Raw genomic sequence first — 72,089 nt, forward strand, 5'->3', positions numbered from 1 at the left:
AACACTGAAGACATCAGTGATATTTGAGGATGAGGGTGAATGTGTGTGAGTGGGTATGAAGGTGAAGGTATCAATAATATGTAAGGGTGAGAGTGAAGGAGACAACCTATATTTCCTGAAAGGGCTTGTCGAGCAAGTTCCAAAACAAGTTTCAATTCCTCACCCGGAAGTGACCCCACTTGTTCAGGGTTGGATATATATAGAACAACTTGACCTATATGTTCTATACAGGGTATTTTAAAACAACACCGACAACGTTTGAGAGGTGATTCGTGACACCAAGATAAGACAAACAGTATAGACCAACCTGGGTGCACAAATGCTTCCTTTCGGAGTTATAGGCGGTCGAAAACATGAAAAATGGACTTCAAAGGGCCATAGCTCCAAAACTATGGGACCTGCCGTAGGCAGGTCAAGACTTCACTTAGGAACTAATATGTGTTCTATCCAAATATCCAAGTTTCAGAATCCTGCGATACTTCCGCAACAATTTTTATAGAGGTAGTTGGTAAGTGCTTCAACTTAAATGCCTGCAGCCAAACTCTCTCTATAAAAATTGTTGTGAGTACCTTAGGATTCTGAAAAATGTATTCTTGGATAGCACATATATTAGTTCCTAAGCGAAGTCTTGACCCAACTACGGTACGCCCTATAGTTTCTGAGCTATGGACCCTTAAAATTATTTTTTTCATGTTTTTGGCAGTCTATAACTCCGTAAGGAAGCATTTGTGCACCCAGGTTGGTCTATACGTTTTGTCTTATCTTAGTGTGAGGAATCATCTCCCAAACTTTGTCGGTGTTGTTTTGAAACACCCTGTAAGATTATGATATGCACTGGTCAATTATATCCTATATTAATGAATAAAGCCATAAAACATTATTATTTCACTATAAATATCCCATATTAGCGAACCTATAAAGTCGAGAAAAGCACATCCATAATATCCAGTCAACAGTAAGTCATTTGGTATAATAACTAATGTGAGATTGTTATGGCTAGATGTGACACATTCGGTTTACGTATTTCAATTTCTATATTTCCCACGATTTCGCCTATATACGTTGTCAGATCAGTGCATTCATTAGATATTCGTCAACTGTTCATCTAGACGAGCTACTGGATAGGCCACACGATAGAAAAAATGTTCAATAGATTTTGAGTTACTAATTAGGGAAAACTAGTCATGGTGGTAATTTAAGCTCATTTGCTAGATGCAAACAGCTGTTTCTTTTTAAGCTATGTATACCCGATTAGTCGCCCTTCAGGGTTTAAGCTCTCTATCCACGACAAGGTCTGGATAATGAGACAGAAGACTCCAGTTGGATGTTGTTTGACGGATCTTACACATGTCTTAATGTTATGTGTGAGAGCCATATAACTTACACATCACGGTTAGTGATGTGAGGTGGAAGGTTTTCCGCGGAAAATTTTCCGCTATATTTTTCCGGAAAATTTTCCGTTCTAAAAAAATGTCAGTAATCAAGTAACAATTCCTCAGCAATCATAAAATTGTTTGAATTCATGTACAGAAATGTAAAAAAGTGAAAGATCGTTTAAAGAATCTGAAAATTTTCATGGCTCAGACAATTTTCAGTAGTATGTGAAACAAGTTAAACAATTTTTTATGAATCGAAATATTTTCTGTCTTATATGGAAAAATTAAAGAACTTTTTATGAGTCGGAAAATTTTCATCATTTAGAAGCAAAAAGTGAAACAACTTTTTGTGAATCGGAAAGGTTTATTGCTCTGTAGAAACAAGTGAAAGGAATTTTCAAAGATCGGAAAATTTTCATCACTATGTGGAAAAGTGATGAAGTGTGAAGTGGAAAAAACTTTTCATAAGCTGGACAATTTTGTATATTATGTATAGTGATGTTAAGTGGAAAATTTTCCACTATATTTAACTGCACATTCAGCTACAAAATTGAATTTCTGTAGAGGAAAGTTAGTTAGCAACAAATTATAATTTTCCAATTAGCTTTCGGGAATCGGAAAATTTTCTAATATTTCAAGTTGGGAAGTAAACTTTTTCTCTCTCTCTCTTCATCTGCGAGCTCCTTCGTTGCTAAGCACTTAGCATATACGCGCCTTTGGCATGGAAGACCTGGCTTCGATTTCCAGCGGGAGCTCATGTAGTTCGGATTTCACGTTAATCAGTTGGTCCCGTCTTATATAGTCTCGCTGCTGAAAGGAACGCTAAACTAAAATCAACTCAATTCAACTCCTCTCTCTCTCTCTCTCTCTCTCTCTCTCTCTCTGTGTGTGTGTGTGTATGTGTGTATGCAAAGTGCAGAGAACATGAGTTCGTAGAGTACAAATATCAAATTCCATTATTTAAAATTTCAATTATTAAAAGTCATGAATATTTTCCGATTCATAAAAACATACTCCACTTATTCCTACATCGTGGTTTAGCCGTAGAATTTACTGGTAATAAGTATTGTCTTACAAAGTTTCATGAAGTGAAAATCTAACCATTCATTTCAAGAATGTTTCAAAAACTTCAATGCGTTCTTCCCTCAGAATCCACCTTTGATCTTACAATATTAGATTTCGTCAGTTTAATACGCATAAGACGGTTTTCTCATAGCTTTACTACTTTTATAAATTTATATTCTGCAACATTTATAAATAAGTAGATATAATAGAGAGAGAGAGAGAGAGAGAGAGAGACTATGTAAATTTTTACTTCACAACTTGAAATATTAGAAAATTTTCTGGTTCCCGAAATCTAATTGGAAAATTATAATTTGTTGCTGTCTAATTTTCCTCTACAGGAATTGTATATCTTAATGCGCAGTTAAATATAGTGGAAAATTTTCCACCTAACATCACTATACATAATATCCAAAACTGTCCGGATTATGAAAAGTGTTTTCACTTGTTTCTACAACGTGATGAAAATTTTCCGATTCATGAAAATTCCTTACATTTGTTTCTACAGAGCAATAAAACTTTCCGCTTCACAAAAAGTTGTTTAATTTTTTTGCTTCAAAATGATGAAAATTTTCCGACTCACAAAAAAGTTCTTCAATTTTTCCATATAAGACACAAAATATTTCGATTTATGAAACATTGTTTCACTTGTTCCTACATAGTACTGAAAATTGTCTGAGCCATTATAATTTTCAGATTCTTTAAACGATCTTTCACTTTTTAACATTTCTATACATGAATTCAATTAATTTTGTGAATACTTAGGAACTGTTACTTGATCACTGATATTTGTTAAGAATTGAAAATTTTCCGGAAAAATATAAAAGAAAATTTTCCACCTCACATCGCGGCTGAACAACGATGTAGGAATATGTGGAGTATGTTTTTATGTATCGGAAAATTTTCCGTTTCAAAATTTTCCGAAAAATTTTCATCACTGGTCACGGTCTTGGCAAAATGGTGCTGCCAGGACTTGGCCTTTGTTTTCAAGGTGTGAGGGCCAAGTAACCCACACTACATCACGATCACTCTAGAACGTGATAGTACGATTCAGTAATATATGATATTTACAATGGAATAATCATTTCTTTTAGGATTATTACCTTGATATAATATATAATTGGATAGTACATATTTAAATATTATATTCTTAATTTACTAGTAATGCAGATCACTAGGACATATAGGTCAAGTTGTTCTATATATTTTCAACCTTGAAGGGGTGGGGCCACTTCCGGGCAACGAATTGAAACCTGTTTTAGAACTTGCTCCACAAACCCTTTCAGGAAATATATACGTTATCATCAACATCAAATTCAATGTTTAACTTTGGTGTCATCCCTAGCGAATGTCAACAAGTTAAGTGTGAATATAAATGAAGGTGGAAATATTAATGTTATTTAAGGGTTAGGAAGAGTGAATGTGGGTATGAGGGAGTTGATTGAGGGCGACTGTGAGTGAGACCAGGAAATACCCCCATCTTTGAAACTCTATGCAGTAAATTTGGTATAATCTATATGTATATCAAAGAGTAAATCCATTACCTGACTCACCGATTTACTCATTAACAGATTTCCGAAACTACTAAATTGAAATTTTGTGGAATGTTCCTCTTGTACCCTAGGTTGCAGATAAGACAAAGCTTTGTGGATTTTTGTATCCTAAGGGGGAATGGGGAAGCTTGAATGATTTTCTTGCCCTTCACCATTTCTCCGAATCTATTAGACGTAGGAAATTGAAAATTTGTATATTCTTAAGCTGCACATAAGGGGAGGTTTCTCGAGCTGTACGTTTTAAGCATGATGGGGTCTTAAATGACTTTTGCCGTTCATCGAATCTTCAAAACTATAAGGTGTAGGATTTCGAAAATTTGTATAAATATTCTCTTCGCTCCCTAGCCATAAATACGGCGTGTTACCTAAAATATTCGAGAATGTCTTTTTTAATTCTCTTTTTACTGGGCAAAGCAGTAGCAGTAATACATTCCATCGCTAGAGGTCTCGAGGTACATGTATAGCTACTGCACCACAACGTTGCGTCATCTTTGGCGCATTCAGTTGTGAGTTGTAGTTGTGCGTGTCAGGACGTGTTACAGTGCTTCTGTGATTTGTTAAATGGCTGACGTTAAGAAGCAACGAATTTGCATCAAGTTGAAGAAAACTATAGGCGAAACCCACCACATGCTGAAAGAAGCATTTGGTGAGAGTGTACTGAGTCAAGCAAGAACATTTGAGTGGTTCAAGCCTTTCAAAGAAGGCCGCGAATCTGTGGAAGTTGGCAAACATTCTGGTTGACCTTCAACGTGCACAACACCGGAAATAATCATGAAAATGCATGATGTGATTCATGAAGACAGAAGACAGACAATTCACGATGTTTATAACAGACTTCGACTGTCATGCGGTAATGTCAATGAACTCTATCCGGTGAACTGAATATGAGCTGTAAGACGAAATTTGGGAAACGCATATCCTTCGGGAGAAGGGAGCTTAAGATTCCTTATCACTGCAAAATTAAAATACCGCTAATTTTAAAGTAATTATGTGATATCTTCAAATAGATAAAAAATAATTGAAATGTGGAACAAGAGTGCCCTAGACAATATTATTTTGCTTGAGATGCCGTTATCGCGAATCACCTAGTAGCTTTCCATTTGCAGCCATTTATAAACGCGAAAATAAATGCCGATTATCTAAATGGCTGCAAATCGAAAGCAGATACGTACGTGAGTCTTGATAACGGTACCACACGTAAAATAATATTGTCTAGGGAGGCCTTGTTCCAATTTTGTCTATTTGAAGATATCACATAATTACTGTAAAATTAGCGGTATTTCGTCGTGATGGGGCCTCTTAAATAGTTGTTTTTTGGGGGGGAGGGGGGATATTTTCGTGTTATTCAGTTGCATTCAATATCGAAGACGAAGAAGAAGGTAATACAGAGAAATGAAGAGATGACAAATGTTGTCCGGGAAAACAAGGCAGAGATATACGCTAATAATTAATTAAAGAAACATACCTTCTGAGTGTCCTTAAGTAGATTCATACTGTATCTCATCAGTACTCGTACACAGCTAAAATGAAGAAACAAATTCCTGATCTTTACCTGTAAAAGAAAAGAGAGAACAAAATTTTAGTTAAATTTAGAGGCCAATATCGAGTCGAGTTTCGATTTGTTGAAATTTACAAAACAAAAACTACAAACTATGCAAATACAGCGCATGTGCTAAAACGATCACTTCCAATGATTTGCTTTGTGACATAATACTCTACTTTTCAGATTGTCAGTAAAAATGAAATGAAATAAAATTATTCAGTTGACTTCCGATGATTATTGTCTGTTAGGCTAAAGGAGACCGATGATTAAGACAAGTGAATGATGATGAAAGAATTAGTAGAATGAGAATGTAGGAGGAAACGGGAATACACCAAGAAAACCCACGGACACGATGTTGTCCATCACAAACTTACCTGGCTGAGGATCGAATCAGGAACCCTGCGCACCATAGGTAAGCGCTCTACCATCGAGCCACCATGCACTTCTGACAGCCTATCAATATTGAGAATAAAAAAAACGCAACTTTTGAAATGCCCGCCATTTCTATTTCTAGTGAGTTGGCAACACTGAACGTTATACGATTTTCATCTGTTGTCTTTGTGGTTAGTAGTCACGGCCTGCCGAAAGGACTAGCTCGGTAGAGTAATGCTCCCGGAAGTAGAAACGAGAAACACAGTTCTGATTGGTTGGCGTTATCCACTTCTTGCCACGTTGCATTAAAATAGCAGAAATCAAATGCTTGCTACATGATAGTAATAAAAGTCTCTTTTGGCGCGAGTTCAAACCCGGCCCGAGGAAAGTTTTTTTACATTTTTATAACATTAAATTAAAATAATATGAAAATAATACTTAAAAAAGTGTATTTATTTATTTTTGTGCAGATAAGTAGTTGTAGTACTTATGCCCTTGTACTCCATGATATAGGGCTCGTTTTGTTCCCCTTGTACTTCATGATATAAATTTTGTGACCAACTTAAAACAACTGGCTAGGATAGCGCGTAAAACAGCTGGCTAGAGTAGCGCGCGAAAAAACGTACTTCCGGGAGTATTACTCTCCCGGGCGGGTCGTCTGCCGAATAGCGCATGATCGTCATCTGTTTTTTGTACTGGTAGGAACGGAGCGCTTTACGACGGAACAACGTGTTGTCATAGTGAAAACTTGTCTGAAGCGCTCCAAAATTTTGCCGCCCCCTAAATTCTACCGCCCTGTGCTCGAGCACAGAATAGCACTTACCTAAATACGGGCCTGGATGTGAGTAGTGAGGTTCATCAGATTTGCTAATGAATGATTTATTTTTTTGATGCTAGGCAATCGACTATAGTGATCGCACGGAGTCGTGAAGCTTGACTTAGATCTACCAATTTAACCATCCAATAGGACTTGAGGATGTGTTCCAGCCGTCAATTTCCACCCATGGAATTTTGTCAGTGTCGTCTCTCAGGCTATACGGAGAACATTTTACGAAGATACAACGTTGTGGGATTACCGCTAAGTTCGTTTTCGTTTTGCTTATTCCCCTTGTTGTTGTTGTTGTTGTTTTGTATGTTTGCTATTATTATTGTTACCCTTTTATTCGAATAATTGTTAATATTCGTGTTGTAGTTCATTAAGTGCTGTTTTCTTGTCGCTCGTTTGCCATGTCCTCTAAGGTTGGCAACATTGTTGGTGCACTTCTGTTGTTTAACGTTTTCTCAAGTGTGCGTTCGGAAGGCAGCTCCACGAGTCGTCCCGAATTCTTCCGATTCATCTCACGTGAGGCAAAGCAGTTCTATGATTGGTGCAGAGCCCAGGCTTCACGAGTCGTCGAGACCACTATAGTAGAAGAGTATGACAAACATTCTAATTCTAATGTATTAATAGATTTCCTATTTGAATATGTAAAAAGCTTAAGATAAGATTACAGTGATAGTTATATATAAACGGCGTGACAAACATCTTGGCATTTGGAGGCGGCGCTCCAAGTTCTCCTTAAATACTGCTAGCAAATGAGAGGCCAGCGGTATTGCCACGTTTATATTGTACACATCCACGTCTATCCCCTGCCACCTGATCGCGCTGTAGTTTGTCTACTTAGCTATAGCCACACCCCTTTACCACTTGGCAACGTCGCACCAGAGCTTGCGTTTTATTCGTTTAGCTCAAATGCCAAGATGTTTGTCACAGACTTTAGTTAATGACTTCGTCAGTGTATTGACGCTTCGTTGTAAATGGTATAGAATGAATAAGTGGTTGAAAAAAGTATACTCGAATTCGATTTCTATTTATACTTGATCAAAGCAAGGAATTCGACTCAACTTTTTACATAATATATATTCAAGTTTTCAACTTGGTGACGTATAATTTGAAAGTCATCGAAACCAAGAGAAAATGAATTGCAATTCTGAACGTAAGGATGAAACTGAAAATTGTTCTGGAGCATCACAGTCCAACAGTCGAAACTGATGGGTATCGGAACTCAATTACATAGACTTATTAACTCCGATATTAGGTTAGATGTATTTGCTATATATGTTATATTTGCTATACATTAGAGACCTGCACGGGCCAGGGGGGGGGGGGGCGACTCTCTTATTTCTTTAAGCCAGGCCGGGCTTGGGCGGGCCGACACTGATTTCGCTTCAAGTCGGGCCGGTCTGGGGTCGATTAATTGCAATTCTTTAATAATTATTGACTTTCGTTAAACGATAATTGGAATAAAGCCAAACATTGAAGAAGTGTGCTCGTGAAAAATGTTACAAAGAATGCAATAGCTATTTATAGTTTGTGTTGCTTAGCGGCTCCACTTTCACTATAGAGGATTGCAGGCATTGCGCGGTAAATTGAGCTCTGACCTTGACCTTCACTGGACCCAAAATATGAGAAGAAGGGGTGGGAAAGTTTTGCCTGTCGCTAAACAATATTGCCATCTTCACTTTATGCTAAAAATCAATTAGGTTAGATTTTTGCTACAGAAAATGGAGTTTTTGTTCTCTCGATGACAGGCGAAGTTCTAGGAGGCAATGGTACTATTCGGGAGGCAAGAGTCAGGTTGTGAACCAGAGTTTAGAAAATGTTTCTGAGGGTTAGGTCAAGTTTAATATTAAATTTTGACAAAGATTGGAGCTCGAGCTAAATTTTTTTTTTAATTATTGGGCCGGGTTCGGACCAAAAACTTTTAAAATTTATCGGGCCCGGGCCGGATTTGGGCCAAGAATTTTAAACTTATCGGGCCGGGCCGGGATCGGGCCGAAAATCTCCAAAACATTACGGGTCCGGGCTGGGCAGGGCCTAGGTACATTCGGGCTGGATTAGGCTCGGGCCGAAATATTCGGCCCGTGCAGGTCTCTACTATACATGAGAAAGCCCAACCACAAGAATGTTTGCGGTCTTGTTGTGAAAAAAATTTACATTTCGTCACATCGTTGTAAAGTATGTTTGCTGATCTATGTTAAAAATGTCTTATCCATCGAATGTCATATACCACGGCATTTCGCACATGTATGATATGCCCATTCCTCCTAATTCTCAGTATTTCTCGAAGACGCAAAGGAAAGCATGTCAGTCTGCTGAATCACATGTTGCACAAAACCACCAAATTAATATTCTGAAAACCTACAGAGGTACTGATGAAAAATCATGCGAAATGTGACAAGAGAATTACGGCAAACAATAATATTGAAGCAAACGGCTACAAAGTTGTCGCCAAAATATAAACAAGATCAACAGACATATGGAGAACCATGGAAACTTATGCCACAAGAGGTATGTATCCGGGACACCCTAGGGAAATTTATACTAGAAACCGAGACACTCTATGGATATCTACGGTATACTAGAAACCTTGATCATCTATGGAAATCTATACTAGAGACCGGGACATCCAACGGACATTTCTACTACAAACCAGGACACCTGTGGAAGTTCATAATAGGAACCGGGACACAATATGGAAATTTCTACAAGAATCTGGGACAACCTATGGAAATTTATACTAGAAACCGGGATCCATATGGAAATTTACAGTAAATTTAGAGGTATGCGCCTGCTGTTTACTGAATTAACTGAATGATAAGTCAAGGCTCATCAAAAGTGAGTGACAGATAGTAGAGTATTGTTGTTAATTGAGTATCGATCACTAGCAGAAGCGGGATTTTTTAAATATATATTTCACGAATGAATAGGGGAATCTAAAGAACTTGCATTCACTCCAGAATAAAAGAACATTGAATACTGAGCTCACTCGCGCTTCATAACTTTAGTGGGGCTCGCGTTCTCTCGCGCTCGGGCTTACTACCCTCTATACAGCTGGTGCTTATTTGGGTTTCGACTCCATATTTCTTGTAAAGCTCGTTCTTCCTAACCTTATTGAGGTTCGTGTTTATTTTCGCTCGGGCTTACTAAGCTCAATCCTACCAAGCTCAAAGGAATTTGTGCTCACTATTCTAATTGGGCCCTGAGCTTCCTCAATGGCTAAGCGGTTAGCGCACGCGCCTTTGGCGTGGGAGTCCCGGATTCAATTCCCGGCGGGAGCTCATGTGGTTCGGAGTCCACGTTAATCAGTAAGTCCACGTCTCATATAGACTCGCTGCTGAAAGGGACGATAAACTAAAATCAATCTAATTGGGCCCTGAGCTCGCTGAGGCTTGCGATCAATTTTTGAGCCCAAGCCAAGTTTAGAACGAGTCCCGGAATCGAGACCGCTAGGGTGACGAATTTGGATGTCTTAGGAAATATCACATACTGTTTAGGCTCATTATTTTTAAGCTCATGGAACAGACAAAAAGGCAGACTCAAATATCTTTTAGGGAGCGCGGAGGCTCAGCGGTAGAGTGTTCACCTCCGGTGCTTGGGGTTCCTGCTTCGATCCCAGCTCGCGCCGTGTGGACTTTGTGGTGGAGAAATACCGTGTTCGTGAGTTTTCTCGGGGTTCTCCCGTTTCCTCCCACTTTCTTCATTCCACCATTTCAATTCATTTCTCATCATCACCGTCTTCTTTAGCCTAACTGGCATAAACGTGGGACGTAAAACTGAAAGATTTCATTTCAAATATCTCTTAGAGAAGGGTAGTCACTTGCATTCATTTGTTTCAACAACAATTTTAAGCTACATCAAAGGACAGAAAACCTGTCAGATCCATAAGAAACAGAACATTCTACAGTACCTCAGAGGAACGACTAGTCCTTTCTGTATTCATGACGCAATCCTTTGTAGGGAAAGAGATGAAATTGCAAAGGAACTAAGAAGATTTATTAAAAAAACAAAAAAAAAAAACTACTACTACTTTTTACTTCTGCTCCATCCTCTATTTGTAGTTTTTATTCAGTATGTACTGTTTCTCTAAATCTCTTTCTGGTTGTCAGCAAAAGTAACATATAGCTGTCTAGAGTCACCCAGGGCTCTGCTGCCATACATATGATGGATAACTGGCAGATTTACAGAAGACCATATATCATTGACATATGTGTCCACAAGGGATGTTCGTTATGACGATATGTTGGTAACAATGGCGTATGTTACATACATATATGAACTATTTTTGAAGGTTTGCCAGCATATAATCAATATGTAGACTAAATCTAGTTCACTAGGGAATTCCAATTTTCGAAAGATCTTTTGTTTGTTTCTTTTAGGTTAACGTTTCTTTTCAGCGCCGAGGCAATATAAGGCGTCGATCTACAATTTAAAGCAGTGTTGTCAACATGAAATGTTATAAAATCCCATCTCGAGAGGAAGAAATTCCCATTTTGCCCTTGGATTTCCCACGCTTTACACAATCTTCATAATTTATAAAATACTAGCTGAAAATACCCATTCTTTGTATGGAGGTTGTCTTTGGAACTCAACGTCTGTGGGGATATCACCATTCATGTCAGCGACCGCAAAAACGATGGATTTGACACTAATATCGGTCATTTTGGATTATTTTTACATGTCTAGGTATCCCTTCTGCGGTTACCCCCGGCCCACAGCAGAATGGGATGAATTTGGAAGTTAATGCGATCGACGTTTATCTCCAATTGATCTCAGCAACCGCGAAAACTATGAATTTGACACGGTAATTTTCTGCTACTTTTACATGTTCCGGTAAACGCCCCTCCTGAGACCCACTTGGTTCGAATTTAAAAAAAAAAACGCTTCATCTTGGTCTGGGACCTGGACCAAGGTACCCGTGACCAAAATTTGGTAACTATGAAAAGTGAAGCTACAGTATGTCAAGCTACAGTATTTCTTGAAGATACAAGTGAATTCAGATCTATCTTAATCAAGCAGTTTATGAATAAGTAATTAAGAGAAAGAATTGAAAATGTTGATTAAAACAAGTAAATTTTGTTGTTAAAAATTAGTATTTGCATTACGCATTTGTGTCCTAATCTTCGATGGAACGTAACGAAACTAGATAAGACAAACTTCATTCTCCCGGGTGCATCATTTATAATGTCAAACCTTGATGACGGAGAAACCAAAAGAGAGAGAGAAGCGAAACTTTGCACGAAGCAACTATACAAAGGGGCACATTGGTACACGTATTATTTGACATCACCGGATGAACAGTGTTGCCAACCCAATATAAAGTTATGATTTTTTTTAATAGAACGACCTAAATTGTATTTCATAATTGAATTCAACACTAAAAAGGAAGACGCAAGATATGCCACTCGCAGGTCAGTGTTGCAAACTTCTCGAGAAATAACGTTAAATATGTGTCACATTTAAACGCCTTTTGCACACAGGGAGTGAGGTACACACTAGTTTTGCACAATAATTTAAATATTGGCCAGAACGGTTTAAATTGACACCAAGTTTAGATGGGTCCATTAAACAGTGTTGACATAACAGAAAAGACAAAAGTCGAGTTTGGATATGGTGCAATAACTCGAAAAAGGCCATAAGTACATTACTGTTTAAAATTTATAGGACAATTTGGTATGTCTAAGAAGCATTCTCGCGTTTATTTGAAGTCGATAACTCAAGTACTTACCGAGATATTCGGAATTTTGTAAAAGCTGACAGCGTTACCAACTTCTACAGCGCAAAATTCTCAGCTTGTACACAACTCCGCATATCTCGGTAAGTACTTGACTTATCGACTTCAAATAAACGTGAGAGAGCTATAGCCCCCCTAAACCCCTCTTTTAATCCGGCTCTGCTCTTAACGTACTGCTTCATAATTCCCAGTTTCATATGTAATGGAGACAATAACATATTTTGAGGATCAATTAATAGACGATTTACATCTTTTGTTTTCTCAAGGCACAAACTGTTTTCTCTTGGACACCTCAGAAATTAACCAGTGTCTATCCTTGTCCCTAGAGTCATATTCACAGAGAAAACAAGGAATTTTGTATATCCTGGTTGTTGTTCCAATATCATAGCGCACACTTTCAAATCACAGCACAGTAATCATCTGTGTTCATTCTTCATTGTATTTCACTTTGTGCAAAACCATGGCTAAACTGTGGAAGTTTTCACGAAGAGACGTTAAATAAGTGATTGGTACTGAAATGAGTACGTTTCCAATATACAGAAGAACACCGTTGAGAATTTTTTTACTCGAATCAATAAATGATTGCCAGTCATTTCAGGTTTACATGTAAATAATTATATCACCAGCTAGCTGCAGGCGTAAACATATCCGACAAGTTATAGTGGTAGTTCGAAATTGATGGATGTCAACTTTCAAAGAGGAAGGTTGTTCTATGTTTGGGTGGTCACGTGGGTCCGAAGTACGTCACTTTCGGAGGGCTACATTCGTGCCCTTTCTGTTATCGTTCATAGTTATAACCAAATATATAACCTAAATAGTGTATGATAAGACTTTTCGTGCGCCAAAGAAAGCGAACGACGCTGTGTTGAATCGCAACAGAGCGGGCATTCTTGCTAGTAATACGCAAAGACAATATCCGTTACCATAGTTCAACGCAAAAGGTATCTCCAGTTACTCCCTACTTTCTTGACCAGTGAATACCAGGGTCGATATGGGTATATAGAGAACTGGTAGGCTCTGTAGGACACGAATACGTTGGTCTTGATGTCGCTAAGTGAGATATGTTCGAACAGGAGTCGAAAAACCGATCGACAGTCTCAATAGTGTTCTGGTCACTTCTGGGGTCACCGTGCGCCATTGGAAAGACTTTCCGTGGAGGTATATGGGTCTATTCTCATCGCCTGACTCTGCTGCGTAAATTTGTGCCGCACATTACCCATGAAATTACAGAGATCTAGCAAGATCCTCATAAAAAGTGTGGAGAAAGGGCCCAAAAGCACGTATTATTTATTTGTAGGGGAGCGTATCTCCGATGACCGACGGGTCTTTCGGGAAATGTGGGTATGGAAAGAACGTGTAGACACGCTAGGTTCCGAATATGCAAACACCGATGTCGCATTTGAAGTTATTCCAGTGCCATGGTCCAAAACAGCCAGACAGCTCTCGGCTACTTCGTTCCATGCATCAGCTGAGCTTAGTTAAGTTCCAGTTGAAACCCATTCGTAGATACTGTGGCCAAACACCCTATGTTTGGAATCGATAATGTTGGAGGCCTGGACGTGCGAACTCTTGCCTTAAAGAACAATAGCAAGGCCAGTATAACGTTCCCTCCCGACCGTAGACCGTATAATCAAGCCAAATTTACATCTGGTAAAGAAATATAAAGCTGAAGTTTATCCGCCTCATCTCTCACATATTATGGAAACTAGGACGAACAGTTGAAAGCTGTATGAATCAGGCCCGCAACTAGAGGGGGCTAGGGGGCCTGGGCCCCCCTAAACTTTTCGTAGCCCCTCCAGGCCTTAATACAAATTTCTCCTATTAATTCAAAAAACACAATTTAGATATTTGTAAGATATTTTTTTGGCGATTTGGTCCCCCCTAACATATTCATGCCCCCCAAACCTCTGTGGCTGACTGCGGGCCTGGTATGAATACTACTTTCCCATTGACAGTGGGGTCTGGGAGGTATAAACGAGGTTGAGAATGAAATTTGAGAGTGAGGATGAGTATGGGTTTGGAGAAGATCCCACCTCTGCTCTAGGCCAGTAGTTCTCAACCGATTTTTCGCGACATACTGGTGTGTCACACAGTCCCCTCAGGTCCATCGCGAAATTTTAGAGTTCAGAAACCATAGAGAATAATTAGTTAAAATCGAGACGGACTTTACCAGTCAAAATCTCCAGCGGTAGGAATAATGCTCAGTGCTATATAGAGCCCAAGGATGTTATAAAATAGAGGATCTGCCCATACGTATCTTTATCATATGAATTCAATGAAGCCAAAAAAAAAAAAAAAAAAAAAAAAAAAAACACCGAGCATCGTCCGAGCCAGCACGTCTGATTGGCTAATCTCATTTCCGCAATGATTGTTGGCTCGAAACATTGCGATCTTAGTGGCGCGGAGTGGGCAGAGTAGGTGTGGCGAAGCTGTGACGTATGGCTTCACGATTTTCTTGTATGGGCAGATCCTCTATTTTATAACATCCTTGGTAGAGTCATTATGAAAACTAATTTGTTTCACTATTATAATAGATATTATTATTATTATTATTATTATTATTATTATTATTATTATTATTATTATTATTTATAATAAAAATATCAAACAAGTCCTGAATATTCAGTAAAGTGTACCGTCACTCAAAAAAGGTTGAGAACCACTGCTATATAGTATCTTTATACTTTGGTTTTTGCTAGAAGAAAACAGGTGAGAGTGTCATATGTATACAACGTGAAGGAGTTTGGTTCTATTACGTAACATTTTCTCAAATAATACTAAAACCGGAAGTTGTAGTAGAGGGAACTTCCACTAAACTTCTAATTTTAGTAGAGACATTCGAGTGGCGATGGAATATATTCTTCAGACTCTTAATAGACTGCAGAAAACTACTTCTCTCTATATTATTGTTTCTATTCTATAGCGATCACTATTAAAACCGGAAGAGGTTGATATTTTGCCTCCACCGGTTTTAATAGAGTGTTTGGAGGGAAGATAAAATATATTACCTAGACGCTTAGTTGATTGCAGGAAACCTCTTCTACTGGCTATTATTTTAAACCCATAATGATCAACGTTAAAACCGGAAGTGGTTGATATCTGCTACTTCCGGTTGTAGTAGAGATAATGGAGAGGAGATAGTATGTATTTATGGAAGGCTTAAATAATCTTCTTGCTATCTATTATGGTTTTTATTTTCTGGTATTCAACGTTGAAACAGGAAGTGGTTGATTTCTATCACTTCCGGTTTGAATAAAGAGATTAGAGTTGACATGGGATATATTCTTTGGGTATTTAATTGATAGCAGAAAACAAATTCCTGGTATTGATGACCATTTTTACTCTATAACTATTGTCAAAACCGGAAGTGGTTAATTTCTTCCACTTCTGGTTTGAGTAGGGAGTTAAGGGGACAGATTACTAAAACTAAAAAAAAAAGCTAACAACTTTTCTTTTGCCCGTTTTTCGTAAGTGAAAAGAGATAATAAAATTTAGTTCCCATAATAATAGATAATGTTATTATAGAGACGAAAATACGAATCAAAAGAATTTTCAGTGTTGCCATCTACAGAAATTACACTATGACCAGAATATGAATTAGCGAAAAAAAAAAAATCTAGGTTAAGGTAGCGACTAGAAAAATGAACTCAACGGTACTTGATGAATTTTCATCTGCCCCTTAAGAGAGAATATGATATATATATATTCTTAGACCCTGAAATCGACTCCAAGAATCGAATCGATTCTTCCTACATCTTATCGTTTCTGATCTGAGATCGATATTTAAACCGGAAGTTGCAGTGGATTTAAAACACTTTCCGCCTTATGCAGAGTCGTTTGGACGTATTATTAGTGTCATACTAAAAGCCTGACTAGTGCAGAAAATATATGTTAGTCAACCGCTTCAGTATGTCACTAATAACCCGTCAGAACAACTCTGAATAAGGCCTTTTCTGTTTTAGTAGAGACTTAACGATTGAGGTGGAATGTGTTCTTGGAACGCTTAATCGATTTCAGAAAACCGCTTCTCTCTACCTATTACAGTTTTCGCAACAGAATGGTCAATTGTAAAATTCAGAAGTGGATGATTTCTACCACTTGCGGTGTGAATTAGTGGTGGGCACAAAAACCGGTTTTTCGGTTTTTAGAAAAACCGAAGCCGGTTTTTAAAAATTTCCCAAAAAAACGGTTTCGGTTTTCTTCAAAACCGGTTCTGTTTTTTTATTAATTTGTTCTATTTCTGACCATAATAGTGTTTCGTTGTTCTCCGGCAACCGAATCTGTTTCCACAGAAATAGATGTATGTGTCTTCCAAAAGTTTTCACCGAAACCAGAAAATCGAAATGTCGGTTTTTCTAGAAACCGGTTTCCGTTTTTTATAAAAACCGGTTTTGCCCATTCCTAGTGTGAATATCAGCTCCAAAACTGAACTCGTTTCGTAACTTGTCACATTCTATAAAGGTAATGTAAAAAGTTCTGTCGCTTTTTCACCCACCACCCTCGATAATCGACATGCCACCTAAGACGTACCTGGAAGATCAAAAATATTTCCCATCAGCATCGACGATCTTCTGCCAATGTCCTGGAAGGCCTTGGATTCCATTGCGGTAGAATTTGGTGGGCGACGAAAGTATCACGTGCATTTTGCACCTCTACTAGGGATTTGAACTCGCGTCCTCTCAGGTGATTATCCAAGGAATAAAAAAAGGTTATAATCGGACAACGCAATATCCCGAGAGTATGGTGGATGCAATTCTGTCTCCCATCCAAGGCGTAGAATGGTGTTCCGGATCATCCTAACCAAGTGGGGCTTAGCGTTCTTCTATAATAGGAGGATCCATTTGCGATTCAGAAGTGTTGGCTCCAGAGTTTTGAGTTTTTCTTGCACAAAGCTCAACTGCTGACAGTACACAGTTGCATTGATGCTCTGACCAGCTGGTAGCAGTTCCCGGTGCACGATGCGGCGAGCAGTCCACCAGACACAAGGAGGGTCTTCTTCTGATGCAGTGCTGGTTTCGGCTGTTTTGGAACCGGTTCATGGAATACCAACCAATTATGACGGCGCCGTGGAGCATTGTACAGAACCCACTTCTCATCATATGTCAACATCCTGTCCAGAAATGGCTCCTACGTCAGACGAGGTAGCAAAGAAACACACGTGTCTGCTCGAGTTGCCTTCTGCCTCGGAGTCAAATCATGTTGGGCTCATCGACCCAACTTGTAGTGCTTCCCAAGTTGATGAACGTGCTCCCGAATCTTTCCTCCATTCACAATGAACTGTAGTCTCAGTTCCTCACATGTTTGGCCACTGTTCGCCTCAATTGCTACCTGAAGATCTTCATTTTGTACACGTGTTGGTCTTCCGACACGTGGTGTGTCTTCGAGTGTTTCGTCACCGTTCTTAAATTTGTTAGACCACCACTGCACTGTCCGCGTAGTCACGACACCTTCACCAAAGGACTGGCATATCTTCGACCCCACTGCAACGGCGTTTGACCACAGTTTGATCTCGTACAGCGTACACGTCCTTTTGACGCTCTATGGAGGTCCCACGTTCACTCTGTCCTTACCCAAGTTCAGGGTTTAATTGAACTGCCACAACCAGGTAGTATATCGCAGTATCTCCATTCGCATTAAATTTACAGTGTGAAGGTGAATGGAACACACACCTCCATAAAAAGCGACAGAACTTTCTCGATTACCTTTATATATTCTAATCAAATTTAGCACTGATACATTAAGTAGTTCTTGATTTTTTTATAATAGACGAATGAATTGAACTCCTTGAAAGGGATCCTGCTAACGATAAGAATGGATCGATCGCAGAAAACCACATATTTATAGGCGACATATATTTACCTACATGCAAATGCTGTATATCTGAAGCAATGACTGTATTTCACGTGTATGTCCCTCAATCAACGCTAATAGTAGTAATAGGATTGTGGTTTCGTGTCAAATGGGAGGTACAAAACAATCTAAACGCAACCAAAATTGTGGTGAAACACATGTAACAGTAACATCATATGATCCGAGCTTTTAGCTGTAATTCTGCAAAGCATATGGAGACAGTATTGTAAAATCGTGTCGTAATTCTTAAACAGAAACGAACAGGTTGATTCAGCATGTAGAAATAAAGTTACGCCTTCAATTCAGAAGAACCGCCTGATCCACAGAAGGTGAAAACGTTAGTTGGTTATTGGTTTGGAGTTTAGCTTTATTTTTTTTTTTTTAGCATCAAGGCTCAGTGGCGGGTCTGGGGGGCTGCCAGAATCCAGACTATGATAGATATATCATGAGTTTCCTATAAACTTCCAAAAATATATAAATAATAGCTTAAATTAATTTTGTCTCTCAAACACTGGGAGGGGGGGCGAGACCCTCCGATATTGGGCTAAATCCGCCACTGTCGGAGCTATGAGAGACGTGGACCTACAAATTAACGTAGAACTACATACCCTACCCCGAAAATCGATCTCGGGTCTCAAATTATATACACTAACCAAGGGCGCCGATTTCTCTGTAAATTTTGGGGGCCCATTCAGATGCAAAAGATATATATATATCAAGATTTTAAGACAAATTGCACTCAAATTATGGCAAATATTGTAATATTGTATATTCACAAATGCCAATAGGGGGCCCAGGCCCCATCGGCCCCCCAGAATCGGCGCCCTTGACACTAAGCATAAAGCCTCGATTATAACTTCGACCTACCTATACAGGAAATGATGTGGTATTCTTTTTATTATAGATCCTCCAGGTCTCCTCAGACACGAATTTCACAACGGCTGAGTAAACTCCCTGGCCTAGAGCAGTGGTTCTCAACCTTTTTCAACTAACGACACAGTTTATGGAACACCGACGACATCGTGACATGCTTGTTTACTTTTTATTGTTAATACTAATGTAAATTATAATAATGTAACGTTGTAAGTTTATATAATGTAGTGACCCTAAATGGTACTGAGTGCTGTTAGTGCCACTGGAGGAGTTGATTATAAATGTACCACATTGACTTGACCCCCTAATCTTCCGTTCCGAGCGCTGCTATCGGCTGAAGGAATTCCACTCCCTTTCACTGAGGCTCTCTCGCTTAGCAACATCTGAACCCTTATTGGCTCAACGCGTGGGTGTGTCGAGGGTGAGCTTTAGTTCACATTTTTGCCACGGCTCAAGACATTTTGGCAGCACTTTAGTACAGTATGTCTAAAAATTGAGTTTAACTAATTATTAAATGCTTCATGATTTTTGCATCTAAAATTTCGCGACACACTTTTATGGGAGTGCGTGACACACTGGTTGGGAACCACAGATTTATTGGACGCGTTAACGAAGGTGTTTTTTTTTTTCACCAGACGTAAAGGTGGACATTTCAATCATACCTATCCAATAGATTAGGGTTGCCATATTTCAAAAATGGAAATACGGGACGCTACTAAATTACGAGAATTTATGAAATGCTTAAAATGAAAAGTGTTAAATCGTCGCTGCGCCTCGAAGAACCGCTATGTGTTTAAAAACCACAACTTTTCAGGAGAAACAAAAAAAACATGCCAAACTCTTAAAATATTGCCAAATACACGGAAACACTTGAAATATATTTTTTTAAAAAATGGTTCTGCGTATATTATGCACTGGACATTGTAGTAGCTTGCTTCAACAGTACTATATTACTATTTCTGTGTTTACGTAGCACTTTTTGCGCCTTTATAAGCACATAGAGGACTTGTATACATTAATTAATGCGTACGTGATAAGAACTAGAAGTCTTTAATTTCAATGTATAACTTCTCATTATTGTAGCGAAACAACTGAATATTAACTTAGGACATTATAAGGAAAGCCGGCTGACAGCTTTGTGGTTTACTTGCAGGATATAACTCATTTTCGACAAAAATGTCACATAGCGATTCTTCGAGGCGCCGCGACGATATACTAATTTACTATTTATCTCCTAAGCTTCCAATATTTTCCCATTGTTGTATGATCAGTGTTATTATTTAAAACAATATATTCTTCTTGAATGGTCAGCGGAAAATTACCAGAAATATCGGCCAGGCATTATTGATTAAACTATTTCAGAAACAAGATGCAGATTGAAACAGAGTACCAAAGATAGCAATATGATAGAGCAGTAAAATCTTTTCTCCCTGGCTCAAAGGAACGAATGTTTCGTTCAATGTAAAGTAGCTAAATCGTGAACTTAATTAAATCCATGCTTTATGTATTCAAGTTTTTCTTTCAACTTTTGACTTGCCATACTCAGAAGTTGAAAAGAATAATTATATACCTAATCCTGTAAAAAAAGAAAGGAAAGAAAAGAAAAAGAAAAAGAAAGAAAAATCAAACTATACAGGGTGGCCCAAAAGTAGGTATACAGTACTGTGCTGATCAGGTCATTGCATTTTATATCATTTCTTATTGTTATCAATCAGGTAGACTAGTTTCTTTTATTATTTGTTCTTAATGTCTTTTTACTTATACCTTAAGCTTGCAACACCCGAAGCAAATAAATCCATAAACTAGAATGTTATACTTGATCAATGCATGGCTATATACCTACTTTTGGGCAAAACTTGTAGTATTTCTTTGCTTTCTTTTTCGATGAAATACGAGACATTTAAGCGTCCCGAAAAATATTTTCGGGACACCGGACACAGATCTGGAATCCGTGACGGTCCCGGATTTTACGGGACGAATGGCAACTCTACAATAAATAGCACTACATATCTTTTTTTTTTTAATGGATTGAGCTTCGCAAGAAAACATCCCACCTTGAAATTTATATTTCTACTGAAAGAGGAAATGGTAGAAATTTACTAGTTTCCGGTTTCTTTATTGGTCTGAATAAAAAAACTAAAAAATATCGTGATTATTGTTTTTAAAATAAATAAATAAAAAGAAATTGATTCGTCGTCACAGGAGTAAGTCCAATTTCTATTCTTATTCTTCTATTCAAACTGGTAATGGTAGAATCTACTCTTTGCGCTTTAAACACTAATCCTCATGAAACAAAAACGATAATAATTAATTAGAAGGGATATTTGTTGTATATGACCTAGGTAAATTCAGCATTGCAAAAATAGGTTCTGTTTAAGCCTTTATTTCTCTACTAAAGCTAGAAACTTTAATCACTTCCGGTTTCAATATCGGATTCTCATGGTGTTAAAACTGGAAAGTATAAGAAATGTTTTTGATATGAATTCAGCGTTCGAAGAAGAGGTGCTATTTCTCATCTATTACCGCTACAGGAACTCGGAAATAGTAGAAGTGTTTCAATATTGATCTTCAGAGACAGAGAAAAGGGGTAAAAATGTATTCCGTATCAGCCTTCGCTAAAACCTGTGAAACTTAACGCAACACAAAACTTGTAAAACTTATAAGTGAAGACTACAAAGGAAAAAGGAGATAAGTGAAGAAATGGTCGAAAATGAGAATGAAATGAAATATTTGTTTTACGTCTCACGATTATGCCGGCTAGGCTAACGGAAACGTTGATGATTAGAAATGAAGGAAATGGTGGAATGAAGTAAGTGGGAGAAAACGGGAGAACCACGAGGAAACCTACGCAAACTGTGTTTGTCCACCGAAATGTTCACTTGGCGGGAGCCAGGATCGAACCCAGGACCCCATGTACTAGAGGTGAACGATCTAACACAACCACCGCGGGATCGAAAATGAGCAGAATTATGCAGCCTGAAAAGTGTAGTTTGCATGAACTAAATCCCACAATAAGAATTAAGTTAGTATCTAAGAAATTTAATGCTAAAGATTTCGCTCACAAGGAAAGAAGCAAGTAAGTCAGTGGAAAACAGGGCAATTGTGTAAAGTTACAAAAAAATGACTTGTCTGCTTTTCCCCTATACCTTAGTAGCAGAGACTACTTGCAAACCGCTTGCTCTAAGCTTGAATTTCAAGTCAGCCAAGCTTTCATCCAACTTTATTGGAAAACCTGCAAGCATGACGCAAGCTAAATTCCAGTAACGAAGTTATATGGGAACAACCTTGCATTCAGAGATCCATTCAAGCTTGACGCAAACGTTTTACAAGGCAAGGCAAGTCAATAGCCAATGAACGGCCAGTGATGCTATGACGCTTTGCGAAAGATCTGAAACATCGCTTGTGTGTACAACAAAAGGCAGGTTGTATGAAAGCATGCGCTTCAAGTGCAAGTGTAGAAAGCCAAAATCCAACCACACGCCAACTGGCCGAAAGCTTTCTTGCTACTAGGGTAGTCTTCAAGTGCTAAGCTTATTATCGCAAACTTACACACAGATTTTACGTTGAGTTGACGCTATGTCTATGTAAACCTTGGGTTTGGTGTTATCCATGAGACGAGAAATCCGTTTTCAAATTCGAGAAGACGAAGCCAGAAATTTCTCGAATCTAATGGCCAACACTAATTTACACAAGTCTTAGGTCTCAAAATACTGTTTAAGTAAACAATAAATTTAATAAAATGATTGTAAGAATAGACTGGAGAGCGTTCATTAACAAATAAAAGATACGACATAACACAATATCCTCCAATAAGAAATGCGCTTTAAGTGTTATATCACATCTTTTGTGGGCCTATCGTGACGCGGAATGATTGTAATAACTTCAATATGAAATAAAAACACGTGGTATAAGTTAATAACATATACTGGTTTGCTGGCTTGGGCTACCACTTACGTTTATAACATCTGTACATTATTATTATTATTATTATTATTATTATTATTATTATTATTATTATTATTATTATTATTATTATTATTATTATTATTATTGGAGTTTGGTTTCCACATTATTATACAGTATTCAAAATAAGAGAAAACGTTACAACACACTTTCCTTTTATCAAGTAGATTGGCTTAAAAATGATTTTCTGTCCACTAGCAAGACATATATTATCCTATTAGTATTAAGAAATAACGATCATACATTTCAACCTTTCCTGTTCCTTGAAGTAACCCTACATTTTACTTTGGATATGGGTAACCCTACTCACTAGAGAAAACGGAAGCTAATCGAGTAATAAAGAACGCTGAAATAGGAAATTAGCTAACGAAGAATCCTCAGTCTGTAAGAACCTTGGCAACGAAACGCAAATAATGAAACAAACATTTATAACAGCTATGCCAACTGTCACAAAATACTGTAAAACACAAATTTTTTTGTTGCGTTGACGCAAACTGCTACTGAACGAGGCTCAAGATGTCCGAGACAATTCCCAGAAACCTCCAAAATGCCTCGTCATTCCTTTTCCCTTTATTCTTCGCTCATGGCCAAGAAACCGATATCTCTAGAACAAACTGGTCTTACCTCGCAGCTTGTACGTACGCTGTGGGCAGAGACGGAACGAAGGGAAATACACTTATACGATTCTTGCTGTAGTAGCTAGATAGTGGTTTCTGCTGCGTTGTTATATCGAAGACCTCTTAACATAGTGATACAGACTGCTTGCAAAGAAGTTAAGGGATCTTTCTAAATACATACAGTTCTCAGAAACTTGTCTCACTGAAAAATATATTAAAGTATAAAATTATCAATATAATTTAATTTATATTAGAATAAATTTATTTTGTAATATTCTAGGGCTACCACCGGTAGGCCCGGTAGTCCACAAAATACGACATTAATATAAGTGTTGTAAAACATACGTTTATAAAACGAGACGAGAAAAGGCTTCTGAGAATCGAGAAGAGACAATAAAGAATTCTTCGAGTATCGAGACGAGATCTGCAAAATTCACGAGTCGAGACGAGAAAATCTTATTTCTCGTCCCGTTTCACAGAAGATATTTCTTGGTGTACCGTTGGAACTAGTGATTGAGTTACCATTATCACTATTCTGAAAACTAATGTGCTCCATAGCTAACTGTAATTATATCTACCTGTAAAATAAAATGTGTCAATGAGAAGTATTCGGTGCCTTACTTTTTTGAATCACCCTCGTATACAACAAAGAAAAATTAACAATATGGAGCAATAAATAGTATAAAAGAAAGCTCTTTCTGCCTTAATCTTTGAATCATCCTCGTATACGAGGGAGGATCAGAAACTAAGGTTGCAAGGCCTACATTTCTACAGTTTCGTCTGTTATACAGGAATGAGGAGTATGCGGTAATTTTAATACATGGAGTTGGCAACTGTGCAGAGTTTTTAGCCATACGGCACTTACAGTGCTAGTTGCATGTAAAGAAATGGCGACTTGTTTGGAAAACTGTTCTCGCGAAGAAGTTCGCTCAGTTATTCGATTTCTGTGGGCGAAACATGTAACCGCGGCTGAAATTCACCGGCAGCTGGTAGAGGTTTACGGAGAGACTGTAATGTTGCGTTATTGTGTCGCAGAATGGTGTAGAAAGTTTCCTTCACGACAACACGCGCCCGCATATAGGCCAGAAGACCAGCACGCTGTGGAAACAGGTTTGCTGGGACATCATCAACCACCCTCCCTACGACCCGAACCTCTCTCCGAGCTACTTTTACCTATTGCCGCACTTGAAGAAGCACTTAGGAGGCCGTTGCTTCGCTTCAGACGAGGAGGTGAAACACTTCGTGACAACGTGGTTGAACATGCAATGACAGAATTTTTACCAGGAGGGAATCTTCAAACTCATCCCACAATGTGACAAGTGTCTCAACCGATATGGTGACCATGTCGAAAAATAACCCAATGTATGTAGTATCTGTTGGCTGTATTGGTTGTATGAAATTATATATACATGTTTCACTGCAGGCCTTGTAACGTTACTTTCCGATTATACCTCGTACAACAAATAAAAATTAATAGCATGATTCCCTAAATAGTATCAAACAGAGCTCTTTCTACCTTATGTTTTGAATCAACCTCGTATACAATGAATACAAATTAGAATCATACGGAAATATTATACAATTCGCATGTGTTTATAGTATCAAATGAGTGTAATGAAAAACCAAATTGCAATGTTTGTTTGTATAGTATTTACAATAGGCAAGGGAGAAACTGGTGCTCCGGCTGAAAAGCCATTTTCATTAAGAGTGGACTTGTTGAAACACGCACTTTGCTCTACCATTTAACTCTGTTTCGCAGCGTAACACGTGGCAGTAAATGTTACTTGTGTTTGGTGATGCTCTTGATTTAGTATGACTTAGTAACGACACACTTCACCACACCATCACAAACTCACAGTTCCTGTATCGTCCTCTCTTTCTCTGTCTCTCTCAACCCGCAACACACAACAGTTATTGTGAAGCAGTTTCAGTGTATTCCTAGGGGAACAGTCCAACGACAATTACATGCACAATTACACGGAATTATTAGTTTAAATTGCGCGGTTTGTTATGGAAACGGTCACGGGATGTAACTGCTGTGGCCATTTGCTGGTGGCCAAGTTTCCAAAAGTGAACTCTTATGCTTCTCAATATACGTATACACACACCAGAGTCTTCTTTCGAGGTCGTGATGGGTTAGTGATAGAACTTCGTTATTAGTGGTTTAAATAAAGGTTATGTAAACTTGCTGTGGGTACAATTATCCTGTTTTCAAACGTAAAATGGGGTAATTTTGAACAAAATATTTCTAAAATATAGTTTTCACACATTTTCCGCTACTTATAGCTTTTTAAATATTTTTGTTTAGTGACTGTCTTAGATATGGTATTAATTATAAGAAACTGTACATGTGATGTATTTCAAGGTAAACAAAAGGCTGCGGTAGCTTAGTGGTAGAGTGTTCATTTCTCCTCCATGGGGTCTTAGCTTCGATTTTCTCGAGGCCTGTTTCCTTTCACTTTCTTCATTCCACCATTTCATTCATTTCTTATCATTACCGTCTCCCTTAGCCTCGCCAGAATATATATCTCCTATGTCCATTTTTGTCAAAATTTGGTTTGTCATACACAAAATATCAATAAAAAATACAACAAATGCAAATCAACTAAACTCTGGTCCACAAAGAACGTAGTGGTAACGTTTTGTCATAATAGTTTAACAAAAAATACGGTAGCAGAAAATGAGCAACAATCGGCATGATAAAATTGTTCCTGTAAATTTAGACAAATGTGACAGTGTTCTGTACCTCCGAGGGGGAGATATGTGCACATGCATTTTCTGACCACGGTCAAATTAAATATTATATTGTAAAATACTGCTGTTGATCTAAAGTATTCCAAGTAATATTTTTCCTCTCTTTTTTTTCCTTCTTTTCTTTTTTCCTTCCGAATTTTGCGCCCCCTTACTTAGGAATATGGGGCTGTCGACCAGCTGGCCCCTCCACGCCACGGCACTGCGAATTAATGATTTTCATTGGTCATTACTGACTTAAATTTATTTTAGAGACTAGAATTTAAACTTGCGAGTATACATTTAATTACCAATAATAATAATAATAATAATAATAATAATAATAATAATAATAATAATAATAATAATAATAATAATAATAATAATAATAATAATAATAACTTTTCTCCAAGGAAACGAAACCTGGTCGACCTGAGTGTAACAAGAATGCATCTCTGTTTGCTTGATGAAGCATATTGTCCCTCTTCACCACCGAGACTACGTGAGACGGTTAAAGCTAATTCAAACTACCTTAATGAATAATGTTTTTTTTTTTTTTACCTAGAATCGAACACGGGATCAAGTATGGAAATACGAATACAGTAGAACCCCTTTCGTCCGTCCTCGGCTGGTCCGCCACTCCGGTTGATCCGATCGTGCTCGAGCCGAACTTTTCCCGACTCGTCGGTTACTAATGAGGTCCATTGCCGTTTATTGCCGTCGCGGTATAGCTGTTTACTTGCTGTTACCGCTTTTCAGCTTTACTGCTCTGTCATCTCTTGTATTGTTTCTTTCGTTGTGCGTGTTTTGTCCTGCACTGTGCAGTTTTTAGTGCTACGAACCCCCTACAACACCGATTTCCCACACCGACGCCAAGAACGCTTTTGATATTGCCCTTCAGTACAGTAGCGTAGCCAGGATGTGTGTTTGGGGGGGGGGCAAGTGCTGTTATAGGTACATATAGAAAAATTGCAATATATATATATATATATATATATATATATATATATATATATATAAACATAAAAAATATTAAAAAAATACAAACATCAAAGTACCAAAGTACATTGTCGGACCTCTTTGGGGGGGGGGATTCCCTACGCCACTGCTTCAGTACATCGAGGAGAACTCAACATCTATGGACATTTTGTAGAACAAGAAATGGAGAAATATTGCTGAACAAACATCTGAATTCTAGAATTTCATCTGTTAAACAAAAATCTGTAAGTGATTTTTTCTAAGTATTTTTTTTTTACTATAGGCTTACCTAGTAAATACTATACATACGGTATGTATTGTTCCTTATAATAATACTAACAGCTTTTGTGCGGTTTTTGCAATGCTTTTTATTGTAGAGACAGACATTATTATGTTCAGAGATTGTTTATTTTATTGTAAATCCGTATTGTTCTGTATTTTCTGATAATCCGACCTTTTTTAGCGTTCCGACCATACTCCCAGTTCCAAAGGTGATGGATTAAAGGGGTTCTACTGTAAGTTTTTTTTTAAGTAGGCGAAATAGAGGGTAATTGCCGCCCCCACTCCCCTCCAGCTTTCAGCCTGAACTTATCTACTTTAATATTCGAAGCCATGCACGTTATATAGTTCACGTATTTCGAGTTCATTTAATAATGGAAATGAGAATCGTTTTGCCTTAATTTAGTCATGTACAAAATAAACGTTTAACTATGAAAAAAAAAGGTAGCATACCTTTGAGTTATATTACTACGTATGAGGCAGACTGCAGCGTAAACTTGTGCCTGTACATTTTGCGTTTGTTAATAAGCTGGCTCTATATCTTCCTCTCTCTCTCTCTCTCTCTCTCTCTCTCTCTCTCTCGCCTTTTTACTCATTTTTTTTACATCTCTTTGTAAAATGCCGCTGGTTTATTTGTGAGTTACCGACCAGTATTTCTCTCCTCGTTTGATCCACAGGAAATCAATATTTTGTGGCTGTTCCGTTCTCTTCTCTTGAGAAGTTTTACATTGCTAATAAATTACCCACCACAAAGAGGCATGGAGCCTCCATTTATCATCAGAAAAAAAAATTGCTAATTATTGTCTGTCAATTTTATATGTTCTTACATAATTGTAATAACATGTACCGTTCATATTGTTTATTGGATACATTTGGAAAATATATTATCTTTTTGGACGCAAATTTAAAGATAAATTTTTCAATTTGAAATTATAATATTTTTTTTAGGTTACTAAGTGCCATAAAATGGATGGAGTTACCTCATAACTTCAGTTTTCGCTATCAAACCCTACTTAAATTTCTATTATTGTACCGTTCTTTTACGAATAATTTGCTTTATTGGAGCAAAATAACAATTTAACATTTCGTCATGTCTCTGGGTTTCATTCCGTGTGGATTTGCGTCAACGCAACGCGAATGTGGGTTTAAGTTTGCGATAATCGGTATAGCAGTTACAATACAATTCCTTTTGCCAGCTTTTGTGTTGCGTTGCGTTGTGGTCCGTGAACTTCTGCGAAGACTAGAACGAAATGAGGCCACTTGTCTCTTTCACTATTGTCTGCAGTAGACTTGGTTGGCTGATGGCTGGAAATTGGTTAAATTATAGTTGAAAAATACATTGCTTTAAACGTAATTGAAAGTAAATGTTGGCTGACCAACAATTTGCCGTCATTAAGTCAACAGTCTCGACTTCGGACTCCCAATCGTCATTTTACTAATTGTCAGTATTACTTAGGCACTTGAATTAGTTGGAAAACGGTCGGTGAACCGACCTTTATAACAAAGTGCCAACGTTGGGAATTGACTAGTCTACTTTTTCCCATTGTTGGACCCACTGTCTGTGCTGCTACTCATGGAGTTTGTGCAACTTATATGATTTTAATGAAGTTATGTGTATGTTTCCTTTAGAACGGTTACAGCAAGAAGGATTTAGAGAAGAAAGAAGGAAGCAGGAAGTGGGAGAAAGAAGAATGAAGATGATGAGAGTGCAAAATGGCGTGGTATAGAAAGTATGGAAGAAGGAATGGAGAAACTGAAGAAGTTGTTGAAGAAAGGAGGGACCAGAACTTATAGAAAGAGTGGAGAAAGTTTATTAAGATCAATAAAGAAGAAGAATAGAAAATACACCAAAAAGATTAATGAAGAGGAAGAAAGAGTCATCTAGAGGGTATGGTGTGAGGACTGCGATATGTCATATATAGCAGAGACAGGAAAGAGAATGAAAGAAAGGATAAAACAACATAAAGATGATGTGAGGAGGAAGAGAGATACCAATGCCATATACCAAAATTTAAAGGAGACTAATCACGGAATTAATTGGGATAAGACGAAAGTATTGGAGATGGAGAAAAGAATGATAATAAGGAAGTGGAAAGAAACAGATTGGATAAATAAGGTAGGAAGAGATAAACTGATGAACTGGATAGGAGGCTTACCTATTAATGAATTATGGCAAAGAAGTTTGGATAGCGTAGACGAGGAGAAAATTAAAAAAAAAAAACCCTTATAAGAATAAAAAATGGCAGAACGTAATTAGTTGGGAAGTGAACAAGGAGACTTACGGGATTGGCTGAAGGCCTCAGCAAATAGAATAAATATTTATAATAATGACTATATATATATATATATATGTCTGTTTAAAGAATTTAAACTTTTTTATTACAATGACTATATATATATATATATATATATCAGTTAAAAGAATTTAAAATTTGTCACAACAACAGTATATATATGTCTGTATTTTCATTTCTGTTTGACAGTGTCTGAAGAAGGATATGTTAGATATCCGAAACCGTTACATATTATAATTTAAAATACAGTGGGTTTCAAGCAAGGATGTTATAAAATAGAGAATCTGCCCATACAACAAAATCGTGAAGACATACGTCACAGCTTGGCCACACCTACTCTGCTCACTCCGCGCCACTAAGATCGCAATGTTTCGAGCCAATCGAGAGTAGCCAATCAGACGTGCCGGCTCAGACGATGCTCGCTTGTTTTTTTGGCTTCATTAAGTTCCTATGACGAAGATACGTATGGGCAGATCCTCTATTTTATAACATCCTTGGTTTCAAGCTTTCGTCAATGTTTCTTTTGCTAAAATAATCAATCCCAAACCATGGATAGTCTTGCTATAGACATAGGAAGAATGTTTATTAGGTTTAGAATTAGTTTTCTATTTCCATAAAGCCTGCCAAACCGTAATTTATGTTATACAGTGTCCGAAAAGTCTGTATATCTTACTAGTTTCTTATTAAAATAAATTAGCAGCAGCCTGCTTGCGAATGAATTTTAAAGAGGAGCGTTCAACTGACACATTACCTTCCGCACATGTCTCAAGTGCATCTTCTTTCCCCCAATTCACGGTCGGTTTTGCACTTGGCGCTGAACACGGACAAGAAACTTCTGTATGTACTGGCTTGATAAAACAGAAATATATGGATATCATAAGATATTTGCGAAAATTCCTCTGGTTCAGAAATTGGTCGTACGCTACACAGATTTGAAGGTGAAGCGTAAATCTTACAGCTGCCATCTATGTGTTTATTTCCCAGAATCCTATTAACACAGACGATGTACTTGTATGATACAGAGGGCGTGTGGAAGCAGCATACAAAAAAAGAAACGTAATATACGGGCGGGTCTAGGTCAAAACCCCCACACTCAAGAAATGTCAAAACGCCCACACGATCGGTCATAACTCCCACACAAATGGACAAATCTCCCAAACGCACGAACGGTCAAAACTCCCACAGCCAAAACTCCCACACTCAAGAAATGTTAACACGCCCACCAATCGGTCATAACTCCCACACAAATGGACAAAACAGCCACACATAGCAACGGTCATAATCCCCACATAAATGGACAAAACTCCCACATGCAGAAATTGTCACAACTGCGACACAAATGGACAAAAACCCCACACAATCGGACAAATCCCCCAAACTCTGAAACGATCGTGATTGCACGTCTTTGTTGCGGCTCTTTATGACACCCACTTTAGTGTTTCTGTCATTAGAAAACAGTGCAAGAAGAATAGTTGCAACATCAGTTTAAGTGGAATAAAAAAAGTTATTAAAAATACAAGGACAAGATATGCAACCAGGATCATTTCAGAGTGTGGGAGATTTGTCAGATTGTGTGGGGTTTTTGTCCATTTGTGTGGCAGGTGTAACAATTTCTGCATGTGGGAGTTTTGTCCATTTGTGTGGGTTTTTTTTTCATTTATGTGGGGATTGTGACCGTTGCTATGTGTGGAAGTTTTGTCCATTTGTGTGGAAGTTATGACCGTTGGAGGCTATAACCGATTACCAGTGTGGGGGTTTTGGCTGTGGAAGTTATGACCGTTCGCGCATTTGGGAAATTTGTCCGTTTCTGTGGGAGTTATGACCGATTGTGTAGGCGTTTTGACATTTCTTGAGTGTGGGAGTTTTGGCTGTGGGGGTTATGACCGTTCGTGTATTTGGGAGATTTGTCCATTTGTGTGGGGGTTTTGACATTTCTTGAGTGTGGGAGTTTTGACCTGTTCCCATACGGGGCAGGTTACAAGGAAAGAGAAAGCATTGAAACCTAGAAAACATCCGTACTGTATGCAGGTGATAGGCGCAATAACTTATCCGACGTCCAAGGGCACCGATCCTGAGGGGAGCCCCCCAAAGCTCATGTGGGACCCCCTTATTGTTTATATGAATATACAATATTTGGCATAATTTGAGTGAAATTTGTCTTAAAATCTTCATATATATGCCTTCTGCATCTGAATGCCCCCCTTCCCAAATTTACAGAGAAATCGGCGCCCTTGTTGACGTCCATAGCCTATAAAACAGTTGTCTCTGTCCTCGTTGCTACCTGGGCACACAAGTAATCATTTGGTGTAACCTGGTATCGAGTATGTTTTGTCTTCTGTGCACATACTACTGACGTTTCAGAGATGATTAAATACAAGTCACAGCACAGAGGTGTCTTAGAAAGGTTTGTTTATACTTCCTCTCGAGGGTTTGGTTACAAAACCTCTGGTCGACAACGTCACTGACCAAAACCTCGCCGCCCAAAATATCACCGGACCTAAACCTCGCCGAGCCAAAACTTCGCCTCCCAAAATCTCGCCTGGCAAAACCTCACGGTCCTAATCTCGCAACATAGAATCTCGCCTGGTCTAAACTATGTGGAATGTAATCTCGCCTGGGAAGAAATGTCGTCAGTATAAAACCTCGCTACGACGATTTCTTCGACATAGAATTTTATATGTACTGTTATATGTGTATATTAGTAATAACACATGATCAAATTAAATAATGACAAGAAGAAAATTCTAACGCATTCTTTGGAAATCTATATGTAGACCTATATATAAATGAAAATGACTATCTTTGTGACATTATATCTCCTGAGCCACCCAACTGAAGTCGATCAATTTTTCAACATAGATGAGGTTCGAGCCTGAAATGGTTTTTGTAATTTCACTTTCTGTTAGATGATCAGGATGAAGGAAATGGTGGAATGAAGAAAGTGGAAAGAAACGGGAATACCGCGAGAAAACCCACGCATATGATGTTTTGTCTTTTCTCTCCTTCTTCTCCTCCTCCTCCTTCTTCTTCTTCTTCTTCTTCTTCTTCTTCTTCTAATAATAATAATAATAATAATAATAATAATAATAATAATAATAATAATAATAATAATAATAATAATAATAATAATAATAATAATTATTATTATTATTATTATTATTATTATTATTATTATTATTATTATTATTATTATTATTATTATTATTATTTGTAATATGGAACTGGATATTAAGAAACTCATTGGGCAAATTTTAAGGAGAGGTTTCATTCCGCAAGGATTAGACTAAGCGAGATTTTTGTCTGTGAGGTTTTAAATGGAGAGGTTTTGACCAAGCGAGATTTTGAACCCACGAGGTTTTGGGGGGCCACATTTTGGCCACGCGAGGTTCTGGGCAGCGAGGTTTCCGGAGGCGATGTTTCGCCAGCGAGATTTTGTCCATATCCCCTCTCTCGACAAATACGTTAGCATCATAAATACTGTCATGTTTACTGCCTTCGTTATGAACCGCCGTTGCTCCTTGATAGAGAATACACTTCTGATGCGTAGGGTCCTTTGTTCAATCCTAGTAGTTATCAAAAAATTTTTCGTACATTTCATACATCATATACATACGAGCACTACAGATAACAGGATATTTTCTACAATTTTAAGGAAGTATGTTACCTGCAGACAACTCTTCATACTTGCTACAGATGTTTTCTACGGTTGGCTACTTTGTCTGGAAGTTGTCAGACTAACTAACATATGACCTCTCCACATTACATATATTATTTTTTTACTCCGTGTACGCGATAAAAATGACGGAATTTAGACGGATGCTCCAGGGTAACTGTTGTGTTCTAGCAGAGTTATCAGTACAGTAGGACGTCGATAATCCGAACGCGATCCCTAGAAGCTTTTTAAATTTTGTCTTAGCGCTAACGATAAACAAACAATAGGGTTGTCCGTCGGCGTTGTGTGAAGTCAGTGTTTTTACAAAAGCTCATTCATATGTAATTGTTTGTCATACATATTTTTATTTTTATTTTCCCTTAGACCTATACAAGTAAAGTTTTAAGTGTGAGTTACAAGAACAGTGTAATTTAGTGTACGAGCAGGTTCTTTAGAAACATTAAATGTAAGTAGCCTTACGTACGGTATTGCAATTACTGTATGCACTGTATAACCACTGTATCGATAAAAGAGCATGCCGTACAGTATATTTAAGCCTTAATGGCATTTTCTTGTGATTTTCGAAAATCCGAACTACCTGTGGTCCCAATTAGTTCGGATTTTCGACTTTCTACTGTATGATAAGGATGATGGTAATTAGCGTATGTAATTTCTAAGCACTGGAAATTTTACGTGAAACATCCAGTATATAGGTCAAAAGATACTTGATTTGACAGTTATAGAACACAAAGTTATTTATTGAAATAAAAGCAGATAAATATAGACATCTTTAGGTATCTGAGAAGATTGTTTGGGGAAGTTCCTACCCAATCAATCTGAAGTTATTTGTAATCACGTGGCTTTTCGTCTTCTTTTTTTCAACATCCACGAAGTCTCTTTTCGTGGCCTACACTTCGGAGCAGAGATCTTCCACATTGTGTGACAAAGAGTAACGACTCATAATTAACCTTTCGGAAGTGGAATCGTTGCTCAAGTTTCCAGAAACTCCCTTTTCGTCGTCATCACCATTCCTTCTTTTTTTCTTCTTTTTGTTGTCACTCCAAAGAGAGTTTACTCATCCCTCCATTGTTTGCTCTTTCAATTCCTTTTTCGTTCTTTTTCTTTTCTCAAGGAAGAACGTAGAAACCCAGTAAGAGTAAGAACTACGAAGCGGTGGAGATAAATTTCTACCTCTAATTCGTTCAGAGTTTCTAAGGGACAATCCTTTGCACCTCCCCAAAACTGTTCCCTGTCTCCAATCACTAGGAAGATCTTTTGTTCAAAGTTCTTCCGAATTAGAATCACGACTACTTTTACGTGTGTTTCTGACATTCTGGTTAGTTTTCTTTGCTTTTTTTCTTGGTTTTGTGATTATCCCTAGTTAACATTCGAATGAATTACGGTAAACTCTTTTGTACCTTAATGATTCTTATCTCGTGACTAACAACTCACTTAACCATTAGCCTAATGAACAGAATGATGACGAAGTAGGCTGATTTTGTGATCGATGTAACTGTCAAATGGCTCTTCTAATCAAAGGTTTCAGTCAAAGATTTGGCAGAAGGGTAGTTCCTTGTGTTACTGAGGAAACGAGGTTTGCTCCTTACTTTGGGATATTCAGAGTATCCACAAAGGGAGTTTTAAACTTCTAGGATGCTCGCAAATTAAAACTACGGCATAGAACAAAAGAGCTTGTGTTTCTCATACACCAGAAGGAAAAGTTTTGTACACCACACGCATTACGTCTCTTCATTGTTGGGGATTTAAAACCGAGTTTTAAAGAGAGAGCACATTCCAACATGGAAAGTGAGAGTAGAAAAGGTTTTCTTTACGAAACTACATAGCTGTATTAAAGTAGACAGGCGCGGTTCTATAATGTAGTTACAAAGACATGTGACAACCTTAATACGAAAAGAAATATTTCGTTCAGAAAAACAACAAGAAACAATTAAGGACACATTCTTGTATACACAGAGAAAAATCCGTTTTCCGGACAGCGGTATATTGTACAAATATACGGTATCCTCTTGCTTACTATAGAGATCAGTACGGAGCATACGTTATCCGTATGCTACATAGGCACCGCCCTTAGATGTTATATCATGCCGTTGCGGGATGTCTGACATCTAACAGTTTTCCGTATATCACATGCATATACTTATGTTACCTTCGTCGGCTATATGTTATATACGTCCATTTGTATGAGATCTTGACCGCCTACATTGTTTCATACGGAAAGTACGTATAAATGGAACACTTATACAGAAAGTATTATAAAACATGCGTTTTCAGTTATACGTCTGCTGTACATTAAGTCCACAAACTACATGAATTACGCATGTAACCTATCTTTTTAAGTACGCCACCTACATTTTTTTTCTCAGTGTACGAATGAGGAACGACCAGACACAAATTTTAGTTATTTTAGTATGGAGTCTGCAATCCTGATTGATATTCAGAAGAGATTTGACAACATTGCGTAAGTCACAATGTATAATATTATCGTCTGTTCATATGTTCTGGTTTGATTTTTCTAGCGGCCGTTGCTGTTATAGACAATCTCTGTAAACACATGGCCTTACGCACAATATAATCACACATTTTTCGTGGCTGAGAAACTTTTCGTTTTCACCTTTTTGTGGCAGGCGGGAGTTAGGATATAGGATGGAACCTCTCTGCTTTGAGCTGATCGCGACTGCAAATACGAAAGGAGGGAATGGAAGAAGAGGATTTTTTTTTTTTTTTTTTTGCTTCTGATCAGACACTTGTACACATACAAATTACTATTATTAACTCATAAACATATTAAATTTGTAGCATGTCATTGTTTCCTGATCAATTCTAGTTAACCAAAATATATGGCTGTGTTCGCATAATTAGGTTCGTAATTCCAATTCTATCAATTATGAATTTCGAGCAGTGCTGAAAGCATCCTCTCAGTACGAAATGAGATATACGCTCCATTTTACACAGTCACAAACACACTTTATATACATTTGCATATATGACACTGTTTTATTTTGATTTTTTTAAAATTCATATAGAATAAAATATGTTTTTGTGGTAATTTTAAAATTTCAATTGAATTCCGAATATGAACGCATATGGATAGAAAAGTTAATTATCCTAATATAGTATACAATCATGCATTCTAAAATTTCTTGCGGCATTGCATAACAAGCAGGATACAATTGTTGAGCCCTGATACAATCAGATAGTAATATCAGTACACTATTGGAGTTGGTTATAAAATATAAATGACCAACTTGTATCATCGTGAATATGTCACTGTTCTCATTAAAAAAAGAACTTTTTTTCTTGCTGTCAGTTATTTTTTTTTATCGAACTAGCTTATTGGGTCGTTACTGGCTAATATTTTCCTCGTTTGATCAGTGAAAATCAATACTTCGTGGTTTTCCACCATGTTTGATAAAAAAAATGTACTAAAGCCTGTTTACAACGAGAGCAAACAAGTTCTTGTTGCTTCATTTCTTTTAAGTTTTGAAACGTTCTGTGTGTAACTAGAACCATCCACTAGATGACGTGCTATCAGCATGAACATCTCTTAACAAAGATGGAACAAGGAATTATCCATTCTACAGGGTGGCTACAAAGTCCCTTTACACTTGCACTTATTTCGTCCCTACATTAATAATACTTAACGTTATGTGCTCAAAATGTCCGTATCTGCAACTCTATTATCCCTGCACAGCTTCATACGCTACCGTGTTCTCTTACTTATTCACTTTAGTAGCTGTAGCATCACAAGCTGGACGGCTTCAAGCAAATTTGCCCACAAAGTATCATTGTGCACCAGGGGTGGATCCAAGGGAGGCTATAGGGGCTATAGCCTCCCCTTGACGCTCAGGTATACACTGGAAAAAGTGGGCTTCAATCCTGCTTTACACTGGATAAAGCGGCAAACTATGGTTTAGCCCCTCCCTTGATCATATCCTGGATCCGCCACTGTTGTCCACGTATATTTTCTTCCAGATGTGTGATTTGATGATACCCCACAGGCAACTGTTTGGTGTTGTAAGATCCGGACTTCGAGGTGGCCAAGGATAAGGGGCTGTTGACTCACGTCCTATCCACCGGCCAAGGAACAGTGCATTCAGGTTTTTACAAACAGCAAGTGCGAAGTGGCTGGAACTCCATCGTGCTCCACTCTCTCCGCGGGTAGTCACGTGGCAGTTCCGCAGCAATCACGTGGCAATTCAGGTAAGGAACGTTGTTGCCGTGATGGATCAAGATGGAAGGTTCAAATCTTAAGTATCTTAATGTCCTACGGACTTTCTAGCCACCCTGCAGTTTACAGGATGGTTACATATATAGGGTGGTTATATCTTTTCAACCACTCTAGAAACCTGTTAAGCAGCACAAAACCTTGACGTAAAACAGTGGTTTCCAACAGTGTTTCGTGCAGTCTGATAGGGTGTGCCGCGAAATTTTAGAATTTAAAAATCATGAAGCATTTTTAATAAATAGTTAAAATCAACTTTGAGATAGTGTGTACCTCTCAACGACACCATCAGAATCAATAACGCTCAGTACGACTTTATAGAAACTTATTGGCTTGTAATATAATTAATAAAAAAAATTCAAACAAACGTGTAGCTATGCCATTTGTGTTTAGTAAAGTCTGTCGTCAGTGAAACTATCGTAAACTATACTTCTAGTGTACGTTGTCAATAGTATTGTTCACGAGACGAGATTTGGAACAGTTTCGTCTCGAAAAGATGCCGTGAAAATGTTCTATCGTTCTGAAAAGTATGTTTCTATTACAAGAGCATATTATCGTCTCTATGTCCTCAAGAGAATTCTGTCTCATCTCGCTTCTAACACTGGTCATCATGTTTAATATTAATATTGACATCAGCAGCTAGGCTATATGTTACCGTCACGATAAGGCGGTATATATTGTAAAGTATATATTGTATATAGTATATATTGTGAAGTTCTGCTTATGCAGGAATATACAGAGAAAAAACGTAGTGACGTACGTAAAACGTATGATATATACGTAAATCCTGTATTTTTTGGACTAAAATTACGATTATATATAATATCCTGCAGCAAATGTATAAGTGAAAACGTATGTTTTTAATACTGTCCGTATGTGTTCATCTATACGCATTTTCCTTATGAGTGTATATAGGCACTAAGGATCTTCATATACAGGTGGACGTATATATCATAGCTGACTATGTAACATACGTATACGTATGTAATATATGGAGGACTGTTAAACGTCAGACATCCTGTAGCTGTATGATGTAACATCTAAGCGGAAAAAACGATGGATAACGTATTCTCCGTACAGATTTCCGTAGTAAACATATGGATTCCGTATCTTTGTGAAATATACTGCTGTCCGGGTAATGGATTCTTCTCAGTGTAGATAGAACTAAATTATACATGGGAACATTTTCTCCTACTACCGAATTTTATTATAAAAATCTCTTTATTGTAAATGGTGTAACACAAAATCACTCTACTATAAATAATTCACTAATACTGAGTTAAGAATGGTATCCCAAGGCACAAGCAGCCTAGGAAAGAATCTCTGCAGAGCTCCGAGCAAGCTAGAGTGGAGTGGATTTAGCATCCCTAACGCTCTACGCAAGCAAAGGGAGGTTAAGGGTCACAAAGCTCCAAACAAGCTAGATGACTGAGGTTATTAGTTCTAACAGAACTCGGAGCAAATTAAGTGGGAAGGAAAGGAGACCTAGAGCTCCGAGCAAGCTAAAGGCTTTGGATTGGGTTCCACTCAAAGCTCCAGGCAAGCTGAGAGAGTCGAGGTCCTTTTGGTTTTATAAATGCTTCAGTGTGGTGGTAGCACTGATATTCCTTCGTCATCACATGACAAGCGGTGTTCCTGTAGTCTGTCACTGTAGTAAGTCGTAGTAGAACATATGCCTTATGCTAATAAAAATGAGCACGTGATGGTTGTTAGCAAACAGAACCATGTGAGGCACATTACAATATGTATACTACGTATATATATAGGGTGTATCAAAAGTGTGGGGGCATAGGCTAACTATCATCAGTAAAGTTACTAAAAAATGGAAAGAGAGGAATGTTGCAAGAAATAACCGGTTCTCAATCTAAAAAGGCTGAATATTTCCAATCGCACCAACCGTTTGGATTCCACATTGGTAAGACATTCTATGTGAAATAAAAAATAACAGCAGGCAAAGGCATGCCAAAATAGTAGAGGAATAGCACATTGTTATGTGATAAGAACCTTGGGCACTTCGAAACCATTTTCCAGAAATTTACATATTCCCCGTGTTGAATCAAGGGCAGCTAAATGAAGAAATTTGTCACTACTATAGAAGTAAGCTGCTGTTAGTTGTCAAGCGACTACAATCACACCTCGGCAATACGAGAAGCTAGAAGCGATCCAGCTATAAATATGTTGTCCGTGTTAAGGAAAAGAATCTCCCTGCCATTTACTCAACGTTACTGGAAATAGTTGCAGCGCTCCAGCAACTGTGAGCATAACTCGCTCTCTTTTTATCACCTTTTGGAATATGTGTGCTGGATGAAAAAGTTATGACAACAATGATATAACAAAAAAAAACACCTGTTATATTCCTTTAATGTATTTGCTCCCTCTCTATCATCTGCTACACATGTGGAAGACGTCGTACAACGTCAGCGTGTCAATCTTTGTTGATGTCATGCAGGGACCGCCATATGGCACGTATGATGGCTTCTCTTGTGTCGTAGTGCTTTACACGAAGTGATACGTTCATTTTGACGAGAAAAAGTTGTCACGAAGTCCCTGAAAACATTGTTGTGCACTGTGCCTACGTGCCACTTCAATCTTGATCCACACGTAATGTTCATCCACTTCAATCTTGATCCACACGTAATGTTCATCCACTTCAATCTTGATCCACACGTAATGTTCATCCACTTCAATCTTGATCCACACGTAATGTTCATCCACTTCAATCTTGATCCACACGTAATATTCATCCAATTCACTCTTGATCCACACGTAATGTTCATCTTTCCAAAACACATGTTATGGCGCTTCTACTTTCCTCCTCTATTTTACACCACTGCTGCTTTTGAGTAAATAACACACAATTATTATCACACGCCACACTTCATCGCCTCGCATTCCCTTATCAGCTACGGAACTCTTGCAGTGCTTATCCAACCTTGTGTATTTTTGAAGGGGGCTTGGTGACTTAGTGGTAGAATGCTTACTTCTGCTGCGTGGGGTCCCTGGTTCAATTCCCAGCTGAGCAAGTTTCTGATAGACAGCATCACGTACTTGGCTTTTCTCTGGGTACTCTTGTTTCCTTCCGCATTCTCATTTCATCAATTCTTACATCATCATCATCATCATCATCATCATTCACTTGCCTTCAGCATCCATCTCCCTTAGCCTAACAGGCATAATCGTTGGACGTTAAACTGGAAGATTTCATTTCCATGTATTTTTGAGAGATGCATCAATATAAGTATTTTTTTTTTCTGGTTAGAAAATAGGTGGTTTGCAGAACCCCATAACGCATAGCAGCAACCGCGCCTGCTAAAAATATATTTTTTATAAAAAAAGAAAATAACTTGAAATATCTGCAGCTCATCTACTAACACGGAAACATTTCAGTATTTAAGTACAAAATTCCCCACTCTTATGAGCTAATTAAAAAAAAAAACATGGAAAAGATGAGAACATATAAACATACTCATTTCCATCTGAGGGGATTTCTAAGCGAACACAAAGATATCCCTGCAACTAACAGCAGCTCGTTAAACCTATGATTCGTACTACATTAATGGTTAGAGAGCATTATTTTTTTCTCATCGTGATTTTTTTTCTAATAATAAAATGTAACCATTACTTTTTCTTCGTTTCCACATGTATGAATGCTCTTTTCAGTTTTTAACTCCTGTTAATCCATCGTACGAAAACATATGCATCAAGGAATATTATGGTTTCTTCTGGATCCGTAGTCAATTACGTAGGACTTAACATGAAAAACTGTGCTAAAAAGAAGCGTTAATAAAGAGAAAGGCGTATATTTTTTGATAGAAAAGCCGGCAGAACGAGGATTCACAAAATGTCTGCTCAAACTGGGCTTAAATCCAAGAACAGGCCAGTGGTTTAATTATAATTTTCCACACAGAAAATGAAATGGAACAAAATTTCGTTAATCACACATATTTAAAATACAGCTTGATGAAAAAATTCATTTCGATGGTTTCCAAGTTTGTTACAGGGGTCATACGCCAAACATTTTCAGTTATTAGTACTACTATTCATTCCAGATAAGTAGACAGAGAATCAACACAAACTTCCCTGCTCCCCACCTCTTTGCCACTAGGGAAGCAGCGAACCGTAACTGTTAAGAATTAGGGTTACTTACAGACTGAGACGTTCTCCTTTTTATAATAACCATTCAACAAGTGGAGTACACAGAATTTATTCAATGGGGGTTGAAGTTTCCAAAATTAATATCATTTCAGGACTTTTGTACACATATCTTAAAATATAAATTTTTTATTTTTTAAGGGGGACACGGTAGCTCAGGGGTACAGCGCTCACCTCTGGTGCGTGGAGTTCGATCCTTGCCCAAGTAGGTTTGTGGTGGACAACATCGTGTCTGTGTGTTTTTTCGAGGTAATTCCGTTTCCCCCGACTTTCTCATTCTACCAATTATTCCATCATTATTCACTTGCTTTAATCATCGTCAGGGCCGTAGCCAGCCAGAATATGTAAGGGGGGCCGGTGAAAGTTAGGGGGGGCCCGATCCAAAAATATTAAAGTTTATCACCATATTATAGTATCTTTTCAAGCCTACTGTGAAAATTTTAGAGGGGGCCAGTAAAAATTTAGGTGGGGTCCGGTCCCCCTAGACCCCCCTCGATACGGGCCTGATCATCGTCTCCCTTAGACTAAAGGGCATAATCGTGGGACGTTAAACTCAAAGATTTCAATTTTTTCTTCAAATTATTTTTCATAATTCAACGGGATGGGTTTTAAATCCGGAAACCTCTTATATGCGTATGCCACTGTATTCAACTGTTGCTATGCGATGATACGACATCTAATGCAGCAACTAACACAAACAACTTTTTATTGACAATGGCGCAGTAGAGACAGTATCCCTTTGAGATATAGGTTGCGAGTAGGCAGACCTATCCTCGAGGTAATAGAAATTAGCCACCTACATTTCCAGAGGCAACACAAAGGATGAATCTTGATCTGTAACCGTCATCATAATCATGGGTATTCTGCGAGTATTATCAGCTTACATGCCGCAAACTTAAAAATTCCCATGCACAACTTCCCTAAGCAAATCTCTTCGTTTCGACGTAGCGATTTTATGTTTTAATAACGCTCATTAATTATAGCCTCTGTTAGTTACTCCTTTTTCCTTCTACTGCAATTTATATCACGTCCCTTAAGATACCGTTAGGAAACGCAGTGGCTTGGGTTCATGGTTAGGTGCTTGAGGTTTATGGTTCGATCTCAGCCATCGGTCAAGTGACCTTTGTGGTGACATACAACGTATGCGTTGGTTTCCTCGGAATCTCTTAATTTTCTCCTACTTTCGTCATTCCGCCATTATAATCAATATGATCATCATAGTATCCTACAGTCAAGGTATATACACGTGATATGTTAAACTAAAAAAAAAATAAAATATTTGGTCTAGGAATTAATTCGTGCGGGTGGACAAGAGATGGCGCAATGAACGGAGCGTCCCACAGTTCCGTGTATCCACACATGTGTTGCAAACCCCTGTCATCGCGTATCGTTCGTAGTATAGGGCAGTGGATTAAAGCGTCAACAACACCAGTTTGTAGTTAAGTGAACATGGCGCAATTTGTGCCTGATAAAGTGTTTTTGCGGGGTGTCCTGCTGCATTACTTTAACATGCAGAAAAGTGCGACTGAAAGTCATCGTATTTTGGTGGAAGTGTATGGTGACCATGCTCTAGCTGAGCGAACGTGTCAGAAGTGGTTTGCACGGTTTAGAAGTGGTGATTTCGGCTTGGCACACCAAGAGCGAGCTGGACAGCCAAAAAAATTTCAAGACGAAGAATTGACAGCATTGCTCGAGCAGAATTCGTGTCAAACGCAGGAACAACTTGCAGCAGCATTAGGCGTTGATCAGACAACAGTCTCCAAACGCTTGAAAGCCATGGGAATGATTCAAAAGATGTCACATTGGGTTCCACATGAATTGAAAGACAGAGACGTTGAAAGACGAAAAACCATTTGCGAATTGCTGCTTCAACGACAGAGCAGAAAGGGGTTTCTGCATCGAATTATTACGGGTGATGAGAAGTGGATCCATTACGAGAACCCTAAACGAAAAAAGGCCTGGGTGAAACCAGGTGAACCAGGTCCATCACAACCAAAACGAGATATTTACTGTGCAAAGGTTATGCTGTGCATATGGTGGGATATGAAAGGTGTGGTGTACTATGAGCTGCTGCAACCGGGTGAAACTATGAATGGAGAACGTTATCGACGAGAATTAATGCGTTTGAAGCAAGCTCTGGCCAGAACACGACCAGAATGGGAGAACAGACATGATAAACTTATTGTTCAACATGATAACGCTCGCCCACATGTCGCAAAACCGGTCAAAACCTATTTAGAAAATGTCGGATGGGAAGTTTTACCCCACCCGCCGTATTCACCAGACGTTGCTCCTTCGGACTACTACTTGTTCGATTGCATGAACAACGATTTGATTGGACAGCGGTTTACTTCTTCAGAAGATATCGAAACATGGGTCTCTGACTGGATCGCTTCCAAGGATGAGGACTTCTTTCGCCACGGAATCCGTACATTGCCTGACAGATGGGCGAAAGTGGTGGCTAGCGATGGACAATATTTTTCTTAAGGTATTTATGTATTTTGTGTTTGTACTACAGCTTCAATGTGTGCGTACCAACCGCACGAATTAATTCCTAGACCAAATAAAATAAAATAAGACACAGCCACTATGCCAACAAGTTTATTCTCCTTTTTTTTTTAGATTCCATCTAAAAAAAATATTTTCTTTCCCACTATTCCTAACACTTCTTATTGGTTTCTCATTCGACCTAGATAATTCTTCTTCAGTGTTTCTCATAACTCTTTATTCAAAGATAGAGACAACTGGCTTTTCTTTACTTTACGTTCTTCCTTCGCCATCCCTATACTCGCTTTTTATATCACGCTCATACTTAATACATGCACTAATACTATTAAAGAGTTATTGACTATTTTCTTCCCTCTAATTCTCTGTTGAAGCAGATACTTCGTTTAAATCACCATTGCTCTTTAAGATTTATTTTCGTCCCATATTTTCACGTCTTATTATCTTCGTTTGAGATTATTGAATAAGCACCGCATTTTCTGTAAAGAGTAAACTTGTAAGGCTGGCCGCACATTTACCAGAAGGCAGGACAGTAGAGCCAAGATTGTACGTTGTGCTGCAAAGCGTTGTATCTCATATTCAATTGATCGTGAGGCGCTAGAGAAATCACTCTCTAACATAGTGACTCAGGCGCACGATCAATGCACTTAGATCTTGCTCTCCGCATCTTCTCCTGCCTCCATCTGTCTGAACTTGACTGTACTACGTGCGGTTAATATTCGGCCGACCTAATACTTCTGCCTCGTACACCAAGAATTAGAGTGGATCACCTACTGTTCCCCCTGACAACACTAAGGTCCGAAGAGTATCCATTGAAATGTGGGAACATTAATATGATAGTAAGAAGTTCACATTGATTCAGCTACGTAAAATTATGTAAAATAACGAATTTTGATGCTATTCAACACGAACTAAAATGAATGAAGTGCACCCGGCAGGGATTTGCGAATCTGGCTTAACCAAGAAAAAAGTCAGTCCAGGCATAGTAATCCCGACACGGCTCTTGCGCGACATCACGAACATGTTACACAAAGTTTAAATGTATACTGGCGTTAAGAGTCTTCATCCCGCGAAATTAAAATACCGCTAATTTTACAGTAATTATGTGATATCTTCAAATAGATAGAAGATAATCGAAATGTGGAACAAGAGCGCCCTAGACAATATTATTTTACATGAGAAACCGTTATCACGACTCACTTATCTGCTTTCGATATCGAGCCATTTTGAAAATCGGCATTTATTTTCGCGTTTCTAAACAGCTGAGAACGGAAAGCCATTAGGTGACTTGTGATAACGGTACCTCACGCAAAATAATATTGTCTAGGGCGCTGTTGTTCCATATTTTAATTATCTTTTATCTATTTGAAGATATCACATAAGTACTGTAAAATTAGCGGTATTTTAATTTCAGCGGGATGAAGATTCTTAATAGCACTATAAGTATCAAAGCAGCAACACAACTTGCTGTTTGAGTAGGTAGCCGATCGTACACATCGTGAATACCTGTCTGAATATAATATCTTACGGTCGCTGTTGGAATTATCATTTCCGGAACCTGACTAGCTGTTATGTGCTCTCCCACGATATCTTACACGTGATCATGAGACTAGGATAGTCTTGCTGTACTGTGCTGTGGGGCTGCAACCTCAGTTAATTGTTTAAATTGTCAGTTCTTACTAACGAACATGGGGATAGTATTTCGCATGGCAAGAGAGCAAGTACGTAGGGATCTCAACAGCACAGCGCTTGAGTAATTAATTGGGGATGAATGAAATGAAATGCATATTTTCTAATAGAAAATATTACAGAAACGCAAAGGTTAGGGAAGAAAAGGGTTTTACTGTACCTCAGCCATTTCGATGTGATGAACCTCTTTAAATATCAGGTGAAGCCTTCTCCTCCAATCCGTTGAGTGTTTCCGTCTGGTATCGATCCCGGACCTCACGTCGGAGAGTGAAGGACCTCTCGACCTCAGAGCAACAGCTTCCAGATGTCCTAGCCTCTTCGGAGTGACACCTCTGTCATGCAATGGATGGTGAGGGCCCCGGCGTGCCAACCGTCTCCCAATTACTGTTGAAACGACTCTTCTGAATAGCGGTCCAAAGGGTGTTTCTGGCGGCTTCTGTCACACTTCTTCTCGAGGGTTTTGTTCTACTTCCCTGCTCTCGCTTCTTCCTGGTGCTCCACACGTGGGTGACTAGCTCATCAAAATTATCTTGGTCAATAGGGAAGTTTGTTAATTGCTGAAACGGCGTGGCTGAGTTTGTTTTGATAAAGTTACAGAAACTAAGAAGAGAATGGTAAGCATGAATTTGTATTGGGATGAGGTGACAACATAGGGAAGTCTCTTCTTTATTATTTAATAATTACAATTTCTTGTCCGAAGAATAACAACAACATACAGGGATAATTCAAAATAGGCGCGAAGCCTGATATCCTCTACAATAGATCCGAGGAATAAAATATGAAATGAAATGACATTTTTCAGTTTAATGTTACACGATTATGCCCTTTAGGCTAAGGGAGACGATGATTAAGGCAAGTAAATGATGATGGACGAATTGGTGGAATGAGAATGTGGAAGGAAACGAGAGTACCCCGAGGATACCCACGGACACAATATTGTCCACCAGAAACTTACCTGGGCGGAGATTGAAGTAGGGACACCACGCACCAGACGTAAGCGCTACCACTGATCCACCGTGTTCCACTCCGAGGAACAATCATCCCATGGTAGAAAGCATATATACCGCATTATCCTGGTGATATAGTGACAAGCATGATGATCCTGCAAGGTAATGTCCCGCAATGTGCACAGTTAAGGTCAAAGGACAGTTTGGAGGCAAGCTGGATGCATAGATTATTTCACATTATAACAGCATGGCAGGTGTGCGTACGTACATGGCGAACACGAACAGGTTGGATTTTCTGCTTACTTTCAGCTCTGCGGCACACACACACATTCGTCACCGTATCCGAGACAGAAATGACCCCTGTCGCTAAACACCATCACCCTCGTTTCACCTCTCCGCGTGTAGCCTCTCCCGACGCCAAAGAATACCTTTTCAGCGATGTCCACATGTCACAAACAATTGTACGAAAAGAGACCACTATACGTATATTATCATTTTCGGAGTATGGTAATGAACGTTGAAACTGGAAATGGATGATTTCTGTTACTTTTGATTTGAATTGAAGGTTATGGAAGGACTGTTTTTATTATGGTATCTATCGACCGATGGATAGACATAAGCCTTCCATCCGACTTTTCATCAGTGATAACACCAGCTTTAATTTCTCGGTGGAAGGGGAGGGGTAGAATTAGTTTTGAATTTGATTTGATTCTCAGTTTAGCGCCCCTTTCAACAGCGAGGCTATATGAGACATAGCCCTACAGTTTAACGTGGAATCCAATGCACATGAGTTTTCGCCGAGAATCGAACCCGGATTTCCCACACCAAAGGCACGTACGCTAATTCCTTGGTCACGAGGAAGGTTAGAAATATTTGTGGGAAAGCAGCTGTTTCTCTGTATACCGAAAGTAATAAATTTATATTACTTGATTTTGAATTATATCACATCATGTATGAGTGGGGACACGGACGATACTGGGGGGTACCCGACCCCTTACCCCCTTTAAGGTAGTCATTGCTTTCCATACTTACACATAGCATAGTTTGGAAGTCTCTAGTAATTATTAGGAAGAAAACACACAGAGAACAAGGCAACAAGGTTTTCTGGGAACTCAAACAAATAAGAGGTTGTTGATGTCTCACTCAAAGTAAAATTGATGGGAGGCCGGTAGATATTTGAAAGGTACGCAGGGAAAACATCTTTTATGGATTGTGTCTTGGATGCACCTGTCACAACTTTCAGGGAGAATAACTTCCATAGTTTCCGAAAGATGAGGGTCGCAGCAGGGTTGCTATTGTCATTAGAGCGTTTCTAGAACACTCCGAAAGTTCGAATGTGGTTTGGAATCCAAAGAGACATCATAAGAACTACTTCAGAGAGACAGAGAGAGAAGTTTAAGATAATAGAACACAAGACCTTTCTGCAGAGTAGACGTTCTTGTATGACAGCAGGACTAAGAAAGAGATTTCAGGAGAAAGGGATAGTTATATTTTAAGCAAGTTGCACTTCCACGTGTATACACTCAAAGGAGTTTGGTTTGTATGGCGTATCTCGGAATTAATATTGAAACCAGAATTGATAGTGTGTTTTTACCGCTTTTATTTCAGAAAAGCAATTAGAGTGCACACGGAATATATTGTATAGCAGCCTAGCGAAGGGTATTCATATTCGTACGAGCAAGCTAAGTGGAGTGCATTTAGAATCCCCAATGCTCCACGCAAGCACAAGGGATTAGAAAGCCACAAAGGTCCACGCAAGCAGGGTGGCTCAGGTTAGGAATCCCACAGAGTTACGAGCAAACTAAACGAGCAGGATAAGAGGACTAGAGCTCCGAGCAAGCTAGAGGCTTTTGAGTTAGGTAGATCCTAGAGCTCCAAGCAAGCTAAGGGAGAGTAGGTGAGCAGCCGTAGACTGATATTAAGTATGGAAGTCTGGTTCTATAGCTGCTCCAGTGTGGCGGTGGAGCTGGTGGAGCTTCTTCGTCACATGAATAGTTGTGTCTCTGTCGTAAGACACTATAGTAGTTGGTAATAAGACGTACATGGTGTGTTGTTTATATATAAAAGCATGTGTTGTTTGTAAACAGATTTATGTGGAGGATGGTATTATATTCATAGTACGCTTAACTGATGACAGAAAACCGCTTCTTGCTGTTAGCATTCTCACTTTATAGAAATGAACATCGACACCGGAAGTGGTTAATTTCTGCCACTTCCGTTTTAAATAGAGGATTAAGGGAGAATATAGTACCTGTACTTTGAAATCTAAATCGGTTTTTGAAAACGGTTCCCACTATGACATCGTTTTTGCTCAGTATTGAAACCGGATGTTATAGTTGCTTTTTATTACTTCCGGTTTTCGTAGGTGTATTCTTGGGTCGGTTAATCGTTTTCAGAAAACCACTTCTCGCTATCTATTAACATCTTTGTTCTATAATGATGAGCATGAAAACAGAAATAGTTCGTTTCTATCCTATACATCCTGGCTTGTCCAATATTTAACATAACTAAGCACAATGAAGAATATTTTCCCTCTATGTTGAAAACAGCTCAGTATATATATATATAATTCTTTTTTGTTGTTAGGGGCCGCGGTGGCTCAGTAGTAGAGCGTTCACCTCTGGTGCTTGGGGTCCCAGGTTCGATCCCAGCTCCCGCCAAGTGAACTTTGTGGTGGACAAACACCGTGTGCGTGGGTTTTCTCGGGGTTCTCCCGTTTCCTCACACTTTCTTCATTCCACCATTTCATTCATTCCTCATAATCACCGTCTCCTTTAGCCTAACCGGCATAACCGTGGGACGTAAAACTCAAAGATTTCATTTTTTATTGTTGTCAAAACTAATTTCTTAATGCCTTAAGCAATTTTATAGTATTAGCGGATTGCTTTTACGAGAAGTTTATTTCGTAACTCACTGGAAAGACAAGAGCCTGAGAGAACGAAGACTGGCGAGTTACAAAGAAGGTTAGGGCGCCTAAGGCACAGGTGCGGATACTATTTAAATCAACTACAAATTACAATCCTCTTGACAAGTTCAGAGTGTTGGAGACAATATTAGGTGTTGGATCTCTATATAGTTTATGCAATATTTCTGTTATGAGGACCTACCAGGCGTACATGCTTGTATTATATATGCAATTTTTACTTTAACATTAGTTACGCATTTTCCGATTATATAAATGAGTTTTTAGAGATTACCATTTCTTCATGGAATACTACTTTTTTCCCTTAACATTTTCATTTTTGTTCTCAGCTACTTTAATTAGCATTTATTTTTAAAGCAAATTGTTACAATATCGACATACAAATGTCATCAAAACAATGGAAATGGCTAAAAAGAATGTAACTTTATCTAATTAATACGGCATGCAACCACAGTTTGTCTGAGAACAGTTTTAATTCTTTGTGAAATGCAGGCATGAAATTCAACTTATGAATTGTTTCTAGAAAAATTTTCTTCCACTCCCCACCCGTGCAAAGGAGGGTATTTGATCAAGAGTTTGATTTTGAGAACTGATCATAGATATTCAACGTTGAGATTTAAAGGTGGATCTAGGGGGGCGATTGGGGTGATCGCCCCCCCAGAAGAGGAAACTTTCTTATTTTATATATATAAATAAAACCCATCGCAAAGTTAAAAGTAGCAGTATAACAACCCACCGCCCCCCCCCCAAGAAGTCGGTCCTGGATCCGCCCCTGTTTGAAGATAGGGTTGGGGAGATGTTCGTGAAACCATACCTCAAAAGCACAAACGGTGTCAATTCAGCGCCGTAACTTAGATTTTTTTCTGGGGGGGGGGGGGATTAATATGTGTATTTGGGCCCCGTAGAAAAAGTTGCTTTTGTAATTCTTGGGTTCCCTCTTTCCATCTTTCTCTTACTCTTTATGGGCCCCCAGGAGGCTGTGGGCCCTCTGACACAGCAAGGTCTGCGGGACCGTTAGTTACGCCCCTGGGCTCGTTCCATACTTGACAAATTAATTAAGGAGACAATATTGACAAATCTCAAAACCATACGGATAAATATTATTACAAGGGCCCCTAACAGTAGACATTTTTTTTTTTAGAAAGTGATTATATCCCTCTATTTTTTCTATTCTTTTCTTTTCTTTTTTGAGATCCACAATGTGTGCTATTGATTGAACACCTTGAAAGGAATTATATCTTCATCGGAGACAATTCTGAATCGTCTGAGAAGAGAAAACCTTAAGAATAGAATCTAGTCTCATCACAGGAGTTTTCTTCCACCAGGACATCGCTCCTGATCACACCTCAACAGTTACCATGGCAATATTACTCCTAGTAACAAACGCAGTCTTTTTTTATCATGCTTTTTTTTTTTTTTTTTTTTTTTAGAAGGAAGTAGTATGGACGTTTCTCTGCTCTATTCTTACTTTCTAGTCTCTACAAAAAATTATTTTAGCGCAAATCACTAATTAGCAAAGAGTAATACTGTACAATTAATGTTACACGCAAAACTGGAAGCATATTTAAACATGAAAATACAAAGTTATTACAAATAATTGACCCCATTTAATAAAGCAACGGTCACACTATTACTTACCTATGCATTTAAAAGCTCAAAAAGGTTTTTAGCGACGTATTAAAGAAGTGGTTCTCAACCGATGTGTTGCGACACACTGGTGTGTCATGCAGTCCGCCTAAGGTGTGTCGCGAAATTTTAGAATTTAAAAATCATGAAAAATTTAATAATAATTAGTTAAAATCGAGACAGACTACCAATCAACACCTTGAGTGGTAGCAATAATGCTTAGTGCTGTATAGAGTCATTATAAAAACTAATTGGTTTCACTATAATAATAATAATAATAATAATAATAATAATAATAATAATAATAATAATAGCAAATAAATGTGTCGCGATGTCCTGTACGTTTACTAAAATGTGTTGTCAGTACAAAAAGGTTAAGAACCACTATATTAAAGTGGCATATATGTACCTCCCCCTGTAGCAATTCAGCAAATATCAAGTCGATAATTAAGTTCTTCAAACACTCGATTTAGCACGCACCTATCAATCCGTTGGAAAGCACTGTTGATGCGAGCTCTCAGTTCTGTTAGGTTTGTTGGTAGAGGAGAGCGTAAGTACTCTATCTTTCACAGAATCCCACATATAAAAAAAAATCGCATGGGGTTAGGTCCGGAGAGCGCGGATGCCATGACAAGAATTGCTGATCATCATCCCTACCACGACCGATTCATCGGTATTTCAATCTGCCGTTTAGGAACTCACGAACATCGAGATGGAAGAGAGTTTACGTTAGATGGATCTTTGGCAGTTGCTGGATTTTTGTTGGACTTTGTTCGGAAGTGTCTTTGTAGTGTTAGGCCAGACTGATGTGAATGAAACTCCAGCACTAACATAAGCTCTCATTTCTGCGCCTGTCACCATCGAGAATAAATGCTTACTGCCGCACTCTCGTGATAGAAATCAGAAACAAGAGTGAAACACAAAAAAGCTTATCAAGTTTTTCAATATGCCTGCAATGTCCAACAATAAAGCTACAGTGAATTTATGAAATCGGGTAAATCATTTGTTATAACCTATATTGGTTCATTGTGTGGGGCTAGGCAATCTTGTACGATTCCACAGCTCCTAGTATGGCGTTGCAAGGGCGCCCATGTTGTGATTTCCAAGGGGGGGGGACAAGTATAAGCAACGTTTCAAATATAGTTTCAAATTTTGCTGTAACTAATGTAAACATTCTATTGAGTTTTCAATATTTCCAAATACAATTTCCCCTTAGGGGGTGAGCGCCCCACCTTTCCCCCCCTGATGGGCGCCCTTGTGGCGTTCTTAGTTTTTGTAGTAACACTACTAATATTTATTCTGTCGAGACTAATGTCATTTCTTGTAATCCGCCTCTCTCTTGCTAGCGAAAGAATGTGGTGGGGAAAAGAATATACTATGGGAATTGATCTTATGGGATGGTTTTTACACCTTTCAACTGTACCAAATTCAAATCCCGTTCACAGTTCGTAGTCCATGTTGATCGTACAACCTCTTCTTTGCAACCTCGATATTGTACAAAATATATAACACACAAAATTCATCCTCAAAGCTTAGTGCTTATTTTCTCTTTATTTTGTAACATTTCTTTGTCACAACACTTCGTTTTTCACGTTCTTCTTTCCGGAATATTACGAGGTGCATTCAAATTATAATACCTCATTTTCTCTCAGGACCAGGGACGGATCCAGGATGGACTTCTGGAGGGGGCGGTAGGTTGTAGTACTGCTACTTAGATCTACTTTTAAGAGCTCCAAACTCTGGGATAGCTTTTATTTATATATAAAATAAGAAAGTTTCCTCTTCTGGGGGAGGGCGATTGCCCCGATCGCCCCCCCTGGACCTGCCTCTGCTCAGGACTAGTAACAAATAGAAACGCACTGTTTGTTTTAAAATACGTGAGCACTCGTTATCAATGATTAACAGAGATGGCAACACCGTACTCCGTACAGAACTCAGCGGTACCGATGAGAGTGATGACTGTTTTTGATACTTTCGATATTCGTCTTTTTCTCCCTTTGCGAGGTGTGTGTCACCGCATGAGATTTATCACCAGTTAAGTGTGATATGTAATGATTTGTCATGGATGTGTTTAATGTGCGTTCGTGGGTGCGTCAATTCAAAGCAGGCAAAACGTCGTGTGACAACAAACCAAGAAAATAGCGGTCTCGCACGAGCCGGTCAGACGACATGTTCGAACGAGTGGAAAAGATTGTTTTGGAGGGGTCGCCGAATGAGTGTGGAATACATCGCCTTCAAAAGTGGCATTTCCGTGAAATCTGTGCACACAATCCTGCATAAAGACATGAACATACGAAAAGTGTCCTCCAAGTGGGTGCCACGAAAGCTGACGGACGACCACAAGGCTGCACGCATAGCATGTTGTCAGGCAATGTTGACGCTACTTTTGGATGTTTCTAACGACGAAAAATACTCTTTTGTCGTCTCACATTCAGTAGCCATGCCGCTATTGCATCAACAATTTCCCAGTGGTCAAAACAGACACCTAAAGAAGCGTTCACTGCGGCCATGAAATCATGGTGTCGATGTTGAGAATTGATTTAGGATTTAGATTTCTGGACTTTCGGCATCTAAGGCCATTTAGCCCGTCACGTTTTGAGGGATGACGTTCCTCGGAGAGTATACAATCCAGGGAAAAAGAAGGAAGGAAGTGGGCTGGGACCTAGAAGTTAGGTACCACCACGGCATTTGCCTGGTGTGACTGAGGAAAGCCCAGGAAAACCTCATTCAGGGTGGCTGGCGTGAAAAAGAGTTTACACTTTTTCGACCGAGTGCCTCTACTGTGAATCGAACCCGGGACCGCTCGCACAGAAGGCGAGAGCGTCAGCGACTACGCGGAACCACATGTGAATAGAGTGTATGGCTACATAAAGATTGATAGAACATTTTTCATACGTTTCGTGTGATTAGTTAGTGAGAAAATAAATCAGAGATGTTAAAAGTTGAATGCACCTCGTATTTGGTTTGTGTTGCAATGTTTTTGTAAGCTAAAAGTATTTGTTGAAAACAATATTTAAAAAATACAACCAGATTTTTTTTTCACACTGTAAAATTACGATAGATTTGCGAAGTATGAGATCCCAATATTGAGACTAAAAGTTAAAATACTACTGATTCCGGTTTCAATAGCGGGATAATTGCCGATTTCGGTTTCAATAGCGGGATAATTGCCGATTCCGGTTTCAATAGCGGGATAATTGCAGAAATGGAATCCAGTGACGATGCTATAGTGAGCAAGTGGACATCCTGGTAGTCTGAACTGTCCCCAGGCATGTTGTATTGTACCTAGGTAGTATAAGCCAAATGATATAAAATTATTATTTTCATTGTACAATAAAAAACTGCCCTCCAAAAATCTCTCTGCCCCTCCGCTTACCCACCCAAGAAATTAAAGTTGGCGTCGTCACTGTTTCAACGTATATCAGAAACATTTCTTACTTTTTCTCTTCTGATGCATGTCCAAAGGAACGTATCCATAGCCAAACTACTCATATTTATGCATTACGAGATTTTCTTTTACTTCAGATTCCTTTAAAAAAAGACCTGAGGTGTATTCATACAGTAACCGAACTTTAGCTATAATATCTTTCTTGCTCATTGTACCACATTTTAAGCAATGTTCTCTTCAAAGTGATCTTCTTTACTGGCAATACACTATTCCCAATGTTTCTTTTATTTTTAGAAAGTCTATTGGAACGCACTTTCTTAGATGGTGTGCAGGTTTCTTGTTGCATTGTTTTGAACATTCTCTATGGTTTGGAAACGATGTCCTTTCAAAGCGATTTTAAGTTTGGAAAAGATGAAAAAGTCTTTTGGAGTTAAGTGCGGAGAATAGGGTGGATTGAGGACAACGAAAGTCTAAGGTTTTGCAAGATAGCTGTGCATGAGGAGCGAAACATAAAGACAAATGGGGTCACGGTAGCTCAGAGATAGAGCTCTGGGGTGTAGGGCCCCTGGTTCGATGCTCGGCCAAGTAAGTTTGTACTAGACAAAATTGTGTCCGTGGTCTTTTCCGGGTTACTCCCGTTTCCTCCCAATTTCTCATTCCATCAATTCTTCCATTATCATTCACTTGCCTTAAGAGTCTTCATCTCGGCGAAATTAAAATACCGCTAATTTCACAGTAATTATGTGATATCTTCAAATAGATAAAAGATAATTGAAATATGGAACAAGAGCGCCCTAGACAATATTATTTTGCATGAGGTACCGTTATCACAAGTCACCTAGTGGCTTTCCGTTTTCAGCTTTTTAGAAACGCGAAAATAAATGCCGATTTTCAAAATGGCTCGAAATCGAAAGCAGATAAGTGAATCGTGATAACGGTTTCTCATGTAAAATAATATTGTCTAGGGCGCTCTTGTTCCATATTTCGATTATCTTTTATCTATTTGAAGATATCACATAATTATTGTAAAATTAGCGGTATTTTAATTTCGCCGGGATGAAGACTCTTAAGTAAAGATAAGGATACTGTAACACATGAGGCATCTTCGTTTTACCAGATTATTAATAACCCATTCTTGAACACACAACCAATAGGTAACCTATGTTAACTTGTACAGCTTATATATTCATACTTCTAGTACCGCTATATGCAATATGCAATTTAGGTTTCTTCATGTTATTTTGTTTCCTCTCTTGTATATTATTTTCAATTTTTGTTTGAAGTGTTTAACTATTTTTTTTACTTAAGTAGTATATTCTTTTTTATGTGGTTCAATACTTTTCTTTTGTAATTGTTAATATTTTCTATGTATTGGTGCTTTTTTTTTTAAAAAAAAAAAAAGAATGTATACACATGTTTAACTGCTCAGAGAAGGCTGCAGAGCCTTAACTTTCCACGTAAAAGAAGTCATAAATAAATAAATAAATATCCTCAATTCGAAATGGAGGTATAGAAATACTAAAGGAAGAATTTGTTTTATCTACTGGATTATTTTTCTAGACTAATCATGGCTACAGCTCCTCTTGCCTTCCCAGTAGTTACGGTTCGCCTCTTGAGCACGTGGTTTCGAGTTCGATTCCCGGCGAGGAAGCATTGCACACATTACGTTGATTCAAATTCCACCTTAAACTACAGAGCTACACCTCATACAGGCTCGATGGTAAAAAAAAGGTGACGCTGATTTTTCAAAAGAACTGTGGATACAATCCCGGTCATTATTTATTTACCGTCAAGTAATACATTAACAAACACCTGTCACGTAGTTGAGTAAAAACTAGCATCTCCACTTTTTGATTACACCTCGCGGAAATGAGAAAAGCGACTGCCAGCTCATTTGAATATGTAGTTGTATTTTACCATTGAGAAATCATTTCTGCTCACTCAAGCACGATATTACCTCTTTGTTAGGTTTGTCTCTGGTTGTAATCAAACATGTGTAACATTTCCTTCTGCAAGTCTAGTGATACCACGGTTTAAAAAAGTCTCATTACATCCACCTCTTCAAATTGCTTATTTTTATTTTCTTCTTTTTTTATTCTTGTACCGAAACAGAGGACGGAAAAAAATAGCACGAAATGTACGATGAAGGCGAAGTATGTGTATAGATATATATATATGTATACACAACTCAGGGAACAAGATTGCGTGTGTATCATACGCAGCTGAAATGAAGTACGTGAGAAGCAAGCTGAACGGAAGGTAGTTTCTTTGTGTCGAAAAGGGATTTTGCTCTAAGGAGGTTTGAAGATACGTAATCAACAAATACGAAGCCAATTTTCTTCGTTGAAAGTATTGGAGGATCGCACGCATCTACACTCAAGAGATTTTGAGAGCAGGGACTGTAATAGTTTATGAGGTGAAGCGACGCTGCGGCTTGTTTATTCGGCTCTTGTAAGTTCGTTTCTCATTTTGTTTTCATGATACGTTAAGTTGATATTTTTCAGCAACAGGGGCGTCATTTCAGGTAAGCAAGTGGGGAATTGTCGCACTAAGTTTGAGAAACATAAATATATATTAATCAATATTTCAGCAATGTTGTTACTAATCAAAAATGTAAATCTCTTGTTTATTATTAACGCGAGCCAAGAAATTTCTCGTTTCCGTCTCAATTCTTTTCTCGAAAACGAGATAAGCATATTTTCAAATTCGAGAAGAGACGGGAAACATTACAATTCTTGTCTCTTTTTCGAGACAAAACGAGAGATTTCGTCTCCTGGGTAACACTGATTCACCCAACTCTTAGATCTGAAACATTCTTTTAGTGTTACACGGTTCCTAGTTCATCATCATCGTCATCATCATACGTGTTCTGCCATTATTGGCAGGTCAGTTGCCGCAACTCAGCAGCCTCCATGCTTCACGGTCTTCTGCTAACCTCTTCGTCTTCACGTACAATTTTTCTGTTTTTAATATCGTTCATTAATTGTAATTGCCTTCTCCCCATTCCTCTCTTTCCTTCCACTGTACTCTTTAGCACGTACCTTATGACACAGTTCCTTCTTCTTAGCCAATGTCCCAACCAGTTTCTCTTTCTCTTTTTAATAATATCTAAAATTGGTATTTTCTCCCTTTTTTTAGACACACTTTCATTTGTTTTATGCTCGATCCAGCTAATTCTCTCTATTCTTCTTCACACCCACATTTCGAAAGCTTTCAGTCCTTTTCTTACATCATTTTTTCGTAATCAGACAATACTCCAAACGAAGCATTTTATGAGCTTTTTTTCTAAATTCTTTATTCAATGTCCCACAAAAATTGTATTTTCTTCCTTCTTTCGCCATTCTTATCCTTGCTTTTATTTCACATTCACACATCATATCATCACTAATAATACTACCCAGATATCGAATACTAGTCATCTGTTCTATTTTCTCCCTTCCTACTTCTATATTTGATACCGGCCGCTTCGTACCAGTCACCATGGCTATTATCTTTCTACATACAGTAGAGCGTCGATTATCCGAACGTCGGTCAACCGAACGACCGCTTAACCGAACTGTGTACTCGCTCGCACCTGTTACTCTCCCACCCTACCGTCCATCATCCCCCTCACTCCAAATCCAAGTTTCCCACAGTAGTCGCCGCACTGAGCCACCGCTGGCGGAACATTGCTTCTAATGGGGCCTTCATAAGGCGCTGCTGACCGGCCAAGCCGCCAGTCGCTGTGTTTCAACAATCAGCACACTTCTGTCGGTTTGGCACTGGCTGTAGAAGTAGCGGCAGTATCAAAGCTGTTCACAGCAACAGCTGCGCCAGCTTAGAGTTGAGGCGTGCCGCTCCGCGCATGGCAAATAAACATGTACAGTTCGATTATCCGAACAAACCAGTTTTCCGAACACCCATGTCCCCTAATTACTTCGGATAATCGACGCTGTACTGTATATATTTGTTTTCTATTTTTCCCATATTCTAACATTTATAGTACAAAATAACTATAAAATTGATAAAGTGAATGTAAGAAGATAGAAAAGAGAATTCATCAACAGGGAAGTTACGGATACGGAAATTATTAAACACTGTATTCCAATTGTAAATAGGGTTTAATGCTGTTATATCACAGCTTTCGTGGACATCTCGTAACGGAAAAATTATGTAAGTTTTAAGTTAATTGAAAAAAAATGAGGACAAATTTTTTGTCTTAATTTGCAAAACGAAATGAGAAAAAAATTGATACGAGACGAGATAAGCTTTTTGAGAATCGAGATAAGGCCAGAAATAACTCTTCGACAATCGTGACGAGACAAAACTTTTACATAAAAAATACGAGACGAGATGAGAAAACATAATTTCTCGCCTCATCTTGTCTTGAGGGTATCACTACTTTTATGTGGAAGATCTGCCTCTCATGCAAGCAAACACTGAATTGGCACTGCTTCCCTCACCCTCAGCCTCAATGAATCTTGTCGCACTCAGTCGACTTCCTCATCTCAAGTCACACTCAATCAACTCATTCACAGTCACACTCAATCATATCGGTCATATTCAGACTCACCCTCACATTCAATTACCTCACTCATATTCAGACTCACACACCATCACACTCAATCATCTTGCTTATATTCAGTCTCACTCGCCTTTACACTCAATTATCTCGCTCATATTCAGACTCACACACCCTCACACTCAATCATGTTGCTCATATTCAGACTCACCCGCTTTCACACACAATTATCTCGCTCATATTCACTCACTCGCCTTCACACTCAATCATCTCGCTCATATTCAGACTCACTCACCCTCACACTCAATCATCTCGCTCATAACGCACCCTCACACTCAATCATCTCACTCATATTCAGACTCACGCACCCTCGCACTCAATTATCTCGCTCATATTCATTCTCACGCACCGTCACACTCAATCATCTCGCTCATATTCACTTACTCGCCCTCACACTCAGTCACCTCGCTCATATTCATTCTCACGCACCCTCACACTCAATTATCTCGCTCATATTCAGACTCACACACCCTCACACTCAATCATGTTGCTCATATTCAGACTCACCCGCTTTCACACACAATTATCTCGCTCATATTCAGACTCACTCGCCTCCATACTCAATCATCACGCTCATACTCAAATAATGTTGATGCCCTCACCCTCAATCGACTCTTCACACACTCACTCGCCCTCACACTTAAATATTGTTGATTGCCCTCACACCAACCCTCACTTGGCCTTACTTTCATCTACCAAAATGAAGGTGAGTGAGGGTGAGGATGGCTCTCTAGAGGGCAAAAATGAGTGAGGGGCCCATCTCTTATCTGGAACATAATTCATAATAAACTGAATCCTCAGAAAATGTTAGAGGGTGGGTGCCACTTTGAAAAGAGAATTCGATAGGAAACGTCGAAGGAAAGGTAGGATTGCTATGAGCGTAATGAAAGGGACTTTCATCGGCCGACTAGTCACAATGGATGACAGTTGGGCATATCTTTATGACTCAGAAACAAAGCAAATGTTCAAGCAGTGGAAACACCTCACTCCCCCATCCCTCAAAGAACAATGGAGCGAAATTCTGCCGCCAAGGTGATGCTGCCTCTGTTCTGATACTGTGAGAGGATAATCATGAGAGACTACCTGTCGGACGGTCAAAAATCGCTGGTCAATATTATTCTCATCTCCTAGCTTGCTTACGAATTGAACTGTGGACCAAACGTAGAGGAAAGCTTAACAAAGAGTCCTTGTTGTTGATAGACAACGCACCAGTTCATTCAGAAAATGCATCCACAACAAAGGCAGTACAGTATTGATATGAAATCTTGTCCCACCCTCAATATTCACCTGACCTAGCATCAAGTGATTTCTTTCTTCATCTAGAAATGACGCGTTCAATGCACAGAGATCAAATACATTCTCGATAGTTTTTGACATACTTCAACTTTAAGATATCTATCTGAAGATTTTTCTAGAGTTTATGTAAGACATTAATATCCAAACATTGTAAACAATTTTTGAAATGTAAAAAGAAGTGACAACACTTCTATGTACTTAAGTGTCCCGTATATCTCTTTTCTTACAATTTACGTAAGTGAACTTGATTCTTTCCTGCTATAAACGAACCAAATTATGCTTCCTCTCAAAGGACGCCATTTTGATAGCAGGGATGGCATTACTTATGACGCACAAATGTGATTTCAAGCCCAAAGTACAGGCTTGTACATAAACGGGTCACACAAGGTGAAACACCGCTGAAGAAAATAAAAATTAATGCCATCACAGACTCAAAGGCTCAGTTCTTTTCTTCTAGGATGACTAAATGAATTTTGTGATATCTACTCGTAAATTTTAAATACCAGGTAAACAGGCAACCCACAGTGTGATGTTGTATTGTTGGTTGCATAACATTTTAGGTGCTGACTATTTGACTGAGGTTCCGTTGAACGCACTCGCAAACTTTTAATATTTGGTAAGCAGGCAATCAACAGTGCGATGTTGTACTATTGATTATATAACATTTTACGTGAAGTGACTATATGACTGAGGTTCCGTTGAACATACTCGTAAACTTCTAATATCTGGTAAGCAGGCATCCCACAGCATGATTTTTTACTGTTGGTTATATAACGTCTTAAGTGAAATGACCATTTGACCAAGATTCAGTTGAATGTACTCGTAAACTTTTAATACCTGGTAAGGAGGCAACCCACAGTGCGATGTTGTAGTGTTGGTTGCATAACATATTAGGTGAAATGACTATTCGACCGAGGTTCCGTTGAACGTACGATACAACGAGGCGTCTTTTCAAGTTATTGGTTGGTTATATTTGAGTTTAATTACCCTTTCAGCACCGAACTATATGAGACGCGGACCTACAGTTCAAGGCGAAATTCTAGCCACCGTAATGCCTTCAGATTTTAATGTTCTACTCGGATCCTACTGCACCAAAGACACACGTGCTCTCCAAAAGACTAGCAAAGAAAGCAGCAAAATATGCAAAAATATGTATGAGGCCAGATTACAATCCCTATTCTTTCATAATGTTATTCTAGCGACTGCGACTATTATTACCGATTTTGCTTGTTGTTCTGTTTCCTTTTCTGGCGTATTTTAATTCCTTACACACCTTTTACTTTATTTCAGTGCACTTTTTATTATCTATATATATAAAAGAGAACGTACAAAATTTTGTCCGCTCATCACGCTAATACGGCTGAACCAATTTCTTTCATTTTTGGGGGGTTATTAGGATTTGGACCCTAGATGGTTTTTATCATATCACTTTAATTTTTAATTACCAGTGTCTTGAGATAATTGACCATTCAGGTGTCCATAACGTACAAATCCTTTGTTATTAGTTCATCATAGGTAAAAATAAACGTATTTATATGCAACCCGCATGACCGTGAGGATCGGCGGGTTAACATAAATGACAGGCGATATACAGCGGAAAATAGCTTGAATCTTCTGTTTAAAATTTTTTAATTGATTTGCTTATTTTTACAGACACTTTTACAATATGCCAGCACCGGGATGACCGCAGCGAAGCGGGGCGGGTTAACATAAATCACAGGCGATATAATGTTAAGATTTACTGCAATCTTCTATGGTTTTTATCATATCACTTGAAAGCGAAAAAGTAAAAATTATCTAAGTAACAAAGTTTATTGCGTTCCGGGGTGACCGCAGCGAAGCGGGGTGAACGCTGCTAGTGTTTTAATATACAAGGATGGACGAACTGATAACCAAAGTCATTCTAACTCGTGTCTCACATAAAACCATTACTCCTCACGTTCCGATTAAACAGCTCTAGTTAAATTGCTTTTGGGGCGATAACACTGTGTCGAAAGTTGGCTACACTGCATTTTATCGGAAAGTTAAGTGCAGCAGTGTGTTCGGATGGAGTAACCGCCCAAACGTCCAATCAAAGTATGGCCCACACCACAACATATTCCCTGAAGACAAATTTGTTAGTAGAGGCCTTTGGCAACCACGATCCCCGGACTTAACTTCGTATGATTTTTATTTATGGGGCACACTGAGAAGCAAAGTGTATGCTGACAGTCCTCACACAATAGACAATCTTAAAAGGAACATTACTATAGAAATTAACATCACACCTGCAAAATTACAGCGTGATGATGGTAACGTCATCAAACGAGGTCATGGCCACCACTTCCAGCATCTCTTATAAACAAGTAACTGTTTAACGTAACTTTTATCTATTCATTGTTACTGTTAAAGTGTTACTTGAATCTCGTGCGTGAGGCAAACCGGTTTTATGTGGGACACCCTGTATAAAACTTACGACACACGCATAACCTAGTTTGGAAGTCTAATAATAATGATATAAAAGTGCAAACAGTCATGAGAAACATAGTAGTCTAATAAAATTTCAAACAGAGACGATGTCGAGATGTATTTTGGTGGAAATGTTTGTTTTTCCACCACGAGAGAGAGTGCTCTGGTGAGTGGGTGACATGTGTATGTGTGTCTCTAAAGAATTGTTTTGCCTTAAACGATTGTAAACATATGAATGTTTGTTGCTATCTCTGACAAGAGGACAAAAATGGAAAGGGAAGAGAATTGTTTCCTTTGTTTTTTTTCCCTAGCTAGTGGCTTTACGGAAGACGGATGTTCCTCATTTCCTGTGTGTCGGACGCTTAACGTCAATGACAACAGAGCTTAATGCCCTCTGTGGGGTAATTAACCTCTTGGGACTAACGGATCAGTGTACAACCTCTTTTACCCTTCCTCTGCTTTTATCTCTCTCTCTCTTACAATCTCTTTATCCCTTTCTCTGCTTTTATCTCTATCTCTCTTTCTCAGTTCCTACTATCTCGTACCCACTGCTCTCTAGTAGCTGATAGTGGCCCCGCCCATCTGAAAGCACCCTTACTGAGGACAAGGAAGTAGCAAAAAAAAAAATAATAAAAATGTTATATTCACAAACTTTCAACCATATCATGTATGTGCATACTTACATGGGATAACCTTATCCATAGTTTATAGAGTTTGTACACTGAGAAGCAAATCGTAATAACAGCTGAATCATCCTTTGTCTTTGATAAGCGTCTGGGAAATTAGCACAACGGAAGCTTATGATTTTGCTTGGAGGAGATGCACAGGAGACTCCAATAAGTCTTAAAGAATTGCACTTAAGACTTTTTTGTCAGATAAACTGGAGTGCAATCGGATTGAAAACTGTTCCTGTTGGAAATCATTTTCTCACATGAATTGTCATTTTTTTTAGAGTGGAGAAGCCTTGAACAGGTACAATCTTCTTTAAAATAATCCCACCATAGTGTTCTCATTGTAAAGCTATATTATCGGATTATTATCTATGGATGGAATTAGGTTAAGATAAATCTTCTTCCGTGAAAATAAACGCTTATCGTCATTCTTTTAAATTAAACCATTGACATTATCTACTTACAAAAAGAAAATGAAATATTTAACGTCGCACATTTACACCTGTTAGGATAAAGGATGAAGATGTAGGAATTATATTTCTGGCCTTTCGGGATCTATGGTCATGTTGGCCCCTCCCGTATGAAGGGTGACGGCCCTCGGCGATGACTATATCCAAGGAAAGGGAAGGAAGGAAGTGATCTGGGACCTATAGTTGGGTACCATACCGGGATTTTCCTGGTGTGAATAAGGAACACCCAGAAAAAAACTCATTCAGGATGACGCGTATGAAAAATCTTGTACATTATTTTGATCGCTGTCCCCATCGGGAACCGAACCCGGGACCGCTCGGCCAAAGATGAGAGCGTTACCGACTACGCTACGCGAGACCACTAGGCTAAAGGAGAAATATGATTAATGAAAGCGTATAATTAAAATGCAATTAGTGGCATGAGAATGTGGGAGAGAACGAAAGAACTCGGAGAAGGCCCACAGACACAATATATATATATATATATATATATATATAAAGGATGGAGACGGGGACCCTTTGCAAGATAGGTGAGCGCTTAGCAACAAAACCACAGTGCCCGCCATAAAAAAATACTAATACTTTGGGGTACAGCTTAAATAGTAAATAATATCTTTATGAATGCTATGTTTTACAAGGCAAAAAAAAAGAGAAAATCAATCATATGTAGCTCTTACGTCATGATAACGTATTAAAGACTATTGTTGTTTGTTCCTTTCTCGCTCGGCATAATACCTAGGTAATATTCATATTTCTGTTGAGTTCTAATCAAATTTTTGCAGAAAAGTGGCATACTATATTTGACTATTGTTAATGTAATATTCAGAAATTCTTTTTGGAGAAATTCAGAACTTTCATTTTCAGTCTCCAGTAAACAACGCTTATTTTTGTGAATAAGACGAAAATTCGACCTCTTCGTCCTGAAGGATATTATAAAAAAAAGAGATTTAGTTTATAATTGAGTGTACGTACACTCATGTCCAAAATTATTGTCGCATGTCTATAAATATGTTGTTGTAGGAATATAATTTGATAACGAATTCGTCCGGAATTTATTATAATGTTAGTATGTGTATAATCGGGAAAGACAAGTATGTGGCAAATTTCATGTGTAAAGAGCAGTAAATAAGAACAATAAAACGAAAATAAAACTTTATTGTTCATTTAGCAACATTTTGTTTTACTCATTCTAATTTTCGTATTTGTAATTCTTTTTCTATGAAATTTACTACAAATATACATTTTCCGATTATACACATAGTATCACTATTAAAAGTGCCCTACAAAATCATTCGCAAATTATATTCTTCCAAGAAAACAATTATAGATATGCGACAATCATTTTGGAAATGAGTGTACGTTGAATGTTATGGTCTCTAGGCTACTATGCATAAATAAGAACACGAATAGACATCCAAAACTCGCTTTTCTAAAGAATTTTAATTTACCTAAACTCTTTTATACAGGGTTTAACATAAATGCATGGCCAAAAGTGACGAGATGATTGCGGACATCCAAATAAGCAAAAATGTTCCTATAAACATGGATCCGGTACCCCTTCGTTTCCGAGATACAGGGTGTTCAATAATCGAATCTCTCCAATGGCTCACTATGGGGAAGACAATGGAAATGTTCAATATTACAAGAATAATAAAATCAAGTGGAATTATGCGTGCACAGATACAATTACACTAACATAGAGAATGAAACTAATTAACATTTGAAGTTATTAGGTTGTCAGTGTTGCTAACCTAGTACAAACCTGATACCGTTGTTTCCTATTATGCGCCGTTAATTCACTTCACACTTGGACGTCTTGTCTTTCGAAAACGTTGCGGAATAGTTTCGACGTCAACAATGATACGCTAACGTGTAGACGTCTAGACCTGTTTGAAAACCTAACACTTTGTACCAAGTTGGCAACACTGACAACCCAATAACCTCAAATGTTGATTAGTTTCATTCTCTTTGTTGGTGTAAATGTACTTGCACAGGCATAATTCCACTTGATTGTATTATTTCTGTAATATTGAACATTTCCATTCCCTTTTCCATAGTGAGCTATTAGAGAGACTCGTCATTTGAACCCTGTATCTCGAAAACGAAGCGACATTGAACCCATGTTTATAGGACAGACGGGCAGAAAGATAGACACAGAGACTTAGAGAATTCACTAACGAACTTTTTAAATTCGTTGAAACGTGTACTTTTATTTATACTGTGATGTTTCGGAGGGCGCGCCGGAACATGTCCCGGTATCCCGGTGGGCCAGCCCGGGCCTGATTGACCCGTAATCAATTAAGCATCCCAAGAATGTATTCCACCTTCATCCTAATCCAGTGGTCGCCAAACTTATGATGCTTCTAAGCTGCTGTGCTGTTTTTAACTCCAGCTCTGAACTACCAACGAAAAGAACTACCGACACTTTTTTTTTAAAAAAATCTTACATTTGTTTACTGCCTATAAACTTACACTTCTAGTAAATATGAAGTATATTTTAATTAAACTGTATACAACGAAAAGAAACTGAAATTGAATTGTACATAAGAAAGAAATTGAACTATAGTTAGTGATGAATAACAGATAATACAATAACAGCTTTTTTTAAAATCAAATTTATTGACTTAAATGAAAAGGATGGAACTCCTTTTTGTCATCAACATTTTTTTAATGTTGAGAGAGTAGGTAGTGGCTGCCATTCGAATATAGTTGTCCAAGTGTTCATCAGTGGGTCTATTTCTGTACTTACTATCAATAAATTTCATACTGGAAAAAGAAATCTCACACATAGTATATATAACTGAACATTGCCCTCACTTTGAGACAAGCCTGGACCAAAATTGGGTATTTTTCTGGAAGTAGAATCCCCTAGATTTAGCAACTTTTAACCTAGATTGGCAACACTGATTAAGGTTAGCCAAGCGGAGCGTTAACGCGATCTACCGAAAATATCCTCACAAGCTACTAGTAACTCGCGATCGACGGTTTGGTGATCACTGTTCTAATCTCTCCACTAAAACCCCAAACTGGTAAAAACCTACCACCAATTTTGGTTTTAATATAGATTGGAAAAATATAATGTCACACAAACCAAATTCCTTCACGAGGTGTACACGCGGCACTCCTATTGTTTAGCATATGGAGTTTATGCAACGTGTAATTCAGTTGAAAGCTGAAAATTCATTTATTTCTCTTTAGTTATTTAAGTTTTTAATAAATATAATAATTTTCTGTAAGTGTTACAAGTTGCGTATTTGTATCAATAGCAACGAGAGAAATATCTTAAGCCTGGACGTGGGTGCAAAGAGAACTACGTTATCTCCTGGCGTTACTCAAGAGTTTTGTTTGTTTATGAGTCTATAACAGTAAGCACTCAGCAAGGGGCTGTTGCGGTACCTGAAAAGCCTTCGTTGAACAACGTATATGTGTATGTCCGTGGAATATACGCCTGTGTGTGAGTGCAAGGAAAACGGAGAAAGAGAGAGAGAGAGAGAGAGAGAGAGAGAGAGAGAGGAAGAGTAAGTGCTTTAAATTTCCGCGAGAGAAATACCGTTTCCTTTCTTCTAGGATCTCTTAAACTCTCCCTCCCATTTGTACATTTACTCAACAACAGCCAGCACAGGAGGAGAAGACAGAGGAAGTAAACGAACGCACCGAAGTAAAACAGAGAAAATTTTTATGGTGGACGAAGAAATTATATATATATATATATATATATATATATATATATATATATATATATATATATATATATATATATATATATATATATATATACATCATTTGAGCGGAGGAAAGGAGCTTATTGCGTCCGTCGTTGCTTTTTCATTCGCTTTTTCCTCGCCAAAGAGAAACTCTATACAAGGAAGATTTCTTTTCCTTTACTTTACAAGAGGACGGGAGGAAAGAAAATTATGAAACTGTTGTAAGCAAACATATTCTTTACTAAATAAAATCTCTCTCTCTCTCTCGATATGATTATGACTCAATCTATTGGTATATTCATTCAAAATTTGGTTACTTCTAATTCTATATCGAAGAAGTATCAGAACACAAAGGTTATATATATATATATACCGAGCGTTCAAAAAATCTCTATACACCTGAATTGTCACATATTCAAAGCAACGAGAAAATAATTTTACTCAAAATTTATTATATTTTATAGCATAAAAGCACTATGTACAGGGCGTAGCATATACACACACATTTTAACACACATTTTCACAGCAAATGTTGGAAATGTACCCCATGAGCCTCCAAACCTGCTTGCACACGTTTCTTCTTGTTCTCAAATACTCTCACAAGTTGTTCATGTGGAATGCTATGAGCAAAATCTCGAATAGTTGTTTCGAGTTCTTGTAGCGTGTGGGGGTTCCTTTATAAACAGAATTCTTTGCATAACCATAGAAGTAAAAATCCGGAGGAGACAAGTCAGGAGACCGAGGTCGCCACAACCCCTTTGAAATTATTCGATCTCCAAAACCTCTTGCAGTAATCTCATGGATTGACGAGCTGTGTGTGCTGTAGCGCCATCTTGTTGTATCCAAGCATTACGAATTTCGTCTTCCGTTAGTTCTCCCATGAACTGGTGAATAATTTCACAATAACGAGTTTAATCTATTGTTTGTCTGTAGGGATGCGCACGAGAGAAGATTTGTGACTGTCTCGTCTCGAAAATGTGCTCTAAAATGATGTCTCGACTCGAAAAATGTATATTTTTTCTATAGGAAGAGCCGTGTCTCGACTCGAATTTTGTCAGGAAAATCCTGTCTCGACTCGTCTCGTGCGTATCCCTATTTGTCTGAAAAATATGGGGCCGACTATTCTTCTTTTGGATATTGCAATCCACACCCCTACCTTCTGGTCATGCAGAGGTGTGGGTTTTCTGCACACCACAAACGTAAGTTCTGGGCATTGACGTAGCCTGATAAATCGAAAAAAAAAAAAAACTTCAGACTTGTTCATAACAAACCGTGTAAACCATTCACAATACTGCACTCGTTTCACTTCAACAATCAGTTCAACGTCACTTTGCCGACTGGAATCTAAGAAAGGAACTTCACGTAAGGCGATAATACAGCAGTGTTGCAAACCTTCGCATAAAATTTTATTTCATGTGACTTTGAATGCGACTTTGACTTGCCACGATTCAGGTGTATAGAGACTTTTTGAACGTTCTGTATATATATATATATATATATATATATATATATATATATATATATATATATATATATATATATATATATATATATATATATATATCGAAGAGCGTTTTCTAAATCGATTAGGTGTCCCAAGTAAAAGTTTCCATCTCATAAATTAACCTTCTATTAAAATCGGAAGTGATAGAAATTAACCAATTGTGTTTTCGGCGTTGATCGCCTTAGAAACAAGACAGTAACACATAGCGACAAGCTGTTTTTTTTAATCAATTAAGCGTGTTAAGAAAAGATAATATCTTTACTCACGTCTCTCTACTAAAACCCTAAATGGTAGAATTTTACTACTAATTTCAGTGTTACTATGGATTTGCACAGAACAGAAAAAATAAGCAAAAGCGGAAAGCAGTTTTTTTTTTTGCAATAGATTAAAACGTTCAAAGAATATGTTCTATCTCTAAATTTGTTTCTCTAGTCCAACTAGAAGTTGTAGAAATCTATACCACTTCTGGTTTGGACATTAATTTTCATATAACAAAATCATAAGATATAGCAAAAACTGGTTTTCAGATATGGCTTCAGTATGTTCAAAATAATCTGGGATATAGTATACATGAAGCTGCATCAGTTCCCGAAGAAGCAGGACGCTCATACTTTCAGGGATTATTCATTGAGTATGTACGAACTTACAAAGGGGGTAACAAAGCGACTTTTATTTACTTATCGACTGATACGAAAATAAAAAAGAACGAACCTGTACTTTGTGTCTGCATGTTTAGTGCCCTTGTACTTTATCTATGACTATGTGTGTGTGTGGGAAGGGGGCGTTAATTTAACGCATATCGCATGTCTTGTGCACATGGATACTTCTTACTATTGTACTACGTAGAAACTTTATGGTATTTCATGTAGAAGTGGTAATAGAACACAGAAGAAACGCAGATCAGGGGGTTCTCATGTATACTATTAAATATTACCATCATCTGCATTGCAACTAGAAGTTACAGACCTACTGTGAACAGTTTTAGCCCTTGGAGTACCAAGATGGGGTCAATTTGACCTCAGCGAGACATCTTCTATTTTTTTTTATTGCATTAAAAAAAGTATGGTCTTCTAGAACTGCTTCTATAAGAGTCTCTTGAATAATTTTGTACACTTAACAAATATCGTAGAATCTAATTTGTCTTTTTATTTACAGAAATGGAAAATGGAGTCAAAATGACCCCATCTTGGTCAATCATGGAATAAAAGAGTTTTCAGTCATATTCCGGGAGAAGGGGAGAAAAAAATTTTCTCATCCCGTCAAATGTAGATGGCGCTGACGGCATGGCATTTTCGTGCAAGCGAGTTTTGGCGCCAACCTTATTTTGTTAGTTTTTCTTATGTGGTACATTTTCCTCTTTATAATAAATGTTCATTGCTTGTATTGTAACAATAGAATATCATTTGATCTCTTTGCTGGCCTTCGAGTCACAAACACCTATGGGGTCAAATTGACCCCATTTTGGGCATTTAAATAAAATTTATATCTTGGTACTCTAAGAGTTAATGTTGATTTTTGGAAGTCTATCATTGTTTCAAAACGTGAAATGAAACTCATTTATTATTATTATTATTATTATTATTATTATTGCTGTATCTAGGTTTAAACCTTAATAATCTGATCGCCGTCTCTGCCAGCTTCAGATTATTTGCAGAGTTCCCCAAAGAATTTCCTGACTATTTTATGACAGGTGCCTAGTATTACTGATTTTTTTAAAGGTTCACTAGGAAATGTTTGCGTTTGTCTGTTCAATTTGTGTCACAGTATTTTTAGGCAGTGTTTCTTTCACAAAAAAGTGTTTCGTGGGGGAGGGGGCACACTGAGTAGTCAAAGGGGCATTTTTTGTATTATTCTATTTATTACTATATTAGAGACGTACCATTCTGATCTCTTCCGGGGGGGGGGAAGGCACTCTCAGAGCTCCGGAAAGGGACACTGCCCCCCCCAAAAGCATGTCTGGAAGAAACACTGCTTTTAGGGACAATTGTTGTAGTTGAGATAATGATTGGTCTTAGTTTATTATTATTATTATTATTATTATTATTATTATTATTATTATTATTATTATTATTATTATTATTATTATTATTATTATTATTATTATTATTGAAATAAAAATGAAATCTTTCAGTTTGGCGTCTCATGACTATGCCTTTTAGACTAAGGAATGATAACTAATGAATGATAACTAATGAATGATAGATAATGAATGATAGCTAATGAATGATAGATAATGAATGATAACTAATGAATGATAGATAATGAA

The sequence above is a fragment of the Thermobia domestica genome, chromosome 15 (genome assembly GCF_964235325.1).
Source record: "Thermobia domestica chromosome 15, izTheDome1.hap1.1, whole genome shotgun sequence".
NCBI classification, from domain to species: domain Eukaryota; kingdom Metazoa; phylum Arthropoda; class Insecta; order Zygentoma; family Lepismatidae; genus Thermobia; species Thermobia domestica.